At 44.5% G+C, this 72089-nt stretch overlaps 1 protein-coding gene and 1 long non-coding RNA gene across 5 annotated transcripts; one reads left to right on the forward strand and one right to left on the reverse strand.

The window, feature by feature from the left end:
- The first annotated feature begins 7123 nt into the window (after nt 1-7123).
- Nucleotides 7124-34764, forward strand: LOC139003738 (transmembrane 4 L6 family member 4). Its single transcript, XM_070405954.1, has 5 exons — nt 7124-7483; nt 9161-9250; nt 19018-19154; nt 29600-29789; nt 32770-34764. Exons 1-5 carry the CDS (start codon nt 7310-7312, stop codon nt 32785-32787), a joined length of 609 nt encoding a protein of 202 aa, XP_070262055.1. The 5' UTR covers nt 7124-7309; the 3' UTR covers nt 32788-34764.
- Nucleotides 8596-41390, reverse strand: LOC139003739 (uncharacterized). 4 transcript variants are annotated; one of them, XR_011470298.1, is made up of 6 exons: nt 41272-41390; nt 39789-39900; nt 37865-37965; nt 32060-32156; nt 31765-31967; nt 27992-30233 (listed from the first exon to the last, which is right to left on the reverse strand). It is a non-coding gene; the product is annotated as an uncharacterized lncRNA (long non-coding RNA). The 4 variants fall into 4 exon arrangements; XR_011470297.1 differs by lacking the exons at nt 27992-30233; nt 31765-31967; nt 32060-32156 and adding exons at nt 8596-9593; nt 9891-10023; XR_011470295.1 differs by lacking the exon at nt 27992-30233 and having other exon boundaries at nt 31184-31967.
- Between the last annotated feature and the right edge of the window lie 30699 nt (nt 41391-72089).

The raw sequence follows: 72089 nt of genomic DNA on the forward strand, positions 1-72089 counted from the left end.
GCTGCCTTGCACAACCACTTCAAAAATACAAAAAAGACAGAACGGACATCATCCAGAACCACAGGAAGGCTGGCTGAGTGGAAATTCTGCAATTAGAAGGAAAGAGAAAGCATACCAAGACTCAGAGGAGGCGCAGTGCTGAAGTAAAATACTAAGGTGTGGAGTGCATGGGGAGCGGGCTGGCAGCTGAGGGCCCAGTTGTCGTTTTCAATCGGGAGGGAGTCTCAGGCTCTGAACTCCAGTTCCGGGCAAGTCTCTAGGGATCCAGACTCATACGGGAGAAGCGGGACTGTCTGGCATCAGTCGGAACCCGAGGGAAGCTTTCTCTCCGAGGGGCTCGCAGCGATTACTGGGACACTGAGAAGCAGAGCCTCTGAGGGCAAGACTGAGAGCAGCCATAACTGCTAGCCCCACCCTGTTGATCCTATGGGACCTGCCCCGCCCAAGCCCTGCAGGGAGGCTTTGGCTGGATAGCCACAGGCAAAGGCTAGATTAGCACCTCCCTAGAGATCCAGGAGCCAGAAAGCCCAGAGGTCAGAGTGGGACCATCCAGTTTCCAGCTCCGTGGAACCATAAAAGACACACTCAGGGGGCAGACTCAGTGAGCACCAAAGCCCCATTGAAGCAAGTCTTGCCCCAGAGGGGTGTCTCCATCACAGAAATTCTCCCACTGCAGACACAGCTGATTCTCACAGCCAATTGTCCTGGAGGTCAATTCCTCCCAGTGATAACTACAACAATCAAGGCTTAATTACAACAAGACTGTGCACAAAGCCCACAAGGGGTTGCACCAAGAGTGTCTACCTCAGGTAATTGGGACACTTAGCACAGAAAGGCACTCTATCAACACAGCAAAGCATAAAAAATGCCGAGACAAAGAAACAGGACACAAACGACAGAAATGGAGGAAAGCAAACTGCTGGATATAGAGTTCAAAACCACACTTTTAAGGTCTTTAAAGAACAGTCTAGAAGCCGCTGATAAATTTAATAAGGCCCTCGAAAAGACTGCTGAGACAGCCGATAAATGTAGTGAGATCTTCAAGAAGACTGGTGAGACTGCCAATAAATGTAGTGAGATCTTCAAGAAATCTAGTGAAACCCTCGATGTTGTGATAAAGAGCCAAATAGAAATTAAGCATACAATAACTGAAATAAAGAATATTATACAGACTCCCAACAGCAGACCAGAGGATCACAAGAATCAAGTCAAAGATTTGAAATATGAAAAAGCAAAAAACACCCAACCAGAAAAGCAAAATGAAAAAAGAATCCAAAAATACAAAGATAGTGTAAGGAGCCTCTGGGACAGCTTCAAGCATACCAACATCTGAATTATAGGGGTGCCAGAAGAAGAGAGAGAGCAAGATATTGAAAACCTATTTGAAGAAATAATGACAGAAAACTTCCCCTACCTGGTGAAAGAAATAGACTTCCAAGTCCAGGAAATGCAGAGAACCCCAAACAGAAGGAATCCAAAGAGGACCACACCAAGACACATCATAATTAAAATGCCAAGAGCAAAAGACAAAGATAGAATCCTAAAAGCAACAAGAGAAAGAAAATCAGTTACCTACAAGGGAGTACCCATATGACTGTCAGCTGATTTCTCAACAGAAACTTTGCAGGCCAGAAGAGAGTGGCAAGAAATATTCAAAGTGATGAATACCAAGAATCTACAACCAAGACTATTTTATCCAGCAAAGCTATCATTCAGAAGTGAAGGCCAGATAAAGAGCTTCACAGATAAGAAAAAGCTAAAGGAGTTCATCACCATCAAACCAGTATTATATGAAATGCTGAAAGGTATCCTTTAAGAAGAGGAAGAAGAAGAAAAAGGTAAAGATACAAATTATGAACAACAAATACACATCTATCAACAAGTGAATCTAAAAATCAAGTGAATAAATAATCTGATGAACAGTATGAACTGGTGATTATAATAGAATCAGGGACATAGAAAGGGAATGGACTGACTATTCTTGGTGGGGGAAAGGGGTGTGGGGGGTGCGGGAAGAGATTGGACAATAATCGTGCACCTATGGATGAGGACAGTGGGTGGGGAGTGAGGGCAGAGGGTGGGGTGGGAACTGGGTGGAGGGGAGTTATGGTGGGAAAAAAGAGGAACCAATGTAATAATCTGAACAATAAAGATTTAGTAATAAAAAAAAGATCACATTTGCACTTTATAAAGATCACTAACTATCACTAAATGCTTTTGATCTTTATGTTTTGATTGGAGACCTATAGTAAACAAAACATGTTGCATTATTACCTAACTAGAGGCCTGGTGCATGAAATTTGTGCACTCGGGGTGGGGGGAGTCCCTCAGCCCAGCCTGCACCCTCTCACAGTCCAAGAGCCCAGTGATCAATCACCCCTCAAAGGGAGGCCCCGCCCACCCACCACAGCACCACCGGCCGGTGGCCTGGGCCTCCCTCTGTGGGGCAATTGTGGGGCAATGGTGGCCCCCCCCCCCCCCCGTGACCAATCATATCACACCTGCCTTGGCTGGCCTGACACCAGTGCGTGTCATAGAGTGGTTGTCCAGACAGTCATTCTACTTTTCGGCCATTTGGTCGATTTGCATATTATGCTTTTATTATTATAGATTATTATAGAGATCTATAAGCAAATTATAAAAGTTTTGTAAAATGGCTCTTTTTCTTGTTATATGCAATACCCATTGACATTTTCTGTTATTTCTTTCCTCCTTCTGGAAGTCACTTTTGTAAAACTACCCCAAAATCTAGGCCAGCAAAGATGGGGACCTGAACTTTATGACACCTGAATATGAATGTGTTGAGGCCCCTCAACCTCTCCCTGATGTGCTAAATGAATAAATGAGAGTGATTTACTTCAAGACAAGCAGGTGAACCTATTCCTAGTTCTGCTAAGAAGCATTTAAAACACTTAACCTCTGTCATGATTTCCCTTGTCTCTGTCACAAGTAAGAGGTTATAGTACTGTTGGGGGCAAAGTAAGACAGATATACACTGAGTGGCCAGATTATTATGACCACCCCATCAGTACTTCGTTGGGCCACCTTTTGCCTTCAATACTGCAGTGATTCTTCTTGGCATTGACCCCACAAGATGTTGAAATGTGATGCAAGGAATCTGACACCATGCCTGATGAATAGCACTGTTCAGTTCTGTGAGATTTGATGGTTGTGGAACCAGCTGCATGATGGCTCTTTTAACTTCGTCCCAAAAATGCTCAATTGGATTGAGATCTGGTGATTGTGGGGGCCACCTAAGCAAGGTAAAGTCTCTCTCATGTTCTTGAAACCACTCCTGCACAATATGAGCACCGTGGCATGGCACATTGTCTTGTTGGCAGAAGCCATCTCCATTGGGATACGCCATCAACATGATAGGATGAACTTGATCAGAAACGATACTTAGGTATGTTGTGCTATTCAGACATTGTTCCACATGAATTAAAGGGCCCAAATCATGCCAAGAAAACATGCCCCAAACCATAACACTGCCCCCACCAGCTTGAAGAGTTGTACTCATGCATGTGGGGTGCATGCTTTCATGCTGTTTCTGCCAAATTCTCACTCTGCCATCTGCATGATGCAACTGGAAACATGATTCATCGGACTACATGACTTTTTTCCAATGCTCAACTGTCCAATCCTTGTGTTCCTGTGCGAACGGAAGCTGTTTTTTCTTGGAAACTGCAGACAGCAAAGGTGTTCGAATAGGCCTTTAGCTTCCGTATCCCGTACGATGCAGTGTACGTCTAATTTGCCTACAAACGTCAGGTGGTCATAATAATCTGGCCACTCAGTGTATTTTGCACACTAGAATAGCACTTGACACATTGGTGGATACATTGTCAAATATAGTCAATGATTGAATTGCATTGCACTGATTGATGAGTTTTTATCCATTGCAGGGCTAAGAAGTCTAGCAGGCTGAGAAACGGTAGTAAGCTTCATCTAAGTATCGCATATGCAGCTGCTGGTGATCAGTCATCTGGAAAACATCTACTTCTGTGCTCTATTGGCTCCAGAATGAAGTGCCTACGTCACAGGGAGGTACCCCTGGACTTCCTGCTGCCTAATCCTCTGCAGTTGAACCTCCCAGAGTATGAGGTCTAGGAAAACAGCTACCGTGTTTGCATTCATCTCCTTTTCTTCCCACAAGATTCCCAACTGTCTTTTTGTCCCTTCCAGAGCTGCCATCTGCTCTCACTGCTGAGATATTCTTTCTACAGAACTTGACCCAAAGTGGGACTCAATCTCACCACCTCCTCCTTGCTGTCTCTAAAAAGGAGGTTGGAGGGCCTCACTGCTAAGCAGAGAGCAAGCAATGAGTCATCAAGTGTGGGCATCACAAGAAGAAGTCCAGAATCTTACATGTTGTCCAGTGCCTAGAGTAGTCTGGTGGTGACTCCATTCCCTCTTGAGGGTGAATGTCACCAAGCCTCCCTTCCCCCACCATCCCCTTTCTCTAGATTAGGTGTTCCACTTCTTACGTGAAGGTCCAAAGACACAAGAAATAGCTGAACCATAAATGAGTTAGTCACACATCAAGTGTTTGAAGTCTCAGAAGGGTGACTGTCTTTCAATGCTTCTTCACACAGGAAATAAATGACCTAGGGCCTCTCCTTCACAGTTACTCACATCCCACATCATCTTAAAAACCCTGGGAGAAAACTGACTGGTTCACCATATCCTTTACTTTTATCCATTCACTCAGATAGTATAGATTCTCAACTCCAGCTGCTTTTCTAAAAAGTCTAGGACATCAAGGCTATGTGTTGACCAGTGTTATTCAAATGCCATGGTATTAACTTCTAGATGGAGAAAAAAGGTGATCTGCCTTGTCCCAAGGTGGTATCTCCCATGGTTAACTCCACCATTACATCCCTAGAACCTTTGTCTTCCTCCAAGGGACTCCCCAGACTCCCCAGCAAAGCTGGTGGGTTATAAATAGAGCTCATTAGCATCTGCTTGGAGTGTTGGAAACAACTGTCAGAAAAATAATAACAGATCTTATCTGCTGGTGGTGGGAACACAGCTGTGTTTTCTTTCCTTCCATATGCTTTTCCGTATAGCTGACTTTTCTACAAAAAAAATCCCATTTATAACTAGAGGCCCAGTGCACAAAAATTTGTGCACTGGCAGGGGAGGGGAATGTGGGGGGGCTGTCCCTTAGCCCCACTTGTGCCCTCTCACAGTCTGGGACCCCTCGGGAGATAACCACCTGCTGGCTTAGGACCGCTCCCCGGGTGGCAGATGGCAGGCCCAATCCCTCGGTGCCTGCCCCGCCTCCCCTGGTCATGCACACGGCAGGGCCGATCAGGGGGTTGGGGCGCTGCCCCGGGTCGGGTCGCACACGGACGCCTGCCGCCCCGGCTCACAGATAGCAGGCCCAGATGGCAGCAGGGCAGGCTGGATGGCGCTGTCCCCCCCTGCCTCCAGTATGCAAATTAGCCGCCATCTTTGTTGGCAGTTAATTTGCATATCGTGCTGATTAGCCAATGGGAGGCATAGCGAAGGTATGGTCAATTACCATGTTTGTCTATTATTATATGTTATAATAAGAAAAATATCACAATTGTTAGTTCTTGAGAAAAAAGTATGTTTCACTGTGTCCAGATACTGTACACATAGTTTCATTCTATTGAAAAGATGATTTTTTTATTTCTAAAAGGGAAAGTCTATTAATCTCACCACCAGACTATAGCCTGGGTTTTAGTGACAGAGTCTTGATTTAAAATTTAAGCTCTCCCTTATGCTGGGATGACTTTGGATAATATACTTAGCCTGTCTGAGGTGGAGTGTCTTTACCTGCACAGAAGAAATGATACCTTCTTCACAGGAGGGTGAGGGGCAGTTAGAGTGCTCCTTTGTACTCAGTTTATTATGTATGCTCAATAAACATTTGCTGTTTTTCTTCTTACTCCAAGTCTGAGTTTTCCAAAAGTATCTCTTATAGAACAATCAGTACATATTTCATAGAATCTTTAGAAGGAAACTCAGCATCCATCAAAACTGACATCTCTAGAATCTGGCCCACAGCTTCCCTGGCCAAGGGTCCCTGAGCCTTGGCAGAATGCAGCTCACTGCTTCCCGGGGAGGGGTAGCCAACTCCATTGTAGGACAGGACTCGCCATGATCATGATAATGATGCTTTTTATTTAGCTAAAACTCAACTTTCTATAAAATTCTACCTATTGTTCTTTATTCTAAACTATAGACTTTCAAAGAAGAGATAGTAGGCTCCCTGTTCAACCCCATAGTTCTTCATAACACCAGTACCAAACAGGTCCTTGCATAACATAGGGCTTAGTCTGAGCATGACAGAGACCTTCTTCAGTGACACAAATATCACAAATTAGTAACTGAATCTTGCCCCTGGCCACTGGCAGTTTCCATAAAGGTCCATCTTACTGCCACCTTCCTTCATTCTCTACCTGCTCTTCCAACTTTGCCCGCTCTGCCTCCAGTCTACTCACCAGTGTCCTCTCCTCTATCCATCGCCAACCTTCTTTCCCCTTAAAGGTAGAGGGTTTTCTTCCTGCAAGGAAGATGTGGCTAAACAAGATGATTGGGAAAACTTTTTTCTAATTCTACCATCTCAGGTAGGGAAGGAGGTGGACCTTAACTCAGTAGCAAGTGTAGAAATACAGCAATCAGGCAATAAAACAAATAGTTACACTGATTTTTTTTAATCCTGTAGGCCTGAGCTCAGTGACACCTGACTGGACCATCGAATTCTCACTTTTATATTGAAGAAAACAAGTTCTGGATAACCTTACATTCAGCCTTCCACACACTGTCCATTACTGACTACTTCGGGGATATGAGGTTAGCTAGGAGGTGATTCAATTTTCCAGTGATTTATAAAAGAGCTGGGAGAATATTTCTTTATTTGGACAGAGGCACTGTCAGAGGAAAGGTGGGTAGTTCCAAAGGCTGTTTGTTTCAGCCTTGTGCTCGATTGCAACAATGTGAGTGTCTTGTCTGCACCGGTGGATTATTAACAGAGGTTATTGGTTTCCATGACTAAATGATTGCTCTAAACACAATCTCATTTGTGGAAGCACAAAAAAACACCCAGGACTCCGGGTCAGGGAGAAGGTATAAATAGCCATCAGCATCGAGGTTCTGATCTATTTGAGAAGCGGAAGCAACTCCAGGGCACAGTTCCCAGGCTGGCTGGCTTCTCAGCTCCAACATACGGATTGAACTGGGGCGCTGACTAGGACCCTCTGGCTCATAACTTTGAAGAGACACCGTGAAGGAGGCAGTGAGGGACGTTTTTCTCGGTCCTGTGCCATCCTTCCCCAGCATGTGCACCGGAGGGTGTGCCAAGTGCCTGGGGGGCACCCTCATTCCCCTCACTGTGTTTGGCATCCTGGCTAACATCCTTTTGTTTTTCCCTGGAGGAAAAGTGATAGACAACAATGAACACCTTTCTGAAGAGGTCTGGTTTTTCGGAGGAATATTAGGAAGCGGGTTCTTGGTGAGTATTAAAATCCCCCTGAAGGAGATTTTCACCCCATTCTTCCAAAACTGGGCACTTAGTAACCAGGAAGATACTTAGTTGCTAACAAAAACCTAAGCATTGTTCTATGAAAAGTCAGTGCCTTAATTGTTCCTTCTCCATTAGGGCCTGACAAGGACCTGTCTGCTGCATTACTAGGTCATTTAAACTTGGTCTGGCAGTTCTCATGGGCCAACTGAAGGTCACAGAATTTCTTAATTCAAACAAGAGAGAGTGTTATGGGGAGGGGGATTAGGGGGTGGAAGTACACTTTATAGCAAATTGATTGACTGAACCACCAAGAGAAATAGGTGTCAGAGGATTCTTCGTCCACTCATGCATGAAGGCTTTCTTATTCCTGTTTCCAGTAGAGACTGGGAGCTTCTGCTTTAGAGAGAGATCCTTATCATGACAATCCAGGACACCTGTTTTGTTTTGTTTTTTGTTTTGTTTTGTTTTTTCTTTTCCTAACCCACCATCTAAATCATGGTTCTCAACCTTCCTAATGCCATGACCCTTTAATACAGTTCCTCATGTTGTGGTGACCCCCAACCATAAAATTATTTTCGTTGCTACTTCTTAACTGTAATTTTGCTACTGTTATGAATCGTAATGTAAATATCTGATATGCAGGATGTATTTTCATTGTTACAAATTGAACATAATTAAAGCATAGTGATTAATCACAAAAACAATATGTAATTATATATGTGTTTTCCGATGGTCTTAGGCGACCCCTGTGAAAGGGTCGTTCGACCCCCAAAGGGGTCGCGACCCACAGGTTGAGAACCACTGATCTAAATGGAGACTGGGAGTGTCAGATCTTGAAATCTTGGTCCATTGAAACTGCAGTAAAGCCAAATGGCATCAAAATACTCAATAACACTGGTCCACCCACCAGCGATGCTCTGTCATTCCTGCCATAACCTTCAACCACCAAGTCTCACATCATGGCTGTGGCTCCTCACACAGCCAGGCAAGCGTGGGTCTTGCTTTTGATACTGAATTTTTGGACTGGAACCCGGATTCTTTGTCTGCCGAAATGGAAGAATGAATCCAAGGACAGAAAGTGGTATAGTAAAGGTGGAGATTTATTGAAGGACAAGTACAGACTCCCATGTGGGGAGAGGGAAGAGTCCCACAGAATGGACTCCCAAGTAGGGAGGGGGAAAGGGTCCCACTGAGTTCCTTTCCCTATGGCTTATAAAGGCTGCAGATCCTGGTGCTTGATATCCCCTCTGAATGGTCAATATTCCCCTTCCAGTTGATTACTATAGTAACTCCTGGGCTCAAAGGTTGAACCTCACAGGAGACATGTGAGGTTCTCCCCCTCCATCCTCATTGTTCCCCTATTCCCTCTGGGTGTTCTTCTTTTCTATCTGAATGAAGGGCTTCCTTCTCTTTATTTTATAAATATAGACATTTCTTGCTACTTCCAGTTCCCTTATCTTATGTAAATGCAACTGTTGCTGCTCCCTTGTTTTATGGAGATGTAACTGCACCTGGTTTCCTGGTGTTATAGAAATGTACCTTCTCCCTGTGTTTTTTCCATGGACCCCAATTCTAAAAAATCCCTAAGCCTGCCTATATTTCCCTAAAATTCCTGCTTCACTTTTACATCCCAGACCCATTCTAAGGTGCTTCTCTTGCTGACAGATGATCTTCCCTGTGCTGGTGTTCCTGGGCTTAAAGAACAATGACTGCTGTGGGTGCTGTGGCAACGAGAGGTGTGGGAAGAGATTTGCGGTGAGTTACTAGGGGGGCAGACACCATAATTATTCCCAGTTACACTGTCCCCTCCTGCTGGACATCTCAAGGGTGGAGAGGAGTAATCAGCCCCAAGCATGACTCTGGGGACAGCTGGTGCAGGGATAAAGATGTAATTCTTCCTGTGGATGGAAAGTAACTATAATGATAAATTTAAAATGCCACCTCCGATTTCACAAACAAGCAGAGATGTCAGAGCTGGAAGGCTGCAGTGAAGCCATATAACGAACGAGGCTGGGAAGGCAGAGATGGGGAGTGGCCCTCTCCCCCAGCCATGAGAGGCCCTGAGACCCTAGACAAGTCATTTCCTTCTCTGGTCCACCTGTAAAAAAGAGATTAGACAAGATAACAAACGGTAACCTCCTCTCCCCTTTAGCCCCCTAAATTCCCCATGCACACCATTGCCAGTTCACTACCTCAGTGCCCAGCTCTTCCCACTTCCCCCTGCATTTTGACGCAGGACTTCTTCCTTCATGTAGCCATCCATATTTTCACAGACAGGTAGAGAGATTAGGCATCCCTGTTCCTCTCAGGGTGGGAAGAATTCTGGGATGTAAGGTCAGTCCCATTTCTACAGCTGGCCAAGTTACTGTCCTGCTCTCTGCCTCCCTTTGCTTACCTGTTCTATGAGGAAGTTGGACTAGATCAGAATTTCCCAATTTAGGACAGGCTTTGCTGGTATTCAGATGTGCTATATTTTTCAATAGCATGGAAGGTTATTCCCTTTTCAATTCTCCTTCAGTCCTTTGAGTCTGTCATGAAAAAGAAAATCTCATTTTGATGGAAAGAAGTTCTTACTATTCCTAACCCCTCATGATCTCCCTTTCTAACAAAAGAACAAGCCCCCAGCTCCAGGATTGCCAGCAACATTAACAAAGAATGATATTGTGTTCTGTTTGCTAAAGATCCTAGTTTTTATTCAGATGATTATATGAATGAATGAAAGAGGGTTGACTTAAAGAAAAGTATTAGGAGATCAATACATTGATGTGGCAAAGATGAAGGTAGAACTGAAATGAAGGCGGGATGAGGAGTGAGGCCATCTCCTGCTCCCATCTCCTGAGGTTCAGTTGTCCACCTAAGAGACTTGAGAGCCCAATGATGAACTATACACACTTACCTTAACTTGTTCAAGGGAAAGCAATCAGTTATGAAATAAAATCATGTCATTCTTTCTCACCACATTTGCTCATTTATTGAATCAAACAATACTTATTGAGCACATATGAAGGACTGAGGCTGGTGCACAGCACATAGCACACAGATTTTCATTCAAAGAAAATGTTCTCACCTTCTTAACACCATCACAAGTCCCAAGTAAGAATCAATTATTAAAATTACCTTTAAATAACCAATTATAGGAGACTTGACTTGGGGGGGTGAGCATGCAGTAAAATACTCAGATGCAGTATTATAGAATTACTAGAGGCCAGATGCACGAAATTCATACAAGGGCCTTGGCCCTGGCCCCAGCCGCCTCCACTGGGGCCAAAGGCCTCTGCTGCCTCTGCGATAGTTCCCACCCGCTGCGGCTATGTCTGGAAGAAAGGACGTTCAAAAGGACTTCCAGTCTAATTAGCATTTTACACTTTTATTATTATAGATAAACCTGAAACCTATATAATTTGATTAACCAATGTCACCCCAATCTTATCTAATAAAAGAGAAACATGCAAATTGATCATACCTCCACTACACTCACAAGCCATGCCCACCAGCCAATCAGAGCGACTATATGCAAATTAACCCAACAAAGATGGCGGCTGGCAGCCATGGAGTTGGAGCAAGCAGGAGGCTTGGTTGTCCCGGTGATGGAGGAAGCCAAGCTTTCCACCTGCCCCGGCCAGCTGTCGGCTCCGCTCAAGGCAACAAAGTTTCAATTATAGAAGATAAATAAATCCCAGATACCTGCTTCCAGCCAGCCTCCACTGGGAGCTTGGGTGGCTGGGGAGCTTTGCCAGCCTGCAAACAGCCATCAGCTCCTAACCCAGGCTGGCCAGGCACCCCAGGGGAGACCCCCACCCTGAAGGGGCTGTGGCCAGCCTGCAAACAGCCCTCAGCCCCTCACTCAGGCTGGCCAGGCACTCCAGGGGAGACCCCCACCCTGAAGGGGCTGTGGCCATCCTGCAAACAGCCATCAGCCCCTCACCCAGGCTGGCCAGGCACCATAGTGGGACCCCCACCCTGAAGGGGCTGTGGCCAGCCTGCAAACAGCCATCAGCCCCTCACCCAGGCTGGCCACACCCTCATGGGTGAGGTTTCCCGCTGGGGGGCTTGGCCAGCCTGCAAACAGCCATCAGCCCCTCACCCAGGCTGGCCAGGCACCACAGTGGGACCCCCACCCTGAAGAGACTGTGGCCAGCCTGCAAACAGCCATCAGCCCTTCACCCAGGCTGGCCACACCCTCATGGGTGAGGTTCCCCGCTGGGGAGCTTGGCCAGCCTGCAAACAGCCATCAGCCCCTCACCCAGGCTGGCCATACCCTCATGGGTGAGGTTCCCCGCTGGGGGGCTTGGCCAGCCTGCAAACAGCCATCAGCCCCTCACCCAGGCTGGCCACACCCTCATGGGTGAGGTTCCCCGCTGGGGGGCTTGGCCAGCCTGCAAACAGCCATCAGCCCCTCACCCAGGCTGGCCAGGCACCACAGTGGGACCCCCACCCTGAAGATACTGTGGCCAGCCTGCAAACAGCCATCAGCCACTCACCTGGGCTGGCCAGGCACCCCAGTAGGACCCCCCTCCCTGAAGGGGGTGTGGCCAGTCTGAAAATGACCCTCAGCCCCTCACCCAGGCTCGCCAGGCAGCCCAGAGGGACCCCCACCCTGATCCAGGACACCCTTCAGGGCAAACCAGCTGGCCCCCACCCATGCATCAGGCCTCTATCCTATATAATAAAAGGGCAATATGCAAATTTACCCTAAGAGCAGAATGACTGGTCACTATGACACACACTGACCACCAGGGGGCAGATGCTTAATGCAAGAGCTGCCCCCTAGTGATCAGTGAGCTCCCACAGGGGGAGTTCTGCTCAGCCACAAGCCAGGCTGATGGCTGCCAGCACAGTGGTTGTGGCGGGAGCCTCTCCCGCTTCCTCAGCAAAGCTAAGGATGTCCGACTGCAGCTTAGGCCTACTCCCCGCTGGTAAGTGGACATCCCCCGAGGGCTCCTGGGCTGCCAGAAGAATGTCTGACTGCCAGCTTAGGCCCAATCCCCCAGGGAGCAGGCCTAAGCTCGCAGGTGGACATCCCCCGAAGGGTCCCAGACTGTGAGAGGGCACAGGCCGGGCTAAGGGACCACCCCCTGCCCAGTGCACAAATTTTTGTGCACCAGGCCTCTAGTAAGTTCAATAAAAAATTAAAAAAATAAAATCATCATTTACAAAAAAATGTAATATAACAACAAATTATTTGTTATAATTATCCTAGGGGCCCGTTGCACAAAATTCGTGCATGTGTAGGGTCCCTAGGCCTGGCGGGTGATCAGGGCCAATCTGGGGGCAACCGGTGGGGTGATTGGGCCCCCTGGCCTTGGCTGGCCTGGGGCCTGCAGGCTAGGGGCAGCTCCTGCATTGAGCATCTGCCCCCTGGTGGTCAGTGCATGTCATAGCAACTGGTTGTGCCGCCGTTCAGTTGATTTGCATATTAGGCTTTTATTATATAAGATTATATTTTACATATATTATGGCATTTTAAGTAATTAAGGTAAGATTAAATATATAACTCATTTTCTGCTTGAAATGTAATCCTGTTCTACTTGGGAGATGTTGAAGGAATACATGGAAGATGAGAATATGAAAGAAGAGAGAGAGAGAGAGAGAGAGAGAGAGAGAGAAGCTATTAAGGAAATTGGTGGGAAAAAAAAAACACAAAACAAACAAACAAAAAAACCTCACTGCTTAGAGTCCACCAGTTCATTCTCTGGTGTTGACTATAGGTGAAGATTAGCCCAGTAAAATACGGTTTATTTATTTATGTATTTATTTATTTTGGGTTTATATGCAACCACAGCAAAAAGTGAAATAACATTCAAGTATTGTACAAAACTTGTTTTTAATTAGATTTAAGTGCAGTCCAAGAGGAATGCTGAGAAATCAATACTTTTACAAGTCCAGTTGAGTCAATATGATCTGAAACATTTGCTCTGCCCAATTCCAGTTGTCCATCTGAGCTCCCTAAACTCCCTCGTCCCCATACCGGGTGGGATCTGCCCTTGGTGTGAGTTGAGGATGACACCTTCAAATGACTGTCCAGCTGTCCACAAGGCCAATGCCCACCAAAGGAATAGCCAAGCAAGTCTGTAAACCAAGGCAACCAGCCACAGGTGCCCTGGACCAGAGACCACTACCCTCCAGGTGGCCAGAAGAAGCATTTCTTGTTTTTGTTTTGTTTGTTCGTAATTGGCTGCCAACTTTTTAAAAATAGAGTTCACTAAAGTATGTAGACACCTTACTTCTTTTTCAAAATGTATGGTACTATAGGCCCTGCATGTTGGCACAGTGGCCTACACTGGGTAAGGCTGAGTCCTTCTTTAGCAGCCCCACCCCATCCCTAGGAGCCATTGCATCATGCCTTGCTCTGGAGCCAGGTTCCCTTTGGTTCTGAGAATCTGGACAAAGCAGCAACCATTCTATAAAGACAGGTATCCACACACACACGTGTAAGGCAAAGAAAAAGAAGCTGTAGCATAATTTGATTACTGCTCTAATGCTGAAAGATTTTATTTTGGCCAAGGCTCACAGCATCCCCTCCAGGTGTTTAAGGAATGCTGGGCTTCTGTGGAACATTGTTTTATGAATCCTACTGGGTAAAACAGCCCGTGGGGCATAAATAGACTGACCCAGGGCTAAGGCCTAAATCCTGTCACTGTCTCCACAGCCTTGCTCTCTATCCTTTCCTGGCCCCTCCTTCTCCTACTTTGCTATGTCTTTCTGTAGTATTCCCCAGAATTCATCTGCATCATTCTTTCCTTTCCTTGGGGAGTAAAACCAGGACTAAGAGTTGGCAGTAGATGCAGGATGTGGAGACTGCGGAACTGGAAAAAATTATGAGATCACCTAAGTGATAGTTTCCAGGTGAAACTAGAAAATGGAGGTAAGCTCTCCTCTGAGGCTCAGCCAATGGAAGCCCAGCTCCAGGGGTCACCCTCTCAAATAAACTGGACTAATGAGAGCTGAGGACAGAGAGAAGGGTGACTTTCAAGGTGGGCATTAAAAACTGACCTGAGTGTTTTCAGGTCGCAACCTCTTCCTTCCATACTGGAGGCTCTCCTGCCCTCTAATCCTTTAAATAAATTGATCTCTCAGGATCCAGTGAGATAGCTAATTAATTCAATCAACTAATTCATGTCAAGTATGTGCTTTAATAAGAGTCTCTTGAAGCTCTAGGCCTTGAAAAGAGCATATTTAATAATGGGAATGAAGACAATTGATGAAGGAGATATATATTAGGGGCAAGCACACATTCAGCATCCTTCTTAGGTAGATAAAGGCCCACCCCCCAGCCATGGGCAGGGTCCAATGGCTGAGAGGCCTGTGTTTGGAGAGGAAGATTTGGTTTTAGGTCCTTGCTATTCATCACTTTGAATATTTCTTGCTAACCCCTTCTGACTTGTAAAGTTTCTGTTGCGAAATCATCTGACAGTCATATGGGTGCTCTCTTGTGGGTAACTAACTGCTTTTCTCTTGCTGCTTTTAAGATTCCATCTTTGTCTTTAACCTATGGCATTTTAATTATGATGTGTCTTGGTGTGGGCCTCTTTGGGTCCCTCTTGTTTGATACTCTCTGTGCTTCCTGGACTTGTAAGTCTGTATCTTTCATCCAGTAGGGGAAATTACTATCATTATTTCTTCAAATGGGTTTTCAATATTTTGCACTCTCTCTTCTCCTTCTGGCATGCACATGATGTGAATGTTGGTTCACTTAAAGTTGTCCCAGAGGTTCCTTACACTAGCTCCATATTTTTGTATCATTTTTCTCTTTTGCTCTTCTGATTGGGTGCTTTTTGCTTCCTCATATTTCAAATTGCTGATTGGATTCTCGGCATCCTCTACTCTACTGTTTCTTCCCTGTAAAATATCCTTCATTTCAGTTAGTATATCCTTCATTTCTAATTCGTCTTTTTTTATGACTGATGTTATCACTAATTTCCTTGAAATTCTCACTAAGTCCTTGAAATTCTCACTAAGTACCTTGAGCATCCTTATAACCATAGTTTTGAACTCTGTATTTAGTAGTTTGCTTGTTTCCATTTAATTTAGTTCTTTTTCTAGAGATTGCCTCTGTTCTTTCATTCTGTTCTTTTCCTTTGTCTCTGCATTTTGACTTATCCTGTTTGTTTCTATGTATTAAGTAGAGCTGCTATGTCTCCTGGAATTGGTAGCATGACCTTATATGTAGGGCCCAGTGGCTCAGCCTCCCTAGTCACCTGAGCTGGGCATTCTTGGTGTGTCCTTGTGCACTGTCTTATTGTAGTTGAGCCTTGATTGCTGTTGGCATCACTGGGAAAGATATACCCCCATGCCAGTTGGCTGTGAGGACCAGCTGTGATTACAGTGGAAGAGCTATTGTGCAGGAGACACCCCTATGGAGCAGGACTGGCTTCACTGTGGCTTTGGTGTTCACTGAGTCTGTCCCTTGACTGTGTTGCTCGTGGATGTGTTGAATTGTAATCTGGCATGGTCTGAAGCTGTCCATCAGACACACTGGCTCTGGGGCCCCCCTGGAAGGGAAAAGTCAGCCACTGCCTGGGCCCTGTCTGGGGTCACCCTTCAGGAGCTTCAGAGCAATCTGCAGATGGCTGCTACTTGTGTTAGACTTGGAAATTCCCAGGAGAGACCAAGCTGTGAAGCAAGGCAGGCTGCTGCTAATGTCGGGCCTGGGGCCTCTTATTAAGAGTTATGGGGCACACTGACACAAGCTGCTACTTGTTTGAAAGATTTTATAAAGGTCTGAAGCCTGAGCCAGGACAGGCCATTCATATGGAAAAGTAGCTGCAAACAGCTTAGATAGGGCTGCAAATTGGGCAGGGCAGGGTCTCAGTGAATCACCAGGGTGGAGCAAACAGTATGAGCCAAGTTGATGTGGACTCAAATATGGTGCCTGCCAGTCAGCTCTACTATGGGGAGGTCTCAGAACAGGAACAATGACCCCTGGGAGTACCCCTGCCTGAGAGAAAGCCGCCCCCAAGTTCTTGCTTTGATGTCAGACAATTCAGTTCCTCCCCATATGTTTCTGTATCCCCTCCAAGCCACTGCCCCAGCACTGGAGCTCAGAGGGAGTGGGGCTATGTAAGTTCATGCACTGGCCCTTTAAGAGGAACTGCCTGGGTTTCTAGCAGCCTCCTTGTCACTCAGCCATAACCCCTGCTGGTTTTTGCAGCCTGAAGTTACGGCGACTTCTCTTCCCAGCTTTGGAACCCTGGGTTGAGGGTTTGGTGAGGGGCTGGGACTCATTGCTTCTCATGGGAGGCCTCCACCCCTAGACATCCCTCCTAATTAAAAAAATACCACACATGGGTATTCAACCAGCCCGTTTCACCCATCTGCCCCTCCTACCATTCTCAATGTGCTTTCTTCTTTACTTCTGTAGTTGTAGGATTTCTATTCAGCCAGATTTCAGGTAATTTGGATGGTTGTTCTGTGTTTTAGCTATAATTTTGATGTGCTTGTACCAGAAGGCTGCAAGTACCAGCATTTACCTATGACACCATCTTGGTTCTCTCCTTCAACTTGATCTTCATAATTTTTCTTTTAACATAAAAAAATTTTGTATATTGAAACCCATGAAAAATTAGTTATTCCATACTGGTTTTAAGACTGGCTCTATCTCTGAGTAGTGAATTTGGCAATTTTTAAAGACTTCTAAACTTAGAATTACTTACAACAAAATAACATAAAGTGTACCTTGCTTCATGTGTTTCCTCTGGAATCATTATGAAAAATCAGTTTGGGGTGGTTGTTTTATTCATTTTAAGGTAAGAAATTTAAACTGGGATATAAAACCAGAACATGCCACCTGTAGTTTAAAGAAGTTATAATTCAATGCTGTATTTTCTTCAGATACTTTTATAAAGAAATAAATCACTACTGATTCAATTGAGAGTCACTGTTCCTCTCCTCTATTACACTACATTCCCTCCTGAGAGTAATCATAATCATTGTTGATATAAGAACATCCATACCTGCCGAAACCGGTTTGGCTCAGTGGATAGAGTGTCGGCCTGCGGACTGAGGGGTCCCGGGTTCGATTCCGGTCAAGGGCATGTGCCTGGGTTGCGGGCACATCCCCAGTGGGAGATGTGCAGGAGGCAGCTGGTCGATGTTTCTCTCTCATCGATGTTTCTAGCTCTCTATCTCTCTCCCTTCCTCTCTGTGAAAAATCAATAAAATATATTTAAAAAAAAAAAAAAAAAAAAAAAGAACATCCATACCTGATGTCATCACAAGATGGCCACTACAAGATGGCTGCTACAAGATGGCCGGCAGGGGAGGGCAGTTAGGGGGCAATCAGGCTGGCAGGAAGAAGTGGTTAGGGACAATCAGGCAAGCAAGCGGTTAGGAGCCAGCAGTCCTGGATTGTGAGAGGGACAGTCAGACATCCCCCAAGGGGTCCCAGATTGGAGAGGGTTCAGGCCAGGCTGAGGGACACCCCTCCAGGGCATGAATTTTGTGCACCATGCCTCTAGTCCTATATAATAATCCTATATAATAAAAGGCTAATATGAAAATAGACCAAACGACAGAACAACCGAACAATCAGTTGCTATGACATGTGCTGACCACCAGGGAGTGCACACAGAACATGGCGGGCATGAGAAGCAGGCAGCAGAGCGGGGAACATGGCAGGCATTGGCCATGGCGGGATGGTGGAGCAGGTGAGCGGAGGCACCAGACCAAAGCAGGACACTGGTCGCTGTCATTGGGGCAAGCCTCTGGTGGTTACTGAAAATTCTTTGCTCCTGTGCACCGCGGTCCTGCCCGATGCTCACACCTGCTGCTGGCCCTGTTCTCACCTGCTGCCAGTGCTCAGCGCCCACCCTGATCACCCCTCAGGGCTTCTCCACCTCCCCCTGCTCCTTAGGGGCAAGCGGGGCTGGCAGCTGCCTCTCGTACCCACTCCCAGTCACACCTTCTGTCGGCACCAGCCCCGCTCGCACCTGCAGCCTGCGCCGGAGCTGCCGCTCACACCCACTACTGGTGCCCAGCACCAGTCCTGATCGCTCAGCACCGTCAGTGGGTGTGAGCAGTGGCTGCTGGCCCAGATCACCCCTGAGGGCTTCTCCACCTCCCCCTGCTCCTGAGGGATGATTGGGGCAGCAGTGGAATGACTGGTCACTATGACATGCACTGACCACCAGGGGGCAGATGCTCTATGCAGGAGCTGCCCCCAGTCTGCAGGCCCCAGGCCAGCCAAGGCAGGTGACAGTGGGGGCCTCCCCGATCTCCCTGCCAGTCTCTGCACATATTGGCCCTGGTCGTTGGCCAGGCCTAGGGACCCTATCCATGCATGAATTTCATAATTATCACTTCAATCATCGGTGAATAGCTGAAAAATATATGGGCATGAGGCAAAGAAGGGTACATGAGACACCTAAGTCATTCTAGTAGACCTGAGAGGCCCCATCTCCTGGAAAGACTGGCTTTTACCTGTAATGTTCCTGTAGCTACTATGCTCAACAACAGGCTGGTTAGGTGTGTTGAGAGCAACCTCTGGACCAACTTAAGAACCTGACTGTCTCCTTATCTTTCAGATGTTCACCTCCACAATATTTGCTGTGATCGGATTCTTGGGGGCTGGATACTCATTTGTCATCTCAGCTATCTCCATCAACAAGGGTTCTAAATGTCTCATGGACAATAGCACATGGGGCTACCCCTTCCATGACGGGTAAAGTACACTCTTCAAGGGGCACAGTCAGATAAATGGCCAAAGGGGAGATGCTGCACATGCATGTCCTGTCATCTTAATTTGCAAGTCTCAGGCATGCTGCTCTGTGAGGCATAGCTGGAGTGTGTACTGGAGTGAAGCTGCCAAGATCTCAGCTCTAACTGCTGCTTTGACAGAGATCAGAAGAAATAATGAAAGGGGACACCTCAGCTGGCTTGAGGGAAGGAGATTTGTGGTGTCTCTGCTGACATTCAAAGTTTATTAGCAGACAGATGAGACAACTAATAATATTAATAAACAGGGAGAACTGGCTTCCATTAAAAATATAACAATGGAAAACAAGAACAATTATTCACTAGCAGGCTCAAAGGCTTTCACTAATATCCCAAATGGTCTATAGCTAAACAGGTTTTTAAGGTGCAAATTTACAGCTAATGACATTGGAAACATTGTAGATTCTTCATGAGAGTTAATGTCAACAGAAATCTTTAAAATAGCATTTCATATTTTCATTGTTCTTTGTAAAAAGCTTCCTTTTTGTGATAGCCAGTTTTGCTCAGCAGTTAGAGTGTTGATCTGCAGACTGAATGGTCTCAGGTTTGATTCTAGTCAAGGGCATGTACATATATCAGTGCAAGCTCAATCCTGGGGCACATGTGGGAGGCAACCAATTGATGTGTCTCTCTCACATTGATGTTTCTCTCTCTCTGTCTCTACCCCTCCCTTCCACTCTCTCTAAAAATCAATGGAAAAAAATATCTTCTGGTGAGGATTGACAACAAGAAAAAAAAATACTTTTCTTCTTGCCCTGGCAAGAAGTTAGAGCATTGAAGTGTCTTGGGTTCAATTCCAAGTCAGGTCACATACCTGGGTTGCAGGTTCCATCCCCCACCCCGATTGAGATTTATGGGGGAGATAGCCAATTGATGTGTCTCTCTCACACCAATGTTTCTCTCTCTCTACCCCTCCTTCCTTCCTTCCACTCTCTCTAAAAAAAATCAATGGGGAAAAAATATCCTCAAGTGAGAATTAACAAAAAACCCACAACTTTTTTTTTCTTGTTTGTTTTTAACAAATTTATAATTTAATATCCATAACAACCCCAAAGGGTAATTTACTTCCTGCCAAGACAGGCTTACGAAATTTGACTAGCTCTAACTAAGTCAGACTGCCATCTGGGGGCAAAGGCACAGCTCAAATTCACATTTTCTGACTTCCAAGCTTAGTCTCCTTATATTATACACTAGAGGCCTGGTGCATGGATTCGTGCACTGGTGGGGTCCCTCAGCCTGGCCTGTGCCCTCTTGTAATCTGGGACCCCTTTGGGGAAGTGAAGCAGCAGTTCCCAGCTTACCCCTACTTCCTAACTGTGCAAAATTCCATTGTTAGAAATGTTACTATGTGCTCTTTATAGGTTATACTAGTATTTATTTTTAATGGTAAGAATAAAGTTATCCTGTTTTCACTTAAACCTCTTGAAATATTATAAAACAATGCATGTTCACTAATACAAAAGTTGAGAATTCAGGCCAGAACTCTTAGCTACTTGAATTTTATTTTCCTTCTCCAACGATTTGCTAGATGCCTGCACTGTTCTCTGCTCTTTATGGCATTCCCAGGCCCAGTAGTGAAGTGGCAGGTGGCCAGGAAGGAGCCCAAGTCTGGGCCGGGTGCCACCCCACACCCACTCATCCCAGTCCCGCTGCACCTGCCACCACCGCTGCTTGGTAGCGCTGCGGAGGAGGAGGAAGAAGCTTGCACCGCTGCAGCTGCACGTGCCAGCTGTGAGCCCAGCGTCTGATGCCCATCTGTCAGCTGAGTGGTGCTCCTGCTGTGGGAGCACACTGACCACCAGGGGGCAGCTCCTGTGTTGAGCGACTGCCCCCTGGTGGTCAGTGCGCATCATAGTGACCGGTCAACCAGTCATTTGGTCGTTCAGTTGCTTAGGCTTTAATATATATAGATTCTCTGCCTCTACACTGCAATGTCCAATACGGTAGCCAGTAGCCACATGTAGCTATTTAAATTTAAATTCATGTAAATGAAATAGAGTTAAAAACTCCTCAGTCACATTAGTGATCTTTCAAGCACTCAGTGGCCACACATGGCTAGTAGTGACTGTACTGAATATCACAGACACAAGGCAGCTCCACCATCACAGCCAGCCTACCAGACAGTGCTCATGGACTCAAACCTCCACGAGGGCTGGGACCATTTCTGCTCTGTTCACTGCTGCAGCCCCTCCGCCCAGCACAGGGATTTTTAGAGAGAGTGGAAGGGAGGGGTAGATGCACCCGGAGGGTCAGGAAAGATGGTTGTTAGGTCCTCCTGCACATGGAGGATGGGTTCATTACTAGAAAACCTATAGGGCACCAGTTTATTAACTCAAACCTCTTTATTAATTTACAGTGAAAAGTTAAGAACCCGCCCTAACCGGTTTGGCTCAGTGGATAGAGCCACGGCCTGCGGACTGACGGGTCCCAGGTTCGATTCCAGTCAAGGGCATGTACCTTGGTTGCGGGCACATCCCCAGTAGGGGGCGTGCAGGAGGCAGCTGATCGATGTTTCTCTCTGATCGATGTTTCTAACTCTCTATTCCTCTCCCTTCCTCTCTGTAAAATATCAATAAAATATATTTTTTTAAAAAAGAAAAGTTAAGAACCCAGAGCAGGCTTCAGGGAGGGGAGGTGGCGGTACTGGTTCTGTTATGACCTGAGGTCCAGTGTGTTCACAAGTTTCACATAAAATGTCCCCACCCTTCTCTATAGCTGAACAGGAATACACGGCCTCTAATATCCTCATACCACAGGCAGGGATTCCCAAATTTACTGTGAAACGCCCTCTCGTCTCACAGAGGACTGCTGGGGCTCCCCTGCCATGGGAGGGCTTGTATTTTTGTTTAACTATAGAGTAAGTACAGGTGACAGCATCAGCACAGCACAGAATATGGTTTTCTATTTATCTGTTACGTGAAAGATACTATCCTGGATGAACTTAAGACCAGTTAGAGTAAATCTATGTACAAAACAAAGGGGAAGAAAGGAAACACAACAGATGCCAAGTCACACTCCCAGGCAGTGGTCTCACATGTCTGACATTAAGGGCTAAACACCTCCCACCCTGCTTGTGGTGCCATGGGATGGGTGGCCCCGCTAAGGAGTGACAGCTTGCTGTGGGCCAGCAAAGGAAATGCCAACATGGGGAAAGGACAGGAAACCAGTTTTCAAAGTACTCAGTGTTTGTCCTTCTGGCGAAGCCAGTTTTCATTCACATCACACTATGATATATTGTACGTTATTCTGTGATAGACAATGTCATATATGTTATTTTATCTACTCCTCACAACAACTAATAGGTCCATCAATAGGTCTCAGATGAGAGCGATCCTATATAATAAAAGAGTAATGTGCAAATTGACCCTAATGGAGGAACGACCGGTCACTATGACATGCACTGACCACCAGGGGGCAGACGCTCAATGCAGGAGCTACCCCTGGTGGTCAGTGCACTCCCACAGGGGAAGCTCCACTCAGCCACAAGCAGGGCTGATGGCTACAAATGTAGCAGCGGTGGTGGGAGCCTCTCCCACCTCCTCGTCAGTGCTAAGGATGTCTGACTGAGGACTACCGGGCTGCCAGAGGGATGTCTGACTGCCAGCTTAGGCCCAATGCCCCCAGGGAGCGGGCCTAAGCTGGCAGGTGGACATCCCAAGGGGTCCCGGACTGCAAGAGGGCACAGGCTGGGCAGAGGGACCTCCCTGAGTGCATGAATTTTTATGCACCAGGCCTCTAGTTTAATAATAAAAACAAAGTGGGATCAATTTTGCAGCAAGCAAGAACATTTCAGAATTCTCTACCACCTCTGCCCACTGTATGGCTTTGATTAGGCTCTAAAGGGAGAAAGGTTTACATACCTAATCATATACACAGTGGCTGCAAACTAGCAAATAACCAAAAGTTGCTCTATAGGGTTGTGTTACAGAACCATACCTACTATACTTTCCAGGTGACTTATAGGTAAGAGTGGTTGTGACTGTTCATGGTTTTCCCTCATGGCTGACTTTAGAATTTAATCCCACATACAATGAAAGTCCACTCTCTGCAAGGAGTGAAATATGGCCCAACTGGAAGGCTTTTAATAGGGTGGACCCAGGCAGAGTGCGTCACTGCGTCCCCTACCGTCTGCATCCTTCCCTCAGTGGTGCACTCTCCCTCATCCTGTGGCCCAACTTCTGAGACAGAAACTCACATTTTTTGTTGGCCTATCTCCCACTATCAGCTCCAAACCTTCCCTGGGACTGCAGAGGCCCGTCTTGAGTTTCCTGCAACAATAAGTGAACCTTTGGTGCTTAGTGTTTTTCAGTTAACAAAGTACTTTCACCTACAGTGTCTCATTCGATCCTCCCCAAAAGCTTGTGGGATTATGAACTTTCCTTCAGAGGATATAGCTGAGGCGCAGAGAGTTGACAAGTGACTTACCTGAAAGAATCCTATTTCTTCATGACCGAAGTTTGAATCTAAGTTTCTGACTCTAAGTCACAGTGTTTTATCTTGAGCACTATTCTCACTGATTGGCACTATTGTTTTTTGTATAAAATCCACCTAGCAGAGTTCAGGGGCCTCCTGTCTCCAGTCTTTTTTACTGGGCCATGGACTCTTCTTATCCATCAGATCCCAATGTGTAAGCATCACAGCAGCTGTCATCATAGCTGCAATCCTAACACATACACATCTGCTTAGGGAGTGAGAAAGAGTAATCACTGTATGAGCCCAAACAAAAGCATTCAAGACAGTTGCCAGCCACTCTTTCCTTATCACCAAATGGCAGTGGCAGCAGCTGCTTGTCCCTCCTCTTCCTTTCCTTCCTCCTCCTGTTAAGGACTAAGGGCCAAGTATTTTACACACATTATCTCAATTAAACTTCCTAATAAATATGAGAAGAATTCTTATCCCTGAAGTATAAAAATGAAGTTCAAAAGGTTAATTTGCTGAGGGCTCCCAGCTAGTATTTAGTAGAAAGAGAATTAATAAACAAACAAACAAAATAAAAACACTTGGCAATACCCTACTTTGTGTTGATGCTTGTCCCAGCATGCAGCAAAGGGGGACAGACACGGTCCCTGCTCTGATGAGCACATGGTTACTTAGGATGACAACACAGACCACACCTTTACAATACAAAAAGGAGTGATATTGAGGAGTGCAAGAAAGCTTCCTCAAGGAAGTAACTTAGGCTGCTTTCAGAAGATGAGAAGTTTGCCTTGCAGGAGGGAGGGAAAACAAGTTTCAGGCAGAGAGAAGAACAGCCCTGAGGCAACTGGGAAAGGCCTGATATGCTCAGAGAATGGCCAGAAGCTCGGGGCAAATATGGGGGAGAGGGAGAGAAGGGCACCATTCAAGTGGTTGACTGAGAGGCAGCCTGGACCTGCAGGACATTAGGAGGCAGCAGAGACAGGACATGCCCACTTGGGAGCTTCAGGACGATCATGATGGCAGCGGCATGGAGGATGACAGGAGGGCTCAGTAACTGAAGGTTGGAGTAACCACCCACATAAGACCATAAGCATCTGCCAGACAGTGGGATTGGGGCTCAAAGAAGGAGGAAAGTTTCAGAGACTCTGAGATGGAATCATCAGGATTAGGTGTGAGGGGGAAGGGACCAAGCTGTACTTAGATTTCCAGCTTGGGGCACAAAATCTTCAATGATGTAGAATTTCCCACTGTTTTCCTCAGAAACGTTTGTTGGTGATCATGTTAAAGGAGCAAAGACAGTTAACTTTTTCTGTCATGAGAACCATACTAAAGAAGCATCCCAAAGAAGGAAAAGAAAACTGGGACACTTTGATAATATGCCCTCTTGGCCTCCTTTGAAGTAAGATCTCCTCCCATCCAAAGTCTTCCTTTCTGAGATAATTGGCCACCTCTACCTTGACCCTGAGCTGCTTGCACAGGGCATGGGGACAGCTGTGGGAGGGAAAATCAGAGGAAAGGCTAAGGACATTCAGCAGTGGGGGAAGGAAAAGGAGCATAGGCAAGCACAGCACTCCTTGCCCAGACTGCAACCATCCCACCAAGACACAGAACTGAATTTAATTAAATGATCTGCCTGGACTTTCAGTTAAGACTGTCTGCATTTGCCCTTCAAAGATTACTTATTAGCAAGGAAGCCCATAAACTGCTTGTGAACACATTCCCTAGAGCTGAGAGCTACATCACATCAGTAGGGTGAAATGGGATAGCATGGCCTGTTCCCAGTTCTCAGGAAGCAAGAAACACACTGATGTTAAGAAATGGCTTTGCTCTTGGCTTGAGCAGACATAGGGTCCAGTCATACCTCAGCAAATACCAATGATGTGATCTTGGGTGATAAATTCATGTCTCAGCTCTTTCTCTGTGAAAATGGATAATAGGAAGCTCTACTTCACAGATTCAGGCAAGAATAAAATAACAGAATGTACATAAAGCACTTGGCACAACTACTGCCACATAGTGCTTGCTATACTTTCAGCCTTATTATTCACTAGAGGCCCGGTGCACAAAATTCGTGCATGGGGGGGTGTCCCTAAACTCAGCCTGCACCCTCTCCAATCTGGGACCCCTCAGAGGATGTCCCAAGGATTGGGCCTAAACCAGCAGTCGGACATCCCTCTCACAATATGGGACTGCTGGCTCCTAACCACTCTCCTGCCTGCCTGCCTGATTGCCCCTAACCACTCTGCATTCCAGCCTGATAGACCCCTAACCGCTCCCCTGATGGCCTGATTGATGCCTAACTGCTCCCCTGCCAGCATGATCGTCCCCAACTGCCCTCCCCTGCTAGCCCGATCGCCCCCAACTGCCTTCTCCTGTGGGGCTGAGGGGACAGGGGGACTCCAGCTAGATGAGGCGGGACTGAAGGGACTGGGGGACTGAGGTTGGATGAAGCTGGATGCTGCGGGGACTGGATGAGATGGGGCTGAGGGGACTGGAGGACTGAGGCTGGATGAGGCAGGGCTGAGGGGACTGGGGGACTGCAACTGGATGAGGCAGGGCTGAGGGGACTGGAGGACTCTGGCTGGATGAGGAGTGTGGTGACTGCCGCCCCCCGGAGGGGCTGAGGGGACTGAGCGCCACCATCTTGTGGCTGTGGGCACCGCCATCTTGTGAGGGCATGACGGTCAATTAGCATATTCCCTCTTTATTAGATAGGATTTTTATGAATATAACTCACTGCTACAAGGGGAATTTATTATTATGCATTAGAACTTTCTAAAATGTATGCTTTTATAATTTGTGACTTAATTTGAATCTTTTAAAGCAGTCAAACGAAGATTCAAAGATGATAATCTCTTTATCATGGTATAAATAAACCCTGATTGGCACACTATTATGGAGGTATTTACGTATTTTATCAATCATATTTCAAATAGCCCAAGGAGATATACTTTCTTAAACAGAGGGATTTGTGTAATGGTTAAGAGCATTGGCTTTGAAGTCAGACAGACCTCAGATCAAATCCAGGCACTTACATTTCTAGCCTCAACTTTTTAATCTGTGGGTGGGTATATGTCCATTCATTCAGTGACTATTTCCTAAAGGTGACTCTATGGCAGGTCTTGTTCAAGGAGAGCAGCATGTCCTGTTAGGGCTGGGAAGGCGATGTAAAGCAGCTGGCCCAGGGCCCGGAACACAGGCAGGGCACAGTAGGTGCAAGCTGCTGTCACGTATGGAAACTCCCCATGCTGGAACTGGGACAGACACAGGGGACATGGTCTCTGTCCTTGTGAGTGTAAAATCCGAATAGAAGACAGACAAATCGCCAGACTACGACACAGAATGCTGGGAAGCACAGAAGGGGACCAAAGCCAGGCAGAGTGGCCAGCAAAGCAGTGTGGCTCCCCTGCCCTTCCTTCAGCTGCAAGAAGTGAGTTGCATGAACTCCGTGACGCTCCATTCCGATGTTGATGGATTACTGCTGCTCCATGTGAATGCCCTTCCCAAGAGCAGGATGCTGTAAAACTCCAGCTCAGTAAACTGGGTGTACACTGCCTCAGCTCCCCTTGCTTCACAGAGTGTGGAAACATGATTAGCGCCCAGGTACAAGGAATAGGAGGTTGGAGAGTTGGGTACAGCAATCATTGCCGGCATCTCTGAGAGTCTCAGAACCTGGGAGTTTGGGGGATGGGAGAAGGGCCTGGACCGGCATCAGTGATGGTTTGTGAGTGGGACTGAGAGGACTGCTCCAGGCACCAAACTCAATCCTTGTTTCCAAGTTCCCATGGTGAGCTGATCTCACCACCGAGGGGTGCTAAAGGGACAGTTACCTATAGCAAAACTTTTAAAAAAGAACTTTTCCACTCTATAAAGTGAGTTCATGAGAGCTGGGTATGGGACCATCACTTCACAAGCAGGGCGTGAGTGTGCCCACTGCACACACCTTCAGAAGAGGGAAGAACTCAGGACTGCCAATCACTTTATCTCAGGGTCTTCTCTTTACCAAATGTGCCTGGAAAATATTGTCTCCCTGTAACTTCCTATCATCATCAAGTTTAAAAACTGTAAAGAGGGCTAGGACTACATGGAAAAATGCAGAACAGAAAGACAAGTGTTTAAAAAATAATAAGTACTGAAAAGAGGTCTTACACAACAATACATATGGTGTATTATCTCAGTGACTTCTCACAACTGAGAGGTTGGTTTTAGCCTCTTTTATAGAGGAAGAAACTGGTACTGCTGCTGGGAAAGGGATAAGTAACTTGTGTGAGTAATGCACGCTAGTAAGAGGAATGCTTGTATTCAAACCCAAGTCCACTGAAATCCAAAATACCAGACTCTTTCCTTTAGACCAGACAGCTCAGATTAAGTGAAATAATAACACTAGCATTTATTGAGACGTAACATATGCCAGACACTGTCCTAAGCACTCTACTAGTATTGAGTCTAGTATTAAGTCATTTAATCACAATAATTCTGTGATTTCACAGATAATGTTGTTCCCATTTTACAGATAAGTCACATAGCTAGTGAGCAGCTAGAACATGTGTTCTTATGAAAAGGTCCATCGATGCTATGAACAATGTTTTATTTTTAAAGCAAGAGCAAATGCCCTTTCCTTTGTTCTTTCGACTGTTAAATGCCAAAGTATCTTCCGTCCGTCCATCATTGCAAACATTTTTCAAGTTTTTACACAGAATGTATTAAATAAGTGTGTACTGATTACTAAAAAATTCATCATGTCAAAAAGGTCTAAAAACAATAAGGTGGGTGTTGACTTAGTAGCCACATGCAGATGGAGTTCCCCATTGAGGCCTTGGGAGGATAGAGGAGGCATAAAGGAAGAGGGGGAGACCAATCTGTGGCTCTGAGAATGTGAGAGGAAGGATAATGACCCAAAGGACTGACTGTTTTCCTGTGGTTGGCGTTGAAGACAGCGTGCTTCACTTTCCTCCTTCATGGCTCTACGCGCATTGTCACGCAGTGAACTCCTAATACACAGAGTTTGTAAATGTATTGCAGTTCTCCTATTTCAGAGTTTTTATAAGATACATATTAAGGCAGCGGATTACTTTAGTGCTTCTAGTTAATTAAATCTTTTTGCAAGTGGAATTCCCACATGTTGACAAAAATATACTTGAGTCAAATTTACAATTTGCTTAGAATTAGGCCTTTAAAAAAGGCAAGCTTTCCCCTTTAACTATGTGACACGATTATACTTTACTTGACTTCAGATGGCCACTAGACGTGGCAGAATTGTGTCAAATGTCCAAGTGGTCCCAAATCACAGTAGGTGGAACCAAGCCCAGATGGTGAGATTCTTTTCCTGGAGTGTCTTCATTTTCCTGGCTCCCCGGTAGATACTGAGTTTACCCATCCTCTCAGTCAGCTCACAAAGTCACTCTGTCACTGAGCTCTATGACCTATGGGAACTCACTTAACCTCTCTGTGCCTCAATGTCTTTATTTGTGAAATAAAATAAAAGTAGCATAAGGCTTCTATAAGAAATAAAATAGTTATGGGTAGCTCAGTTGTTGATCATTGACCTATAAATCAGGAGATCACGGTTCGTTTCCCAGTCAGGGTACACGCCTGTGTTGTGGGCTCAATCCCCAGTGTGGGCTGTGCAGGAGGCAACCAATCAATGATTCTCTCTCATCATTGATGTTTCCTTCTCTCTTTCCTTTTCCCTTCATCTCTGAAATCAATAAAAAACATATTTTTAAATTTTTTTTAAAAGAAATAAAATAGTTAATAGTTTAAAATGTTTGGAACAGGATCTTACACATAGTATATAGTCTATAGACATTTTAGGGATTGTTGTAAAAATATTGATATTATTGCCTATTTTTCTTATGGCACTTATGTTTTTGGATGAAAGTATTTCAAAAGAAAAATTATTATTGTGACTTTCTAGTCTAGGTATTGCCTACATTTTACAGCTGTTTCCTTTCTTTAACATGCCCCTAACAGGGATTACCTCAATGACAAAGCCTTATGGAGCAAGTGCAGGGAGCCCGAAAACGTGGTGTCCTGGAATCTGACCCTCTTCTCCATCCTGCTCATCATAGCAGTGTTCCAGATGCTTCTCTGCACCATCCAGGTGATTAACGGCCTCCTGGGGACCCTGTGTGGAGACTGCCGATGTTGTGGCTGCTGCAGGGTAAGTTGAGGGCTTTGTCCTTACTCCTCAGGATGGGAAGCCAAGGCTGGCCTCCAGCGCTAGTGGAATGACAGGGTGGAGAGGGTCGCAGCTACAGAAAGCACAGCCAGGCTGGACAGTCTGGCAGCCCCCTCTGTCAACCCAGGGAACAGTGACATTGTGTTGCTGGAACCCAGAAACTCTGTCCTCTGTGCATGTTAACATTTCCAGGCTCAAGTTGACCCAAATTTTTAGCTTCACACTCAGTCCTGGAGGCAAAGGACTGGGTATGCATTGAGAAATGTGCAGTGATGTCATGTGAAAGTCCCCGGGAAGTGGGCATGTGTGGCTGTAGCGCATCACAGCCTGGCCTGAAAGGTTCTCCCCATTTCCTAACTAGAGCTACAGAGTGGGCTAAAGTTGCCAAGTAGTATGCAGAACACGCTTCAAGATATTTTATTTTCTCTGTAAAAGAACAGAACATACCAATTAAAAATAAACAACTATATTTTGATGAGATATCTGATATAAAAGAGAGAAATATTCCTTAAGTGGGGGGAAAGAAAAGTACAAAAAGTTTAGCCTCAAAATTGATTATAAGTTATCAGCAAGGATATAAAAATAAAAATAAACCTATGGGAAGTAAGATAGTGCATTTATTTCAACTAATGACCAAACCAGATCAGACAAAGCTATTTAAATACTCAGATTTGTGTAGGGGGTGGGGGGGAGGTGGGGAAGGAATAAACAACATGGTCCTCTAATTGGAAATTGTGTAAATAAAGTAAATACACATCTATCTACTTAACATAATATTGTAAAAATAATACCCTAATTTTAAATTATTCAAATAATTTTCTTTAAATATTTAGCAAGCATTATATGTCTGTAAGTCAAAAGTTGTGTGTGTGTGTGTGTGTGTGTGTGACACATACAGCTATATAGAGAGGTATTCCATTGGGAAGGCTGCATCCTGCCCTTGTCTTCTGTTTCCCCAGTTCCCCCAGTTCTCCACCAGGGAATGTTACCTAATTTCTCGTATATCCTCCTAGAGTTTCTTTTTTATTGTTTTTATTTCTCTTACTTTGAAAGGATTTTATCAAAACTTATCACTAATGTTTATGAAATAGTGTTATTTAAAAAGAGCAAAATACAAAATAGATGTATACCGGATATAAAAGTGTGTAAATAAGAAAAAACCAATACTTTAAATAAAAAAGACCTAAAGGAAATCCAACTAAACTGTTAAATAATAGTTGTTTGTGGGTAAGAAGGCTTTCATTTTTGTTCTTCTTCCTACTTTATATTATTTAATATATAACCATTATATATTTTAAAATATAAAAAAGTAAACAAAAAGTTCCAGAAATCTACTGTAAAATGCATATATTATAAGTAAATTTTACTGGCTATTGAATTTTTTCTATAAATTTTCAGTTCTATTGTGTTGTATTTAATTTTTTTGTCAATAAACACAATTGGAGAGAAAACTACCAGTTATTCATCAAAATTATTTTTATGATAGCAGTGAGAATATTGAGCACTTGAATCTTGTGATTCCTCTTAAATGAATTCTTGCTTTCTGAATCAGCTATTTTATTTCAAACACCAATATTATTTATTTTCCTGCTTTCACACTTTATAGTTAGGTAGAAAATTTTTATTGCCAGACTTATTGAAAATACAACTGCTCTTTGAATACAAGATAATAGTTTACTAAATCTGAGGATTATCTATAAATATAACCACATACCCATAAATGTCAGTACATTGACTCTTTTCAGTGAGTGTCATTTACTCAAATATCATATTTTTGAAATTTTAATGAATAAATCATTGATAGGCAAAAGACAGTAGATGGTGAATGAACCCTGTTGAAATTCCCTCCCACCCTTACTCCTTTCCTTCTTCCCTTATTTCCTTCCTTCCTTCTTCATCTTTTTATTTGGAAAACTTCAAATCTATATAAATTTCAGAAGAATACTGCAATATACACCTGATCTTTTTCACCTGGATATACAAGTTGTTCAATTTTGGCTCACTCTCTCTTTTTTAACCATTGGAAAGTATTTTGTAGACATTGTGGAACTTCACTACTAAATATTTCAGTGCACGTTAAACTCAGTCTGGTGAGGATTCCTCTCTTGTTGCCAGTTTGCCTCTCAGAGAGCAGGTCAGCATTCCTCCCCCAGTAGGTCACTGAGGAAAGACAGAAAGATGTGGGCTCTTAGCAGTTATTTAATAGCTGAATTACCCGCACAAGCTGCCTAACTTCTCAGAGCCATAGTTACCTCAACCACCTTTACTGAACTTCTACAGAAAGTGAGCAGAGCAGATTCATTCATCCAGGCAGAAAATATTTGAGAGCTTCCTGAGTCTGGCACAATCCTTGAAAGAGGCAAGAGATAAAAATGTGCTTTAAAATCCAAGCCATGGCCTGGGATGAGTGACAGCTTGGCAGTCTTGGCCAAGTCAGTTGCCCTCACCTGTTTCTTTGTAAAACGTGATTGTTAAACTAACTTCCCAAAGTTGTTGACTGAGCGTCTAATATGGGGTGATTAATATACATTCATTTGAACAGTTAGAAGGCTCGGTACATTGCACTGATTGTTATTTACTAACAGCATGGAAATCAGTGAGGCAGCATAGCTTCCAGAAAAGGAACACAATCTCCGAGTTCAGCCTCCCTGGGTTCAAATCCTGGCTCCTCTACTTAGCTGTGGCTTTAGAGACATCACTTGAACTCTCTGTGCTTCTTATAGAAATTGTTTTTAATAATAACTGATGCAAAATAAAATGAAGCTTCAACTCTTATAACCTAAACACAGTCAAGAGATTAAATAAAGCTCTGAAACAAAGTCAGAATAGAATATAAAATATCCAATAAGTAACCAATGAGGGGCAGGAGTAATCAGAGAAGAGGTGACAGAGAATGGAGGGAAAGGGGAGAAGTAAGCCAAAAAAATGATGTCATACTTAATTAACTTTTTCTACCTTCTAGGGAGATGGACCAGTTTAAACCTCTGTGATGACTTTCTGTAACTCGATGGCATGTGAGAAGACATTCAACATAATCTCTCTTTGGGGTTGTCTGTTTCCATCTTAGCTCAACTTGGCGCTTTATGTTAACTTTGAATAAAAAAAACAGATTGCCCACATAAGTTAGATTTATAAATCTTTCAAATTAGCTTCCCGTTAGAATGGAAGAGCAGCTAAAAAGCTAATTTTTCACAACTTTTTCTTCAAGAATGAAAAATGGATGTCACCTGTACTACCACATTGCTTCTTTGTATATATGGGTGTTTATGTTTTTTGGAAGTTTAACATAATTGAAAGGATAAAATCACTTTAAAATGAGCAACTAAGACCAATTTTGTTGTCAAGATTTATGGAAAAAAAGAATGACTGACTGGCCTGTCAAAAATAATTTTAATTGCTGTCTTTTGGCTAATGTGTTTGAACTAATTGTAACTACTCTTTTGAATAAGGGTTTCCTTATAAATATTACATTAAAATACTAATTCAGTGGTAATATAATAAAGGTGGTGAGTGTTTCAGAAAGGAGGGGCAAAAGGTTGCTTCCTTTAATCAAACAAAAAAATATGTTTTAAAAGTTGATTTTTTAAAATAACTTGTCAGCCAATGGCCCAGGGTTAAGATAATAGATATTATTAATTCTATGTGTTACATTATGACACTAAGACTTCAGTTTTATGGGTCAGGCACTAATATACAGTTAAATCCATTGTGTTGATTTAAGTTCAAACCTCAACTCCATCATATACCAGCTTGGAATCCTGTGAAAGTTACTTTCTAAGTCTCAGTTTCCCCATCTGTAAAAGGACGGTTAAGAAATGTCGAAGTCCCAAGGATGAAACCGGGAGGCCTGTGCGATTGTCCACATGGCTCGTGCACAATGAGGACCTCAGAGGGAGTTACAAGCCAGCAAGTCTCACCTCTGCACCTGCCAAGCTCATAGGCACACTGACAACGAGGCTTCTTATAGCCGTTAACAAAGCAGTTACCAATCACCCCTGAGTGTTGGCCACTGGGGGATCACCACTGAAGACTCAAGGAGTTACACGTCTTTTGATTTTGCCCTCACTGTAATGAGATCTCTGAGATCAGAGGTCAAATCTGGCACTCAACAGGAAGGAGGAAAGGCAGGAGTTACGCATTACGGTCTCCTTGAGGGACCTATAAACACACACACACACACACACACACACACACACAGTTTCAAATGAGTTTAGACCTCTTGTTCTCAAATGTGGCCGATCATCACAATCACCCAGGAAATATTCTAAAATTATGATTCCTGAGGCCCAACATAGACCTACTGCATCTGAAATCTCAGGCATGATGCATGGATGCCTATCTTTTGTGTTACTTACTTTTTAAAGCTGCTGAGTTTTAAAAACTAAAAACTAGCCACTGTGAGCAACCATTGACTAGACCACAGACAGACTGGCAGGCACCAAGGATGAAAAGGAGTCAGACCCCACTGGGAGCTCACACTCTACAGATCACTGTTAATACAATGTAGTATATGGCAAATCCTAAAGGGTCACACTGGTATCTGTGCCAGAAGTTCAGAGACAGCAGAGCATTGGGACTGACTCATCAACCTAAGTTCTTTGTTGAGGAAATAAGAATGTGGATGAGGCATCACTTCCTTATTTAGGGCTTTTCATTGAAACACATTTTAGAAATGAAGGTTTGTATTCATCATCAAATCCAGTCTCGTTATTTTATAATTAAAGAAGTAAGACACAACTTTGATAAATGTTTACACAAAAGCCATTTTCCAAATGCAATTACTATAGAATTGGGAAAAATAGCTTGCCATGGATAAGAGGACTTGGAAGGAAGAGACAGGAAACAAAGGGTAAGGTTGAATGGGCCCTTCCTTTGCAGATCCTCCCACACACACACACACATACACACACACACACACACCAAGGTTGGTAATAAAATTGTTCAGAAATTTTCCTTATGTGAGTTCCTAACTTGGTATTGCTTTCTTGAGTACGTGATTTGTGTCTCTACATTTTGGAGTACAAAAGCACAAAGGAAAGAACAGTATCTCATCCGAGGCTACACGCCAGTGCCTAACAAGGAACCTAGCACATAGTAGGCAATCCATAGGTGAGCTGTGTCAGTGGAGGTGCCCAGAGCCCACGCCATTTCTCCTGCACCCTCAGGCTGAGTAAGGTAGTGCTCTTGGCCCTGAAATAAACTGTAAGAAGATTTCCATACTGAGCCAGGGAAAAAAAGTAGGAAGTGGGCATCTGAGCTACAAATTGAACAAGGGGCTGACATGAGCTCATGGATCCATGACAGGCCCATGAGTATAGAAGTTTAAACTGTGTTTCCTACAACTGCATGTGGTTCCTGACTCTGAGCACATGGCACTGGGAGTTAACCTGGGCCGTTTGTGGAACTTTCCCTCTGCCTCAGTCCTACTGAGTCCATGAGAACAAGGCCAAAGGCCCACCTGGTAGGTGTCTGCCCAGGAATGAGGACAGATCTGCTCTTAACAGCTCAAGGAAGACACTAGGACTCTGGAGATCTCCAGTGGGGGACCAAAACCCCCAAACAAACCTGAACACCAATGGTTAGGTGGACCATCCCAACCAAATGGGATCATCCCAATTATGACACCATACTTCTTTAATGGACTAAGACCCAGGTGGTAGCAGGATATGACTGAGGACTTTGTGTTGGCCTCAGGCAAAACACACGTGAAGTACACACAAACCCTGGGTAACTGTCTTGGCACACACCTGCACATATTGTAATCCATGGAGTGTATTCATCCAAAAGGTGAGATGGGACAAAAGTAAGAAGAGGGAAGAAGTGACAGAGGTAGAAGAGGACAAAGAGGAGAAACAAGAACAAAATAAGTCCAGGGTTTAGAACAATTTATGGGAAAGGACCACTGATTGTACTCCAAGGAGAAAAAATAATCTGCCGTACTATAAAATTCTCTTGTTCTGCCCTAGCCGGTTTGGCTCGGTGGATAGAGCATCAGCCTGTGGACTGAAGGGTCCCAGGTTCAATTCCGGTCAAGGGCATGTACCTTGGTTGCGGGCACATCCCTAGTCGGGGGTGTGCAGGAGGCAGCTGGTTGATGTTTCTCTCTTATCGATCTTTCTAACTCTCTATCTCTTTCCCTTCCTCTCTATAAAAAACCAATAAAACATATTTTTTAAAAAATTCTCTTGTTCTGTGTTAGAAATGATAATAAGCTGACCCTGATCTAAACACAACATATCACTAAGGTTTAAATCAGAGATCAAATCTATATATATAAAAGGCTAAGCGACCATCCTACTGGCCATTAGGTATGATGTGCACTGACCACCAGGGTGCAGACACTCAACGCAGGTGCTGCCTAGTGACAACAACTCTCACCCTCTGGGACCCTTCCAGGGATGTTGGAGAGCCAGTTTCGGCCCAATCCCTGCAGACCAAGCCAAGGATCCCACCTGCCAGAGGGTCGCTGCTCACTCCCCATATGCCCTTCAAGCCCCGGTGCTGCCCCAGTTGCGGCAGCCAGGGAGGGACCATGGAAGGTTGACTCTAGGGTGTGTCTGGCCAGTCTCACCCAGACCTGTCTTGCCGGCCACCTTCTTATTAATTTCCTTTCAATGTGCACGAATCCGTGCACCAGGACACTAGACTATATATATAAAAGCCCAAGCGATTGTCACAGCCGAATGACCAGAACAACCAAAATGACCAGAATGACCAGTCAACCAGTCACTATGATGCACACTGACCACCAGGGGACAGAAGCTCAACACAGGAGCTAACCCCTGGTGGTCAGTGTGCTCCCACAGCCAACTTCCCACGGCCCTTCCTCCCGGCCAGTCAACCTCCTGTGGTCCCTTCCCTGTCAGCCAACCTCCCGCAACCCCTCCCCCCCACCCAGCCAACCTCCTATGGACCAGACCAACCTCCCACAGACTCTTGTCCTGCCCCCAGCTGGCCAGCCTCCTGCAGTCCCTCCCTCCTGCTGGCCAGCAGCCCCCCAATAGACCCTGATCCGGGGGGGCCAGCCAGCCAACCTTCTAGGGTCCTCCCCTGGCTGGCCAGCCCCTTATAGGCCTTGATCACTGGCCAGGTGAGGGACCCCACCCATGCACTAATTCGTGCACTGGGCCTCTAGTATACACATAAATATCAAGACTTGCCCTTAGTAATTGCAAGAATGAGTTGAACATTCTCTAAAAGATGTATCTTCTTGTCTGATGCTGGAGCTGTATGTCTACAGGGTGGGCATCAGCCAGGGAAGTGCATGTTAAGTGTGAGAGCAAGAGCAAGCTGTGACAAGCATGAGCTGAAGCCCATGAGAATGAACTGACACCCACGTCAGTTCTTATTGCCTGTGGTTTCAGAGGTGCAGGGCTCCTGAAGAAGCTGAAACCCTTTGCCACAGAGCTGCACAACCTCTCCCTGGCCTAGCAGTTAGAGAAGCTGGTAGAGCTGGGGCAGGTGAGGGCTGTAAGCCCACCTGCTGCCCGACATCTTGAGGGAGGTGGCATGTGGGCAGCACTTGTCTGAGCCAGAGGTGCTGCTGCTTCCCTCGGCCTCCACAGCTCATAGAGCCACTCTCAGGCTGCACCCCAAAGGGGACTTGGGGGACTGGAGTTTGGCTTAGCCAAGTTGACAAGTTACAAAGCCACCACATGCAGTTTGCCGAAGGCAATGGGGTTTTAGTTTTGTGAGTGCATGTACTGTTTCTTAGTGTAGGTCAGGGGTTCTCATCCTCACACTTGGGACCAGATCATTCTCTGTCAAGGGTGGGAAGGCTGTCTCATGCCCGTCAGGATGTTTCGCAGCATCCTTGGCCTCTACTTCCCAGTGCTAGTCCCAGCCTCTCCTCCTCAGTTGCGATATCAATATATCTCCAGACATTGCACGTGTCCCCAGGGGCAAACCTCCATAACTGTGAATTGCTGGGCTGGGTCATGTGCTGCTTGAGGAGAACCATTCATTTTTCCTCCTGGAAACCAGCAGTGCTTTGCATGTAGAACGAACTTAGTAGTTGCTGAGCAAATGCACACAGAAGTGCATGAGCAGATACTTACCCATCAGCGCAGGGACAGACTGCACTTGAAGGAAGGTATCTGCTCCTGAAATGATCTTCCTGCTATGGTTTTCATGACTGTGTTCACGTCTCCCATCTACACTAATAAAAGAGAAACATGCAAATTGGTGTCACTCTGCTACCCTTCCCATTGGCTAATCAGCATATCTTTATGCAAATTAACTGTCAGCCAAGATGGCGGCAGGCAGCCATGCACTGAAGCGAACAGGGAGGCTTGCTTGCTCCAGTGATGGCGGACTCCAACGTTCCCTGCCTGACTTGCCGGCCTCTCAGCTGCAACTCTAAGCAACTATGTTGCAAATATAGAAGCTAAACAAAACCCCAGAAACCGGCTTTCATTCAGCCGGGCTTCAGCCAGCCAGACCGCAACATTGTATCAAATACAGAAGGTAAAGGCCAGAATCCTGCTTTCAGCAGCGAGGCCTCAGAACTAAAGCTGGCCCAGAATAGAAAAAAAAAAAGAAAAAAAGGAGCAGTTGGGAGCTTCAGTCACCCGCCAGCCTGAAAACGGCCCTCAGCCCCTCACCCGGACTGGCCAGGCACCCCAGTGGGGACCCTCACCCTGATCCAGGACACCCTTCAGGGCAAACCAGCCAGCCCCCACCCATGCACCAGATCTCTATCCTATATAGTAAAAGGGTAATATGCCTCCCAGCACCGGGATCAGCGGAGCAGCGAGGCTCCCGGCACCGGGATCAGCGTCGCAGGGGGCAGCGCCCAAACCCCCTGATCAGCCCTGCAGCTCTGTGAGTGACAGGGGGAGGGGCCACAACCTCTCTATCCGCCCTGCTCTGTTCGTGACAGGGGAAGGCGCCCCAACCCCCTGATCAGCCCTGCTCTGTGCCTGATAGGGGGGAGCTCCCCAATCCCCTGATCTCCCTGGGGCTCTGTGTTTGACAGGGTGTGGCACTCCAACCCCCCCCCCCCCACCCACGGGTCCTGCTCTGTGTGTGACAGGGTAGAGCCATAACCTATCCATCGGCCCTGCCCTGAGTGTGATGGTGGCGGCGCGCCAACCCCCTGATCGGCCCTGCTCTGTGGGTGATAGAGGGTGGCGCCCCAACTCCCCTCCACGGGCCTTGCTCTGTGTGTGACAGGGTAGAGCCATAACCTCCCCATTGGCCCTGCCCTGAGTGTGACAGGGTGCAGCGCCCCAACCCCCTGATCTGCCCTGCTCTGTGTGTGACAGGGGGCGGTGCCCCAACTCCCCTATTGGCCCTACTCTGTGAGTGACAGGGGGGAGCTCCTCAACCCCCTGATGGGCCCTGCTCTGTGAGTGACAGGGGGTGGCGCCGCAACCTCCCCATCGACCCTGCCTTGAGTGTGACAGGGGGAGGTGCCCCAACCCCCCAATCGGCCCTACCCTGAGTATGACTGAGGGTGGCATCGCAACCTCCCGATCCACCCTGCTCTGTGCATGACAGGGGGCGGTGCCCCAACTCCCCAATCGGCCCTGCTCTGAGCCCAACCAGGGGCTGCACCTTGGGATTGGGCGTGCCCTCTGCCACCCGGGAGCAGGCCTAAGCCAGCAGGTCGTTATCTCCTGAGGGGTCCCAGACTGCGAGAGGGCACAGGCCGGGCTGGGGGACCCCCCTGCCCCCGAGTGCACAAATTTTTGTGCACCGGGCCTCTAGTCCTATATAATAAAAGGCCAGTGATCGAAATGGTGAAATGACTAGAACGATCAGAGACCAGAACACCACAGCCTCTCACCCAGGCTGGCCCCACCCCTCAGGGAGTGGTTAGGGGTGCCCCTAGGCAATGCGATAGGGTGTGAGTTTGATGGGGGAAAGTCGAAGAAATAGGGGAGAAGGTTTTAAGTGTCTGCGGGGTTAAGGTGGTTGGCCTGGAGTAGGTTTGGAGTGTGCTGGGGAAGGAAGAGTAAAATCTGATTGGAAAATTACCTTTCTCATTGCAAACCAGGATGGCACCAGCCGTGGACTGAATGGGCGGTTGTTTCATGAGTGCACTTGGGACCGACATGTTCATGGCAACAGCAGTACACCCGAAACTTCACTGATTCCAAATAGTAAACAGGTATCAACGTCAAAGAACAGAAAAATCCTCTCCAACTACAGGGCCTGAATGTTCCAATGTGACTGAAGGAAACACCACTTAAGGAGGAGCTAGAAAAACCAGAAGTATGCGACCAGAGGGTTGTGGAATTGTGGAGAACGCCTGGGCGCCTATAACTAGAATGTGAGCCTGTTATTATGCATGTGCATAGTAAGCCCTATAGTCCTCAGTCTTTCAGTATTTGGATGTGACTTCTGGCTGGAAATTATTTCAATTGAGGTTTGCACGAGGAAGATCAGAATTAAAGGTTTTGTTTGTTACCTTGGTTTGAAGCAGAAGAAAATGGGGTAGTGACGAATAAGAAACTTTGGAGATAGTGAAGGGCAGTTTGTCCACACTGTTGAGACCTCAGAATTAGAGTTTAATTGGGATAGAAATCCTGCTAATAGCACCTGATGCCTGAAATCTGAGCACTCTACGTTTAGGTTTTCCAGTTCAAGTTTTTGGAGACTGCCTAATAAAACATTTCTGGTTGTAAAGTGCAGAACACCATGGCCGCTTGCCCAGGCTGGCCTTCCCCCCTCCCCCCAGGGAGCAGTTAAGGGCGATCATGCAGGCAGGCGAGTGGTTGGGGCAATGAGGCAGGCAGGCAGAGGCAGTTAGGGGTGATCAGGCAGGCAGGCGAGCAGTTAGGAGCCAGTGGTCCCGGATTGCAAGAGGGATGTCCAACTACCAGTTTAGGCCTGATCCGCAGCAGGATTGGGCCTAAACTGGCAGTCAGACATCCCCCAAAAGGTACTGGATTGCGAGAGGATGCAGGCAGGGCTGAGGGACCCCCTGACCCCCCATGCATAAATTTCATGCACTAGGCCTCTAGTATCTTTATATCCAGCCCAGACCACTGCCCTGCCCACTAAATGTCTGCTTTGGAATGTCTCCTTGGCCCCTCAAAGCAACATTTCTAAGTAAGATTCCCAATCCCTCCACACATGCTTCTCCTGAACTCCTGGTTTCAGGAATGTCATCACCTGCATTAAGAAGACATAGAATCTCAGGAGTGACTCTAGATGACTTCTCTAAATACACAACTTCCCAAGCCCTGCCCTTTCCATGGCTCCATCGCCCAGCCCCTGGGGGCCTCTGGGCCATGCCCGGACATGGCAGATGCTCACTGCATGGTATGTTACCATTGTTGTGGCCATGCCACTGAACTATTCTGCTCCAAAGAAAGAAACAGCTAGTCTCCGGTTCTTTACAATCAAGCTCAAGCTCTTATAATAAAAAAAAACAGCAACAACAAACCAACCCAGCATTCTTAGTTAATAAGCAGAAAACTTGGTGAGTTATAATAACAAGGATCATTTCACTTACTTCTCAGAACTGACCATGCGTTCACAATTGCCCATTTCTTGCCCTCTGCTTTCTTGATCTTGGTGAGGCTTCTACCCTTCCCACAGGCCCCCTGCTTGGCCCCAGCCTGAGATAGCACTGAAGTGTCCCTTCTTCAGCTTGTCCAGGAAGTGGGCTGACCACAGTGAGGCATTTCCTGCCAGATCCCGGCCATTGTGCACCTTCCTGCCCAGCTGCCCAATGCCACTGAGATCTGCCCACCCCTCCCTGTAAAAGGAAACCCTTTTCTGTTTGTGTCTGAGGCACCTGCAGGTGCCTGAGATTGCATATTCTCCTGTGGAAACTGTCCTTTTGAATCAAGTTTCTTCTTGTCTAAGTCTGGGTTTGCCTGTTTTGACACAACCCTCGGATATAGAAACTATGATTAGTCCATTTTGCTTCAGAGTAAAGTAAGGCTTAAAAAAAATCCTCATATTCCAGGGCCCCTTAAACAACAAATGGGACATCTGGATCCAAATCCAGATAGCTGGCTCTTGGAGGGTGAGCCTGTGCACTCTCAGCTAGGCTCACTCAGTGAGTGGCCTCACTGAGTCTCCTAACAGCATCTGAAGGGAAGCTTTCTTAGGCCACTTATGGTTCCTGTATAGAATGAAATCACTAAAATGTTGTTATTTTTAAAATGTCATCATTTATACTGTTCATTAATTCATAGTAACCTGAATTTGTGAAAACTATCAATTAAAATATTATAATGAAAGCTTATAAGCTATATAATCTTTCAAAGCACCTATATCAATACAACCACCCTCTGTCCCCCTGGTTGATCAATCCTATGTCTTTTATTTCACAGTTACTTCTTTTTTTGAATTAAATTTGTTGGGGTGACATTGGTCAATAAAATTATGTAGGTTTCAAGTGTACAATTCTATGGTACATCATCTGCATATTGCATTGTGAGCCCACCATCCCAAATATTTCTATTTAGTGATTTCATCCTGTCTGTGTGGAAGAAGCCAGGATGCAGGGGCAGATTTCTAGCATCATCAGGGTTTAAAAAAAAAAAAAAGAAAGGAGATCCAAGATGGCAGCTGATGGGATGGCAGGCTGCAAGATAGTGTGTGAGTGAGAGAACAAAAGGAGAGTGCATGGATATGTGGGGAGTGTCTGTATTTGTGAGTGAGGGACAGCTATATTCCAAGGGACTGCTGGGAACTGCCGGACCTGGCTCCCCTGGTATGGGCAGCCTCTACTGCTGTTGAAATCTCTCCTGGAGTGGCTGGCTCTGCCACAGAGACCATGCCATCTTGAAAGGGAGAGTGGCTGTGATTGGAAGCCCAGCCTTACCTTCAATTGAGAAGACCTTGGATATCTCCCAGGACCCTACAACCACAACACCCAGGGACCAGCTGCCTCAATTGCAAACCCACAACCACCAGGACTCCAGCCTCCAAGACCGCAGGCTCCTGGATAGTCTGTCAAGGGGGGAGACAGAGTGGCACCAAATACACTGACGAGCCCTGCACCTTCTCACAGAGCAGATAGAAGGAACAGCTGAATCGAATAACACCCACCTGGAACTGACAAATTAAACACAGCTGGTGAGGCAATCGGCAGACAGAAAGGTCAGATATCACCTAGAGCAGTGGTCTGCAAACTGCAGCCCCTTGAGTGTGGCTCTTCCACAAAATACCACGTGCGGGCATGCACATACAGTGCGATTGAAACTTCGTGGCCACACTCAAGGGGGCAAAGAGCCGCATGTGGCTTGCGAGCCGCAGTTTGCTGACCACTGGCCTAGAGAAAGGTGAGGTCTGGGGTCCAGGCTGCAGGGAGAAATGTGTGCAGTGGGATCTAGAGTCTCAGAGGAAGACTGCGCCCCACAAAATCCGAAGCCGGAGGGGTCAGTAACCCAAAAATGTGGAAGGGAGTCCACAGGGCTTCTGGCAGAAGAGGACTCTAGAAATCAACCCACAGCTGGGCTGGGCCCAGAAAGGCAGCCTGAACTTCTACCAGTATACTGGCTGCGCAGTGATGCTCGCAGTGCCAGGGGAAAAAGACGTGAGTCTTCGCACTTACTCTGGCTTTTTTTTTTCTTTTTAAATCCTTGCTTTTGATTACTAAGCCCAGTACGTAGGATCTTCAAATTAAAAACACTCACAGAGACTGCAGGGGAAAGTTGTTTTTGTGGAACCTGGGGATCAGAGTGGGGAGAGACTAACAGAAAACCAGCTCTGGGGCAGTCTGTCTCCCCAACCCAGTATTAAGTGCTGCAGGGAAAGCAATCTAAACACTGGGTAGAGAGGCCTTTTAGCACCAGATATTAATACAGAAACACTGCCACCCAAGGGTTGAATCACAAATTGACTCTTGTGTAAATACAACTAAAAGCAGGCTGAGAAACAGAGATCCCACCTGCTTGAAAACAAGGTTGTGGCTTATGACACCGAGGAGCAGTGGATCGCAGGGAACTTCAATACTGTCCTGACTACCTGACAGGAAACAGATGTACCAAACAGAACAGTAGAGGAAGTTATTGACCTTCACTACTTCACATTTTTATTTTTTAACTTTTACTTAAGAAACTAAATTTTTTTTCTCACTTGATTTTACCTTTTTTATTATTATATTTTCATGTTTAATTATTATTATTACTACTATTATTTTACCTTTTTTAAAGTTTTATTTTTCTTTATTTTATTTTGGGATTAGTGTTCTACATTCTATTTTTATTTTTTCTTTAGCATTATTTTACTCTATCTCAATTTTTCCTTTATGCCAACACTCTCTTCCTCACTTTTCCCCTTTTTTGTCCTGTTTCTCTTACCCTGTTTCTGCTTTAGTTTTTCCCTATCCTTTCTTTTTACTCCCTGTTAAAAACTTGATCCTACTTATATATCTAATTTCTGCTCTCCTGCTCCAAGTCCATACACACTTTTCTCTTCTCTTTCTTCACTATCCAAATCTTTTTATTTTTCTTTTCTCTTCCTTTTTTTGTTTTTTGTTTTGTTTTGCCTTTTTCTTTCTGTCTTGTTGTTGTTTGTTTGATTGTTGATTAGTTTGGGGTTTTTTTGTTTGTTTGTTTCTTTTTCTTTTTCTTTTTGCTTCTGTGTTTCCTCTCCTCACTTGTTATCTTCTTCTACTAATAGCTTAACTAATTCCAATCACCAACTCAGGCTTATCTACTCTCTATTCTCCTTTTCCAATAGTTAACGAATACATAGATAGAAAAATTAAAGAAGAGAAAAAATTTTATATATATAAATTTTCTTTTATATATATACTAGAGGCCCTGTGCACAAAATTCGAGTATGGTCCCTAGGCCTGACCTGAGATCACCTATCAAGGACCAAGTTGCTTCCCTGGCTGCTGGCAGCTGGCCCCACCCACCATGGCCACCCACCCCCAGTTCCCGGTTCCCCAGTCACCATCAGGTAATCAGAGCTTGCTGGCCAGGGGTGGTGGATGGAGGGGAGGGACCGAGAGGTTGGGGACAGCTCCTGCATTGAGCGTCGGCCCCCTAGTGGTCAGTGTGCATCATAGTGACCAGTCATTCCGCTGTTCGGTCTATTTGCATATTACCCTTTTATTATATAGGATATCATAGCCCATGGACATGGGCAATAGAGTAGTGAAGACCTAGGGGGAGGGAAGTAAGAGGGGGAAATTGTAGATATCTGTAATGCTATCAACAATAAAAATATTTTTTAAAATAAAGATACTCATCACATTTCTAATCACGTTTAATGTCTCTTTCCCATTATTCAAATTTCAAGAAGGTAGAAACGCAATCTTGTTTCTTTATGTGTTCTTAGCACCAAGGACAGTGACTCACACATAATAATTATTTGTTGAAAGAGAATGAATGAATAAGGACAACTTTCTTTTTCTGGGTAACTCTTATTCACCTATCAAGGACCAAGGCCAGATGTTATATCCTCCAGGTTGGGTTACAGTCAAATCTGATACATCTTTGGATCCATAGGGCCTAGATTGGAACTTGGTATATGATTCATATATCATATATATTTGTCAAATAATAATAAACTCTTGGCCAGGTGTTGATAATTGTTGAAACTGAGTGATGGGTATATGAGTAGGGTTCATTACACTGTTCTTTCTCCTTTCACCTATATTTTTAAATTTTCCATAATAAAAAGTGAAAACATTTATATTCACCTAAAGTCAAGCAAAAGTGTAGTCAAAGATGATCTTAAGGTTTCTGGCTGAAGCAAACCAGTAGATGGTGGTGCAGTTCACTGGGTGGATGAAGTGGAGCTGCATCCAGACTCGAATGCGCATGTGTAGGGGCTATCATGTAGAGGGTTCTTTTTCACCCGAGTGAAAGTTCTTCAAAGGTCATTAACAGGGATGAAATAATAAATTTTTATTTTAACACCCTTAGTTTTAATTACTTGGGGGCATCTCCAGTCAGCTGTGCAATAGTTAGCAGCTACAATAAATTAAAATCTCTGCCTTAAACAATGTTCTATGATAGGGTTTCTGGGTGGTAACTGTCCCCCTCATGATCCTCGATGGCCTCTGGGGCACTGATCTGGCTGTCCCACTATCTAGGGAGTCTGCAGTAAATACTGTGCCCCACCGGTGCTTCCTTCACACTTCTCATCCACACTCTCCCCTTCTTCTTTACCACTATTTTATTTCTACTGGGAAGCAATTTATTGACATCAGCGAGACCTCAGTGGGTGTCACAGCTCTATGTTCAGCAGCAAGTGGGTATCAAGAAATTCTGGTTCCCTTTTGACTTCACCACCTTCTGACTGCAAGTCACTTGACCTTTCTGAATCTCAAATGCTGCCTCTGAAAAATAAGAATAACAATCATGGAGACTTCACAGGACTGATGCGAGGATGAACGCACACAAAGGGTTCAACACAGAAACTGGCACAGTGTGAGTGGTTGATAAACAGGAGCTATTATTATCGCCAGCGCTGAGTCCTCCTCAGCTCTCCACCTGGATGTCGGGAGAGCTGCCACGGGAGCAGAACAGGCTGCCCTCTGCCCGGTGGGTGCATGGTCCCGTGTGTGTGCATGAACAACTCCAGGCTGGGGTGTATGGTGGCGCTGGGTCGGCGGGGTCAGCAAAGGTGGGGGCTGCACTGTGGGACCCAAGAACCATGCATAGGGTTAGTGGCTGGTGCAGGGGTGGGGCTGTGGGCTCACCAAGGCTGGAGGGTCCCACTCGCAGCCCTGGGTGCCTCAGCCACCCAATGCCACCATAGCAGCTGGCCCTACCTCAGCCGCCGCCACCCTGTCTTTGTTGGGAAGGATGTTCAGATGTGCAGAAGGTCGTTCAGCTGTCTGGTCTAATTACCATATTACCTTTTTGTTATTATAGATTTTAGTATATATATATTTTTTCCTTTTTTTGTATTTTGTTTTTTACTTTTCTTCTTATACACTCATTCTCTTTCTACCTCCTCTATACTGAATTTTGGCTATTTTTCCATTCATTCAGTTCTTTGACCTTACCTTCTGTAAATAAGCTCTGCTCCTCAGATTCATTGGGGTATAGGTTGTTTGGGTGTTTGTTGTTTGCATTTTTTAGATTAGTTGTTGTTTGTAGTTTGCATTCATCTTTAGGTGTTTGTTGTTTGCATTCTTTGGATTAGTTGTTGATTTTTTTGGAGTTTTCTCCCCACATACATATATTTTCCCTTTTCTTTTTTCTTCTTTTTCTTTTCTCTCTTACATTTTTTCCTTCTGTCAATATCATTTTTGAACTCTTTTTTATCCCCTAATTCTCTATTTTCTGGTGGTCACCTTTATTTGGGGTTATTAGTATCGTGAATACATTTGTGTTTGGTGCCTTGTGCATTGTGTCTTGTTGTATTGTATTTTGTACCTTTAAGTCAATGCAGGAGAGAGAGAGCTACATAACCAGACACCCAGAGAGGAGGGATCATGGGGAGACAAAGAAACAGCCCGCATACAAAAGAAAAAGAGGCATCACCAGAAAAGGAAATAAACAAAATGGAGGCAAGCAATATATCAGAGAAAGAGTTCAGAAAAATGGTCATAAAGTCGCTGAAAAGGATGGAAGACAAATTCAACATGTGTAAGAATCAAGTGGAAATGAAGAATGACATCGCTGCAATAAAAAATTCAACAGGAAGCATCAACAATAAACTAGAAGAAGTGAGCTAGAAGACAAGGTAGGAAAAAATACCCAAGCAGAGTAGCATCTAGAAAGAAAAAAAAAACTTAAAAAACAGGAGGAAAGCCTAAGGGAACTTTGAGACAACACGAAAAGAAGCAACATCCGCATAATAGGGGTGCCAGAAGGAGACAAAACTGAGCAAGGAATAGAAAACCTGTTTGAAGAAATAATGACAGAAAACTTCCCTGATATTGGGAAGAAGAAAAAACTCACACAGTCCAAGAAGCTCACAGAGTCCCAAACAAGATGATCCCAAAAAGACCAACACCAAGACACATTATAATTACATTGGCAAACACTAACAACAAAGTAAGAATCTTAAAGGTTGCCAGAGAGAGATAGAAAGTTACCTACAAAGGATCACCCACCAGACTATAGACTGATTTCTCAACAGAAACACATCAGGCCAGAAGGGAATGGAATGAAATATACAAAGTCATGCAAAGCAAGGGTCTAAAACCAATAAGACTGTACCCAACAAGGCAAGCAATAAAAATTGAGGGTGAAATCAGGAGCTTCACAGACAAAAAAGAACTAAGGGAGTTTATTACCACCAAACCAGCAATGCAAGAAATGCTAAAGGGTTTGCTGTAAAAAGAAGAAATAAGAAGGGAAGAAGGAACACGGGAATAAAGAATAAAAATGTTGACAAACAAATACCTATCAAAAATAACTTTGAATGTAAATAGATTAAATGCCCCAATCAAAAGACAAAGGGTAGTTGAGTAGATACGAAAACATGATCCATATATCTGCTGCCTACAGGAGACCCACCTCAAAACAAAGGACTCACACAGACTGATGGTGAAGGGATGAAAAAGAGGTTTTCAGGCGAATGGAAATGAAAAAAAAAGCTGGGGTAGCAACACTTATATCTGACAAATTAGACCTCAAAATGAAGGTCATAACAAGAGATAAGAAAGGCCACTTCATAATACTAAAGAGAGCAATTCAACAAGAAGATATAACTCTGGTAAATATATATGCACCCAATACAGGAGCACCGAAATACATTAAAAAAAAAACTTCTGGTGGATATCAAGGGAGAGATTGACAGCAATATAGTCATAGTAGGGGACTTTAATACTCTATTAACACCACTGGACAAATCCTCTAAACAAAAAATCAGCAAAGAAATATCAATCCTAAATGACTCAGTAGAACAGAAGTAATTAATTGATATCTTCAGAACATTTCACCCCAAAGCTACAGAATATATTTTCTTCTCAAGTGCACACAGGTCATTTTCAAAGAAAGACCACATATTGGGGAACAGGCAAAGTCTCTTCAAATTCAAGAAGATAGAAATCATATCAAGCATCTTCTCACTTCACAATGGCATAAAATTAGAAATCAACTACAATAAAAATAATGAAAAAAATCAAACACTCGGTGGCTAAATAGCATGCTATTAAACAGTGATTGGGTTACCAAAGAGATCAAAGAAGAAATAAAAAGCAATATGGCAACAAATGACAATGAAAACACAATAATCCAAAATCTATGGAACACAGTGAAAACAGTCTTGAGAGGGAAGTTCATAGCTCTATGGGCCTATCTCAAAAAACAAGAAACAATGGTAATAAATGATCTAACCTACAACTCAAAGAGTTATAAAGAGAGCAACAAGAAAAGCCCAGTGTAAGCAGAAGGAAGGATATGATAAATATCAAGAATGGAGATAAATTACATAGAGACCAAAAATAAAAAATAAAAAACCAATACAAAAGATCAACAAAACCAAGAGCTGGTTTTTGAAAGGATAAAGAAGATTGATGAACCTCTAGACAGGCTCACCAAGAAGCAAAGAGAGAGGACCCAAATAAACAAAATCAGAAATGAAAGAGGTGAAATAACAACCGATCCCACAGAAATTCAAATTATTATGAAAAAATACTATGAACAACTCTATTCCAACAAAATGGACAACCTAGATGAAATGGACATATTCTTAGAAAAACACAAGCTCCCAAAACTCAATCAAGGAGAATCAAAAAACCTGAATAGGCCAATAACTACTGAAGAAATTGAAGCAGTGAGTAAATATCTTCCAGTAAACAAAAGCCCTGGTCCGGACGGCTTTACAAGGGAGTTCTACCAAGCATTCAAAGAACTAAAACCTATCCTCCTCAGACTATTCCAAAAAATTCAAGAGTAAGGCACACTTCCAAGCTCTTTCTATGAAGCCAGCATTACCCTAATCCCCAAACCAGATAAAGACACCGCAAAAAAAGAAAACTACAGGCCAATATCCTTGATGAACATAGATACAAAAATCCTCAACAAAATTCTAGCAAATTGGATTCAGCATTACATTAGAAAGATCATACACCATGACCAAGTAGGATTTATTCCAGGGATGAAAGGATGGTACAATATCCACAAATCAATAAATGTGATACATCACATAAACAAAATGAGAGACAAAAATCACATAATCATATCAATCGATGCAGAAAATGCATTTGACAAAATCCAACACCCTTTCTTGATAAAACCTCTCAACAAAGTGGGAATAGAGGGATCATACCTTGACATAATAAAAGCCCTATATGACAGTCCTACAGCCAACATCATACTCAATGGGCAAAAACTAAACTCATTTCCCCTAAGAACAGGAACAAGACAGGGATGCCCCCTTTCACCATTCCTGTTTGACATAGTACCGGAAGTGCTGCCCATAGCGATCAGACAAGTAGAAAAAATAAAAGGCATCCAAATTAGAAAAGAAGAAGTAAAACTGTCCTTATTTGCAGATGACATGATACTATACATAGAAAACCCCAAAGATTCCATCAAAAAACTACTAGACCATCCCACTCTTGACACCAAAAAGAAAAAAATCTACTAGACCTAATAAATAAATTTGGCAATTTAGCAGGATACAAAATTAACACCCAAATATCTATGGCCTTTTTATATACCAATAATGAGCTCACAGAAAGAGAAACAAAAACAATGCCATTTACCATTGCACCAAAAAAATTAAGATACCTAGGAATAAACTTAACTAAGGATGTAAAAGACCTGTACTCAGAAAACCACAGGACATTGAAAAAAGAGATAAGGAAGACATAAACAAATGGAAGAACATACCATATTCATGGATTGGTAGAATTAACGTCATTAAAATACCCCTACTACCCAAAGCAATCTACAGATTCAATGCAATCTCTATTAAAATACCAACGGTATATTTCAAAGATATACAACAAACTCTCCAAAAATTCATCTGGAATAATAAAAGACCCCAAATAGCCACAGCAATCCCGAGAAAGAAGAACAAAGTTGGAGGGATCACAATATCCGATATCAAGCTATATTACCAAGCCATGGTTCTCAAAACTGCCTGGTATTAGCACAAGAACAGACATGTAGACCAATGGAACAGAACAGAGAACCCAGAAATTGACCCAAGCCATTATGCTCAATTAATATTTGAAAAAGGAGGCAAGAGCATACAATGGGGTCAAAACAGTCTCTTTCATAAATGGTTCTGGGAAATTTGGTCAGATACATGCAAAAAAATGAAACTAGATCACAAACTTACACCATACACAAAAACAAACTCAAAATGGCTAAAGGACTTAAATGTAAGACGGGAAACCATAAAAATCCTACAAGACTCCATAGGCAGTAAAATAGCAGACATATGTTGTAACAATATTTGTACAGACACAGCTCCTAGGGCAATGGAGATTGAGGAGAAAATAAACAAATGGGACTACATTTAAAAAAAAAAAAGCTTCTGCACAGCAAAAGGAACCATCAACAAAACAAGAAAGCCCACTACATGGGAGTACATATTTACCAATGCTATTTCAGATAAGGGTTTATTCTCCAAAATTTACAGAGAACTCATACAACTTAACAAAAGGAAGATAAACGATCCAATCAAAAAATGGACAAAGGATCTAAATAGACACTTATCGAAAGAGGACATACAGAAAGCCCAGAGACATATGAAAACATGCTCAAAGTCACTAATCATCTGAGAGATGCAAATCAAAACAACAATAAGATACCATCGCACACCTGTCAGAATGGCTATCATCAACAAATCCACAAACGACAAGTGCTGGCGAGGATGTAGAGAAAAGGGAACCCTCCTGCACTGCTGGTGGGAATGTAGACTGGTGCAGCCACTGTGGAAGACATTATGGAGTTTCCTCAAAAATTAAAAATGGAATCCCATTTGACCCAGTAATCCCACTTCCAGGAATATATCCCAAGAAACCAGAAACACCAATCAGAAAGGATATATGCACCCCTATGTTCATAGCAGCACAATTTACAATAGCTAAGATTTGGAAACAGCCTACGTGCCCATCAGCAGATGAGTGGATTGAAAAACTGTGGTACATCTACACAATGGAATACTACACCACTATAAAAAAAAGAAGGAACTTTTACCATTTGCAACATCATGGATGGAACTGGAGAGCATTATGCTAAGCGAAATAAGCCAGTTGGAGAAAGATAAATATCACATGATCTCACTCCTATGTGGGATATAATGATCAACATAATTTGATAAAGAAGAACAGATCCAGAGACAAATGGTAGGGGAGGGGGTGTTAGAGAGCAACCAAAGGACTTGTATGCATGTATATTAGTATAACCAATAGACACAGACACTGGGGCGGTGGGGGCTTGCCCAGGGTGGGAATGGCTTGGGGTGGGGGTCAATTGGGGAAAAAGGAGATGTATGTAAAACTTTAGACAATAAATAGATAAAAAAATAAAGACATTTTTAGGTTACCTCTAAAAAAAACAGAAAGAAAGAAAAGGCAGCATCCTAAGCTCTCTGCCCCATGCAGCAGTAAGGAGGCTCACCGAGTTTCTGTACCTGCCACCCACTTAGGGCTGACACTTGCAGATCATGCACTCAGACAGGCACACCATTCTTCACATGTGTCAGCCCCATTTTGCACCACAACCCTCCAGGAGTCATGCTGTTATTATAACTGCATAGGAGAAATGAGGAGACTGAGGCACAAAGAAGTTCGGCAAGAAGCTCAACATCACAGAGCTTCCCTAATCCCACCAGGGCACCCTGCCCTGTCCCCTGAAGACTGTCCCCCTGCCGCACGCCAGTTTGGCTGCTTTCCCCTGGCCACGGGGATGGAGTCCTTCCCAGTGCCAATCAGACCAGCAGCACGTTCAGTCACACGGTCAGTCACATGGTCAGTCACAGAATTCTCTGTATGACAGATGCTTGCAGACCCCACATGAACCCATTCTTCCAATGGCTGCTTGTGCTCATTCTCCAGAAAGCTCCCTGCAACAAGTGTTGAGAAGAGCAGCGGGCCCTGCAGGGTCAGGAGCTGATGTCTGTGGCCTGCAGCTGAAAGTGCCACGGTTTCAGCCACTTTCACACACATGTGTCAGGAGTGCTCTGGGCTCACTGTTTCATTCAGTATGTGTGCTGGACCAGGGGAGGGAGGACTGGATGCTGGCTGAGACAATCAGTAACTGCGCAGCTTTGGAAAAGCTTCAGTCCCATGGCCTCATTTCTTGCCAGTCAATGACACGACGGGTCAGGCTGCTGCTCGCTCCTCTCTGAGGCCACCATGCTCTAGTGGGGAGGGCACAGTCGCTGGGCTAGCAATCTGTCCACTGAGTTTAGCTCCTTTGGAGAAACTTCCTAATCCCAATGTCCAGGCCCTGCCTACAGAGACAGTGGATTCATCAAGCCCAACATCAGTACTTCTTTTTTTCTGCAACTCAGCATGGAGTTCCAATAAAGAATGAGGAGGCAGGTTTGAGAACCAAGGCTCTGGAATGTTCTCAAACTTGAATGTTCATCAAAAACACCTGAAGGCAATTCCCACCCCAAACTTTCTGATTCAGTGGGTGAGGGCCAAGGCATTTCTAGTCAGTTCCCAAGAAATGCCAATACAGAAACTTTAATGTAGATGGTTTTCCATCCTTTCAAATTTTTCATTTTTGTGACTGTTTTGTAATGTACACAATGCATTAAAACAGTCATCCATGTATATAATCTATAAATTAAGAAATAAAAAGCAAACATACATGCATCAGGGCTCACTGATGAGATAGCCAGGTGCCTACTCACCAGGTGTCCTCACCTGAGAGGCCCCAGAACCCCTTGGCAGCTGCTAAATAAGTGCAGAGTCCCAGCCCTCAGCCTCATTCAGATTCGGGACTCAGAGAAATTCACACTTTACACTCACATCTTAGGATATTCTGAGCAGGGAGCCATTGACTCCACTATGAACCTCCCTCAGAAAAGGCCTTATTTTTCTTTCTCTCTACTTAAAAATAGCTGTATTCTCTCACTCAAAAGCCACAGATCACCCTGGCAATGGATATATAGGTGAGTGCAAGGAAGGGAGCAAACATATCAGCATTCTGCTTGTCTTTCTACCTCCCCTTCCCCTGAGAGCCCCCCTTTCCCTCAGGCTCCCATGTCCTCCCCTGATTGGGCCTCTGCTCGCCACACCATGGTGAAGCCCACTGCTGCCCTCTAATGGCCACTCTGCAGATAATTTCTCCCCTAATGCCTCTCCTTCAAGGAACATTTTCCGAAAGGCCTGTTAATCAGGACATGGCAGGATGAGCAAACAGGTCAATCAGAAGTGGTGTCATCCAGAGGAAGAGTTGTATGTGAAAGACAATATTCTCACGAACACATTCATTCATTCAACGGAAATGTTGAAAAGATTTGGAACAGTGTACTAGGCATTGTTCAAGTTCCCAATAAAAAATAACACAAAAATCCCTGGTCCCACAATGCTGACAGCCAATGGGGAGGAGACAACAAAGAAGTGAATTGTCCTCACTCTCGTATGGAGTGAACTGCTGTGGAGGAAGACGTGGCTAAGAAGAAGCGAGGCAAGAGCTCACAAACAGGGAGAACATGAACATTTATCGGCCAGCTATGAATTGAATTACTGGGTGTTCTATATAGGTCACTTCTCTTCATCTTCACTCTCTCATTGTACCCTTCCTCTTATTATAATAGCCAGTCTTATGTGTAAAGAAATTGAAGCCCGAAACATTAGGAAACTTGGCCCGGGTGTTAGTTAATATTTGCACGCATTGAACTTCTTAACTGGTTATAGGAACAAAGCCCAGGGCGGACTTGAAAAGGAGACTGCTCACACCTGCCCCTACTTACTGCTCACACACCTTCCCTGGGGCTTGCAATGCTGCCTGCAGTGTGCCAGCTCACCTTCCCATTAGTACTCCCCATATCCTCATTCTCTAAAACATGTTCCTCTCTGCTCATTCCATGATACAGTTACTTTCTACAGTGCAAGGGCTTAGTGACAGTTAACCTCTGCTAATCACACAAATAATTTACTCAATTTATAGCCCTACAGTCAAATCATCATTACCCAAGTAACATCTGTGGGTGGGGCCTTTTTCCGGCAACAGTCCCTAATCCTAATGGGGGAAAGGCCAGGCCCTCTAGTTGGGCAATGAAGAACATGCTGAAATGATGTCATTTACAGGGTTAGAGTCACAGTTAAAATATCAGCCTCTCATCTTCTGGTCTCATAACTATCAGACTCTCAAAATGTTTTAAGAGAAAGAGTGTGTGTTTTGAGTACATGACACAAATCCATCTGCCTCCTTAATGTAGAAAATCTGTTCAAACACTAGGGAAAAGAATAAAATGGAACAAGGTGGGTGTTTCATAGACAAGGACAGTAAGTATTGAGACCCAGAAAGGTTAGGTGGATTCCAGAGACTGTGATTATTACGTCATTTCTGATAGAGCTGCCTGACGTTCAACACTGAGGTTTTGAGGGCTTTTATTTGTTTGGTTTTTTGGGTTTTGTCTACCTATTTTCAAGTCACAGACTTTGAGAATGTTAACAAAATAATTTGTATTGACTAGAAAGACATTATAAAGATGTTAATTTTTCCTAAATAATTCTAAAAATGTAATGCTATTTCAGCACACACATACACAAACTTTCTCACACACAAACTCTCTTCTCTCTCTCTTTCTCTCTCTCTCTCTCTCTCACACACACACACACACACACACACACAAACTAATGATGCCTAGTTCCCAGGACACAGCAGGTTGCCATTATACATTTTGACCTTCCATTCTCACTTCCATGACTTTGTTTGCTGGTTCCCTGTTTCCAGGATGCTCTGCCTGCTCCCCTCATTTTCACCACCCAGCCCAAATGCTCTCCCTCTCTCCAGAACTATTTTAGCATCCACCTGGTATTAAACACATAATAGTAAATTGCCATTTTGGAGGCAGAGGCCAGAATTTCAATTTTGTCCTGCCCTCAAAGCACAATATAGGCCTTTGTACTTGGAGAGGGCCACCAACTGCTGTCCAGTTTGGTCCATCTCCACTTTTCTACCTGTTTTCCTTAAGTCATGCTACAATCGGAAATCTTCCCTAGCTTCCACTAGGTAGGATAAACTCCAACTCTGGAACAAAGCGCATGAGCCCCTTCAAGGATTAGTCTCCATCTTCTTTATTGGGCTCTGGAATGTTCTCAAACTTGAATGTTCATCAAAAACACCTGAAGGCAATTCCCACCCCATCCTTTCAAATTTTTCATTTTTGTGACTGTTTTGTAATGTACACAATGCATTAAAACAGCCATCCATGTATATAATCTATAAATTAAGAAGTAAAAAGCAAACATACATGCATCAGGGCTCACTGATGAGATAGCCAGGTGCCTACTCACCAGGTGTCCTCACCTGAGAGGCCCCAGAACCCCTTGGCAGCTGCTAAATAAGTGCAGAGTCCCAGCCCTCAGCCTCATTCAGATTCGGGACTCAGAGAAATTCACACTTTACACTCACATCTTAGGATATTCTGAGCAGGGAGCCATTGACTCCACTATGAACCTCCCTCAGAAAAGGCCTTATTTTTCTTTCTCTCTACTTAAAAATAGCTGTATTCTCTCACTCAAAAGCCACAGATCACCCTGGCAATGGATATATACCTGAAATGTTCAGGTAACTAACTCCTTGAAGCTGGAATTCTCTACTGTCCAACTAGAGGGCCTACTTCACACACCAGGGCCTACATGAGGCTGTTCACTCTCCCTTCCCTATTCTGAGCTCCCATTACTCTATGTCCCATAATATATGGCCCTGGTTAAACCATAAGCTCAAAAAGGATTGAGTTTTCTTCATCCTTGTATTTTCAGTGCCTGTTCAATGCCTTCAACATGGCAGGGGTTCAGCAAGTACAGAGTGGTGAATGAATGAATGATGGATGGATGAATGAATGAATGAATGAAGTGCTCAATATATATTTGCTTGTCATTGATATTAAACCCTGAGAATATTGGAAGATATGAAAAAAAAAGATCCTAAAAGAGTTTTACATTCTTTAGTGTCCTGGGGAAAAACCAAATCTGGCTTAGGACCAGAAGCCTCAGACCCACCCCACTCTCTCCTACCATTGGAAACCCAGCTGGCTCCCTAGAATATTTTGGTAAAAGGTTATTTCAGGAAAAAATATTAATAATTCCCTGGCTTAATTTAATAATTATTTCATTTTTATAAAGCTCTTTATATTATTATCTTTTTTCTTAATTTTACAGAGAGATACACTAGCACTTACAGTTCTTTGATTTGCAGGATTGCAATGAGCAAGCTGGCTTCCTGGCCATGTGTGTCCTGTGCAGTCACACAGGGCTCCACTCAGCAGAGCCCTACACTTGGCTAAATGCCCTAATGCCTCCATCTTGAAATTCTTAATTTGAGCAAAAGGCTCATAATTTCATTTTACACTGGCTTTGCCCTTATTCATATATTAAGCCTATACTTCTTATAAAAGTGTCATACTGGAATTTCTTCATCCCCAAAGTGGGAAATAATTCTAGAATTTGACAGTAGCATTAGAATAGTCAATCAAGCAAATTAAATGACCCTTTGACATTTTTTATTTCCAGTGTCACTATACCTAAACTTGGGAGCACTGGTCACTTGTCCCTAGTGGATCAGCTACCACCCTCTTTTGGGGCAAAATCTCCAACTGATATTGGCAGAATTCACAGCTCACCTCCTTTCAAGATTCAAATAGATCCCCTCAAATCCCCTCAGAATCAATCAATACCCCATAATTAAAGAAACCCTTCATGGTATAAAACCCATAATGAAAGATTACAAGATTCAGAGCCTCATTCTGCCTTGCGCTAATCCCTGTAATACTCCCTGTGAGGAAACACAAGGGCTACGGGGGAAGGTTTGTTTAGGATCTCTGAGCAATAAGCAACATTATTATCCCACAACACCCTGTTGTTCCTAACCTCATGTGCTACTAACATCCATCTCAACTGAAAGCGAATTCTTTACTGTAACTGGTTTATGCAGTGCATCCTTCCACATTCCCACTAATGAAGCTAGTCAGTACCTTCTCACCTTCACTTAGGAAGGAACATAACCAGACACTGATGCCTCAGGGATTTGCTGAGAGCCCTTCTTATTTCTCCCAATTCCTGAAGGCTGAGCTGGATGATAGGGAGTTCTCTAGAGCTTCTCTTATATTGCAATATGTGCACAACTTGCTTCTTTGCCTTCCTCCCAAGTCTCCTCACAGGCGATATCATCACTTTGCTAAAGCTTTTAGCCTTTGAGAGACATAAGGTCATCAAAGGAAAATTGCAGTTTCCCCAAGCCCAAATTCAATATTTAGTGCATCTGATATCAGAACAAGGTTGCATCTTGACCAGATAGGCTTCATGGTGTCCTGAGTTTTCTCAAGCTCTTTGGATACTGATGATATTATACTACAAATCTCTCCCTATGGCCAAACCTCTGTGTGTTTTACTAAAGAACGACTCCTACTCAATTTTATGGAAAGAGCAGAACTGACATCACTTTAAAGCCTCAGAGGAGAGTTTAATGAACCCATCGCCTTTGGGCATCCAATTATCACATCTCCTTTTTCCTTTATGTATATGAAAAGTAAGGGGATGTTCTTAGGGTACTCACCCAAAATGAGGACCTCCATTGATCCACAGGGTATGACAGCACCAACAGGGCCTTGTGGCCTGGGGACATTCCCTTGCCATAGAGCTATTATGGTCACTGTCCTTTTGGTTAAGGCCACTGAAGAAGTCATTGTGGTGTCTCTTTTAACCTTCTTTGTACCTCATGCAATAGAAGCCCTTCTGAATTATCTCATCAAACTCAAGATTTTTTAGTAAGTCACCTCACCTATTATGAAATCCTTTTGTTAACTGCTCCTCACATAAATCTTTCATGTTGTAATAACCTGCTAATCTCTTCCCCTCTGTTACCAACAAAGCCCCTCATGGTTTCTGGTCAAGATATTGGTGTTGGTAAATGTGGTGCTTGCATCCTCCCACAACCACATCAAAATTACAACTAAACTACAGAACAACTCTCATTCAGCACTGACAAAGCCCCTCACAACTGCTTAACACTGACAGATGGATCACTTCCTGACCCTTCGTGATGATCTGCAGGAAACTCCTGGCTTCTAGTGGCTCACTCATAGTTCATATTTAAAAGGTGGCAATGGCAAGTATTGTGCAAGATATGCAACATCAACAGCCTTTGTAACTGAAGCAGCACCTTTGCCTTTGCTATTCAGCCTGAAAAGTCTAATTATATGGGTTCATTCTTGTTCACACTGGCCTGCACCCTAGACAAGGTCAAAACCGACAACATTCATATTGATAGTGGATGTGCTTCAGAGTAACTCATGATACTGGAATGTTGTGGAAGCAACATGGCTTTCTTCAAATGGAAATAAAGTTAAAATTGGCCAGTATGTTTGGGGATTATTGGTTGCCATACATTTACTTTCTACTTTAGTTATCATTAAGTTCCCAGGGCATTCGAAACTCAAACTCCCTGGCAGCTAAAGGAAATCAGCCTGCTGACACTTCCGCAGGGAAGACTGCTCTTTGGAATAAGCAGCAGTTATAAAGATATTTCCCCAAATGATAACTTAGACAAACTGCCTAGAAAAGCCCAACAATTGGCCTCAGAAAAGGAAAGACAAGATTGGAAATCCAGCAATCATTTGCTTGAAAAAAAGAGAAAGCTCCAGTACAGACCAAATAACACCCCAGTTCTAACAGAGACCCTAATATCTGCACTTCTAACTATGGTCCATGCATTACCATGGTCCACTGACAGAATGACAGCATTCATGAATCAGTATTAGTGGGGGAATATTAACAAGGCCACAAAAAGCACCTGTCTCACTTTTTCAAAGTACAACCCAGGGAAACTTGTTCCCACTGCTCCAAGACACTTTAAATTACATAATGGACCATTCAAGAGTTGGCAAATGGATTTCATACAGCTCCCCAACTCATGGACATACATGTGCTTTAGTCTCAGGCTCTACATGTTTTCTCACTAGAATACTGCCTCTAGTGAGTAATAGCCAAAATCCTTTTGGAAAAGATTATCTCTACCTGGGGAACCACTCTCAAACTCCACAGTGATAGAACCCATTTGCTGGAAACCAAGATCAACAATAATTAATATAAATGTGAGGAGTCTGGCAGAAGGCTGACCAGGACTCCTTTTGATATTCACAGGGTGAATAGCTACATTTTATTACCTGCTGCTGACTCAATGGCCTAAAGCAAACTCCCCCAAAACCTGACACTCTTACTGTTTAGTAAACATTACCATTGATATGTCTGTTTGCATTCCTAAAGACAATTGTGTATTCTAGTAAATAAAAGCAGCTGGGAATGGAGACTCAGGGAGAACTTGACTGCTATGGTTGAGTTTTCCTCTGGTTTTCCCCGGTATCAAAATTAATATTTCGTCTTGTGTGTCATTTGTGCATCAGCTCTTCCTCCAAGCCTTTGAAGCATGAAAGCCACGCTGGCCATGGACTTTCACAATTGGCGTCTGAAACAGGATCTTGGAGAAAAAGGATTCGCCAGAGCAGAAAAATATCACCGGACCCGGTGGTGGAAGGTTAACTGCATGCAAAACTCGTGTCAGCTGCAGAAGCCCACGGATCCGTAAGTGCTCGAGTGATTTCTTTGGTTTCAACCAGATCAAAATGGGGCAGAATTTGTCGAGAGAGGAGAGACTTTCCTATAGACTTCTGACTTGCTTATTAAAGGATAAGGGAGTTGCAGTTTCAGAAGACCTTCTTTTACAGTTTCTACAGATTATTATAGAATATAATCCATGGTTTTCTGAAGAGGGAACATTGGATATTGAATGTTGGGAACGGATAGGTCAGAACTTGAAAGAAACTCAGCAGCAGGGGAAAAATTTGCCTCCAAATTGTTTCTCTTTGTGGAAAACGATATTGCATTTGCTAGAGCCTTTCAAAGAAGAAAGACCTCCTCCCTTTGTGCCCTCTACTCCTAAAAAGAAGCAGAAAGATAAATTGGAGGAGTGGCCTTCATGTCCTGATTCTGAAACATTTAAATAGCCACTAACAGAATCACCTATGCAAAAAGCCATCAGAAAAGGATTCAAGGACATGACAGTAGAAGATAGACTTGCTTTTCCTATTATACAGGTAGCTAATCCACAATTCCCAAATCAAATAATAAGACAGCATGAAAGATTTAACTTTAAAATGATAAAGGCCTTGCATGATAGTGTAATACAGAATGGTGCAAATGCTCCATTTACTGGAGAAATTATAACTAACATTTCTGAAGCGTTCCTAGCTCCTTATGACTGGTATTCTCTAGGACATGCAACTATGGATGGAGGAGGTCATTTGCTCTGGAAAGGAGAATTTTTAGAGAAATGTCAAGAGCAAACTTCTTCAAATCTCAGACAGAATGTTCCCATAACGTTTGAGATGCTTGCAGGACAGGGACAATTTAGTGATGTTCATAATCAGCTCCAATGCGTTCAGCAGGTGTATGAGCAAATTAGACTTTGTGGATGAAAAGCCTGGTGGACTTTACCAGCAAAAGGGAAACCTGAAGGAGCCTTTAGTAAGTGCATGCAGGGGCCCACTGAGTCATTCTCTAATTTTGTAGCTCGCCTCACTCGAGCAGTGAGAAGGCAGATTCAACATGAGACAGCAGGAGACATTTTGACTCAGCAATTAGCTTATGAAAATGCAAATGCTGAATGTAAGAAATGTTTAATGCCTCTAAGAAAAAATAATACCATTACAGAAATAATTCGAACATGTCAGAATGTAAGGTCAGGCATTTTTCAAGCAAGCTTACTAGCTGCCAAAATTACAACAAGAAACAAATTATGTTTCAATTGTGGACAACAAGGACATTTTAAAAAGGAATGTAAGCAACCAAAAGGTGATGCTCAGGGAGAAGGCATAAACATTCCACCTCCCAACTCAGGTAATGCAGGTCTATGTCCCAGATGTAAGAAGGGGAGTCATTGGGCCAATCAATGTAGATCTAAATTTCATAGAAATGTCCAGGCATTAAATCAAGACATAGGAAATGGCCAGCCTCAGGGAAACAGCCTGAGGGGCTCCCCCCAACCCCGTTATCAAATAAGGGGAAGTTCCACCTGTTATGCCCAGATTTCAAGATCCCCAAGAAACCAACATCAGGGAGCCAGCCAGTCCGATGCAAAAGCATAAGAATCTGTATTTCAAGCTAGCTTGAGCTCCCCGTCCACCAGACTCGCCGACACAATGGCAAGCCAAGTGGCCGAGAGAGTGAACCCCCGCGTAGAGACGGGCTTTATGGGGGGGGTTGGAGTAAGGGGAGGAGAAAGGACATAGCCCTTACCCTGAGGCAAGATGGAGGGCGTAGCCCTCGCCCTTCCACACCTTGCCAGGACCACAGTAGATTCCCTCCTTCAAGTCACTCCAGAAAGAAATGATGGCTTTGATCTTAATAGCACAATAACAATCACCCTGATCCCCTCCCCGATATGGCTAGACAAGTTGTTCCTACAGGAATTTGGGGACCTGTGCCACCAGGAATGTCAGGTTTAGTCCTAGGAAAGAGTGAAAATACACTAAAAGGACTAACTGTTTTTCCTGGAGTCATAGATTCAGAATATAAGGGAGAAATCAAAGTAATTTTAGAATGCAAACATATTATGCAAATTATTCCAGGACAAAAAATTGCTCAGCTCCTGTTTTTACCTTATATTCAGCAAGGTGAAGTTACAAATAGGAAGAGAGGGACACAAGGATTTGGAAGCTCAGATATATATTGGATACAGGAAATTAGCAAGACCTGTCCTATGATTAATCTAAAAATAGAGGGAAAAATGTTTAAAAGTCTAGTAGACACAGGAGCAGATATTAGTGACATCAGTCAAGAATTCTGGCCTCCAAGTTGGTCCATGGTAGAAGCTATGGGCTCTATCACAGGTGTTGGAATTCCTGATAACACACAACGCAGCGCTGCAGTGTTAAAGTGGAAAGATGAGGAAGGACAAACAGGATGGTTTCAGCCTTATATTGTCTCTGGAATTGCAGTCAACTTATGTGGACAAGACATTTTAGAAGGTTTACAAGCTTTTATTATTACTGGAAAAAGACAACAGTTAATAACTCAGATAGGATATCAAGCTGGTCAAGGTTTAAAAAAAGATAATCAGGAGATTATCTTAAAGAACCCATTCAGGCCAAAGAAAACACAGGAAAACAAGAATTAGAATATCAGCCTTTTTAGGAGTGGTCACTGCTGAATCTCCTCACCCCCATGCTGAGCCTATACAATGGAAAGATGATAGGCCTATATGGGTGGATCAGTGGCCATTAACCAAGGAGAAATTAAATCATATTCATGAATTAAAACAGGAACAAGTAGAGGCTGGTCATATAGAACCTTCCAATACTCCTATATTTACTATACCTAAGAAGGCAGCAGGAAAATGGCGATTGTTACATGTTCTTAGAGCCATTAATGCCACTATGCATACCATGGGAGCTTTACAGCCTGGACTCCCAGGGCCTTCACAAATACCTTTAGATTGGTCTCTTATAGTAGTAGATCTTAAGGATTCTTTCTTTACCATTCCCTTGGCACTGCAAGATAAACAAAGATTTGCCTTTTCAGTGCCATCTATTAATAATATAGAGCCTATGAAAAGATATCAATGGAAAGTTTTGCCTCAAGGAATGGCCAATAGCCCTACTTTATGTCAAAAATATGTATCTCAAGCTATTTAGCCTTTAAGGGACAAATATTCCCAGTGTTATATTGTCCATTACATGGATGACTTGCTCCTAGCGAGTCTGTGGGAAGAATAGGCTTTAGCAATGTTTTCTCAATTAGAAAAGGAACTTCGTAAATGGGGCTTAAAAATTGTTCCAGAAAAAGTACAGAAAGAAATGCCTTTTAAATATCTAGGTACCATAATTGAAAACCAATATATTAAACCTCAGAAATAAGGAAAGACTGCCTTAAAACCTTAAATGACTTTCAAAAATTATTAGGGGACATTAATTGGTTAAGACCTTATCTAAAAATCTCTACAGGAGAAATGACAAATTTATTTAATATACTTAGAGGTGACTCTAATCTTTCCTCACCCCGAGTATTGACAGATGAAGCTAGAAAGGAGTTACAAAGAACTGAGCAGGCAATCTCATTAGCCCAAGTGATACAAGTACTGCCTGAATTGCCTTTATTGGGACAGATTAATCCTACTGCAAATAGTCCCACTGGGGTCATCTTCCAAAATAAAAACTCTCTTGCTATTATTGAATGGGTCCACCTAGGTCATCAATCCTCTAAAACTGCTGTTACAAATATAGAGCTTATGGGTCAATTAATATTTCAGCTTAGAAAGCGCTGCAGACAGCTTAGAGGACAAAAACTCCAATGTATTTACTTTCCCCTTACTGGGAAGCAATTAGAAATGTTATTTCAGACTGATTTAAATTGGCAAATTGGACTGAGTGGATATTCAGGGGATCTTAGTTGTCACCTACTAAAAGACAAATTATTACAATTTTTATATTATATTCCTATTATTTTACCAAAAAATACTAAACAGGAACCTATTCCTGAAGCATTAACTGTTTTTACTGATGGATCATTAAATGGCAAACGTGCTTATCATACAATGAATTTAGACTGAGTCATTCAAACTAGTTATACTTCTGTACAAAGAATTGAGCTAGGAGTTATTAAGGCTGCATTACAAGAATTGCAAGAACCTCTTAGTAATTATTATCTTGGATTCATTTTATGCTGCAGTCTTATTAAATAGAATTGAAACTGCTAGTTTAAAATGGCTTAGTGACCAAAGTTTGTTTTTACTATTTAAACAAGTCCAGCAGATTGTGCAACAAAGACAATATCCTTTCTATATTACTCACATAAGGGCTCACAGTTTATTACCTGGCCCTTTGGCAAAAGGAAATGCACATGCTGATCAATTGGTTGCTTTATTAAAACAGGCCTCAGAATCTCATCAGCTTTTAACTCAGCCTGCCAAAATGTTGTCCAAACAATTCTCAATCTCTCGCCAGCAGGCAAAACAGATTCTCAGAGAATGTCCCACTTGCATGTTACATCTATCTCAAGGGCCTAACACAGGAGTCAACCCTAGAGGTTTGCTAAGGGACCATATCTGGCAAATGGATGTGACACATTATACTTCCTTTGGACGCCTTGGGGCATTGCATGTCTCTGTAGACACCTTTTCAAAAGTCCTTTGGGCTACTGCATCTACAGGAGAAACGGCAAAACAGGTTATTAATCATTGCCTAGCTGCTTTTGGGCCTGCTTACACAAGCTGTCATTTCCAGCAATTTTGTAAAAAGTGGAAAATTCAGCACATTACAGGAATACCATATAATTCCCAAGGACAGGCCATTATTGAACGACAGCATCAGCGGCTAAAATCCCAACTTGAAAAACAAAAAGGGGGGATAATGATGGAGAAATCACCTGTGGGAAGGCTGCACCAAGCCTTAATTACTTTAAATTTTTTCACTTGTGATGCTGATGGCAAGACACCCATGGAGTTACACTGTTGTCAAAATAAAACAAAGGAAAATGGTCTAGTAACTAGACTCTAGTTAAATGGAAAGATCCTGAATCTGGTTTATGGTAGGGACCCGATCCATTATTAACATACGGCTGAGGATATTCTCGTATATTTCCAGAAAATTTCTCCAAACCTGTGTGGATTCCTGCTAGAAATATTAAACTGCAACATGGATCTGAAAGAGGAACTAGCCAGATTAATGAGGACCTTGCGCCTGGAGCCACACCATGCAGCTTTGGACAATCAGCTACTCCAGCCACAAACAGCAGCCCCAGGCAACACACTGAAGATAAGGAGTGGAAGAAGAACATGGCTGACGATGAACAGCCAAGAGATGACTTGGGGAGTGACAAAGAAGACAGTCCAGAAAGCTGAACAAATTTGTGAAGAGACCAGAACCCCAAGAAGGCCTGAAAATGTCTTTCTTGCCATGCTGGCGGTAATCAGCTGTGCGGTCATCTCACCAAGGGCTAATGGGGATGTCCTCCCTGGGTAAAATCCCTTACATGGACTGATCCCCCACCTAGTATAATAAATATATGGGCAAAGTATAATTACCTGGGTGTCCCCACCCGGCTTCCTTTTTTTATATGACACAAGAATCAAACTACTGTTCCTTTGTGTGTAAAGTTAAAGCTGGCTAGCATCACACTAAAGGAAGGGAAAGCGAAAACCTAATTAATTACTATCACTGCTTCTGGGAAAGGCCAAGAAAATTTAACATTACTAAGACCTCCCCCCACTAAGCCGTTATGTAAAAATCTTATGAATGGCACCCACTAGCAGCAAACTTGAGTGAAAGGGCGAGGGCTATGCCCTCCATCTTGCCTGTATCCTCCATGTTGGGGCCACGTGCGGCCTTCTTCCCGGAAGCCCAGGCCTCTGCAGGCCACGCCCGGGATTTTAAACTAACCAATGACAATCAAGGGAAGTGCGCGCCATAGATATGACCACATCCTGTGTAACAGGACCCGGCTTGCGCCTGGCCAATCGGCAGAGCACAGTCCTTTCTCCTCCCCTTATTCCGACCCCCCCTATATAATCGGTCTCTGGGCGGGGTTCGGGCGCTCAGCCATTTGGTTTGCCTTGATGTCGGTGAGTCTGGTGGATGGAGAGCTCAAGCTAGCTTGAAATACAGATTCTTATGCTTTTGCATCGGATTGGATGGCTCCCTGATGTGGTTTCTTGGGAATCTTGAAATATGGGCATAACATTTGGGGGCTCGCCCGGGGTTCCCAAGACCATGCAGGGATCCTCAATTCGTAGAGTCTGCTTGGCCGCGGTAAGTGTCTGTATGTTGTGTATTCTGTCCTGTATGAGCTCACTTCTGGAATCTTTGCCTGAGGGGTCTAGGGCGGATGTACCTGTGAACGACCACAGGCGGGGGAGAGTTAGAAGATGTTCTGCTCCCCACGAGGAATGTGTATTCTCCTCACGGATATGAGAGATGTGTATTCCTCTCATGAGAGATGTGTATTCCTCTCGCGGATTTGAGACGAGGCGGGTAGCTCCCGCCGGGTTTGGCGTAATGCCATCGTCTAGTTGCTACCATGGAGTTGGAAGACTGTATTTTCGGGCCCGTTTGTTGTTTATGTTTGTGTTTTTTCGGTTTTGTTTTCTGTGGACTTACTGGACGGATGTTATGGGACGGACTCAGACTGCTCCTTTGGGTATTGTAATTGATCATTTCAAGGAGGTTGGGGGAGGCTTTAGAGCTCCCTCGGGAGTTGGGAAGTTGTTAAACTCTGAATGAATGTCTGGTGAAAGTATGTAAGTGTAAAGGCAGGGGAGGGGTCCCCGCCCGCCTGCGCGCCTCCCAGGCAGGGAAGGTGAGCTGGGAATCACTGTGCCTCGGGCCGCAGGAGAGGAAAGATGCGCCTGGATGCGGAGGCTGAGGCCGGCGCACCAAGGCTGCTTGCTGCGCAGTAGGGGCGGGCGCCCGGGGGCAGGTGTGCAGGAGTGCGGTGCGAGGTGACCGCAGCCCTCGCCCCGGAGCCCGGCCATGCCGCGGGCCCGGGCGGCTCGGCTGCGGCCGCGGCCCTGGAGGCTCGGCCTCCGGCCTGGTCGGCGGCGGGTGCTGGGACGGAGCCGGAGCTCGAACGGCGCGGCCTGGAAGAGGCCGGAGGCTGGGAGAGGCAGCGGCAGCCCGGGCAGCCCGAGCCCTGCAGCTTGGGCCTGCGCTCGGCGCCGTGAGCGGCGGCGCACCTTCGGGGGGCAGCCCTGGGGGCTCGGGCCAGGCGCGGACAAGCTCATTCGCGGAGCCTGGCGGCGGCGGCGGCAGCAGCTGGCATTGGCCCCGGGCTTGTGGCAAGTGAGTGGAGCCAGGTGGAGCGTGGGGGGCGGGGCCGGCGCATCGCTCACGGGAGGCGGGAGCAGCGAGGCGAGGCCCCCGTCGGCGTCGGGTTCGGGGGAAGGTCCCCCGTGGAGCCTGAGGGCCGGACACCTGGGAGGCCGGGGGCGGTGGTGGCTCTGGATGCGAGCTGGCCTCTTCCCATGGAGATTGCCCCAGCTAGAAATGTAAAAGTTTTAAAACGCATCCGGGATTTCTGTGCACGTGTAGAGGGAAAAGGCCAGTTTAAAAACGAGTGCGCATAGTTTTGAGCTGAACCTGACCTTTTGCTGTGTACAGAATAAAAACCCGAGACTGTTTTGGCTTTAAAAAGTGGCAGAGAAGAACTTGACAAAGAAATGCAGGCTGGTTTCCCAAGGTGATTTAAAATGGCTCTTTTAAAGTTTCCCGCCTTAAGGCAAGTACCACCAGGAAGTTGATAGTCAAATTTACATGTGAATAGCTATGGGGTTTACTTCTTGACTTCCCCAGCTATGCCAGGCTTATTGGCTGGAAACTTAAAACTTTTCAAATCACCTATGAAGCAGGAAGTGTGCTTGAATCCAATTTCTAAAGTAAAGTTGTAATAAATACCGTTTCTATCTAAATAAGACATAGGTCAAGAATCCTGTCCTGGGATGTGGGAAAGGCCCCCACATCTGTTCCTGTCAGGCCCCCATCAGGGGACTTGGATGATGTTCCTGTTATCTGCTCAAGAGCCCAAGGCTGTAAAAATACTTGTTCACTGAAAAGGTGTAAGTGTAAATGTTTATTTGATGTTTATAAGCATCTCTGTTGTTTACTGGGAACTTTAATTTTCTATGTGATATTCTATGCTGGGTTGGGATTTTGGAATTCTAGTCTGATTGGGACATTTAAGGATGGGGCTCACAGTTCCCCAAGGCAAAGACTTAATGGGCCCTTCCCCCTGCCTGTGAAGGAAGACAATGGGCCTTGAAATCTGTAAAGATAGGTGAAAATGAAGCTGGTCAGGCCCCACCCCCTATCATTCCTGACTTTCTTGCTGCAAGAATTGTCTCTTTTCTTGAGAGGGCTCCAGAGGGCGCACGAGGACATTTGGCTGCGCCTTGGCGCCACCCAGGCAAAAGGCACCTCCTGGAGCCTCGATGGAAAGGTCCCTACACCCAACTCCGTGGTGCTGACGACCCCCACTGCTCTCAAGATAGACGGCGTCACGACCTGGGTCCATCACACCCACGTCCGGTCAGCGGACCCATCCATGATCCGGAAAGACTTCGTCAAGATCAACGCAACCCGCTCAAGCTCAAGCTACGGCGTGATCGACCTGCCTGATGCTGGTAACATTGAATAGACTTAGATAATGCCTATATCTTCATGGACATGGCTCCAAAGAGACAAGGACAATTTATAGGATCACATGTTTAGTAGCAGAAGATGTGGCTGCCTAAAGCGGCCATGATGCCTATATTATGTTTCATTGTATTGATGTGTTATATTGACCTTTAATTCTCTTGCAGGTTTGAATGTATGTTGGCTGTCCTGGAAGGAAAATATATGGGTTGACCCCCAAAAGTAAAGGGTGCCTAGCTGCCAAGAGGACAGGTGCCCAAATGGGCAGGAATGGTGCCCATCAGGTTTTGGTCTCTGTTGAGAGACAGCTAACAGTTGGCAGCCTGTAATACTGTCTTGCAGGCCTTTGTGACCATGCCCATGTCAGGGGTAGTCTGAAAAAAGCCTGTTTAGAATAGAAGGTCTGAGGCATGGTTATACATAGAAAGAAAGTTTAATGCCAACAATTAAAAGGAATTGGCAAGGAAAGTCAGAAAATCTTAGAGTAGATCAGTATGTCTTTCTTCTTATGTAATTCCTCCAAAATTTGGCAATGCTAACATGGCAATACATTTCTTTGCATCTATTCAATAAGACCGGTTCCTAATAGTGGTTTTATTAACGGAAAACTTTGACTGGGGTATCATGTTTTAAAGAGCCCTGTCTGAGCTCTAAAGACTTGAAGCCAGTAAAAATGCCACGAAGAAAGCCTGGTATTCTGCTTGGAAGCCCTGAAGATGGCTGGCGCTGGAGCGTCAGGCCGATGCCCTAGCATCACTGGCGGTTGGTAAGAGTAAAAGGGGAGCAGTAGGGATGCCTCTGCGTTCCTGCGGAACCCCCACACACTCTGGACCGCAATGGGTGGAGGGCTACTGAGATGGGCCTTAAAGCCTGGAGCGTGGACTCAGGTGGAATTGCTACAGGTGAAGAATTCACCTAACTCAGCAGATACTGCAGGCGGGCCTGATGGCAGCTGGGTGGCGTGGCTTCCTGGCCCTACGGGGCACATTAAGATTCAACCATGAGATTCCAGCAAAGGTAGTCAGTTACCATTCTTGTTGTGTTTATGCAAACATCAGGACAGTAGATAAATTAATCTTGATTTGGCTTTTTGATAGCCATGGAGGAATTTTAAGAAGAAAAATCCTATTTCAATAGAAGTTGTTAAAGCTAAAATAGTTTCTTTCCCCTCCACCAGACCATTTGTTAAGATATGTCCACAGTCCGTCTCATGATTGAGCCGGAAGTTCCAAGACAAAGGGGGGAATGAAAGGGCGAGGGCTATGCCCTCCATCTTGCCTGTATCCTCCATGTTGGGGCCACGTGCGGCCTTCTTCCCGGAAGCCCAGGCCTCTGCAGGCCACGCCCGGGATTTTAAACTAACCAATGACAATCAAGGGAAGTGCGCGCCATAGATATGACCACATCCTGTGTAACAGGACCCGGCTTGCGCCTGGCCAATCGGCAGAGCACAGTCCTTTCTCCTCCCCTTACTCCGACCCCCCCTATATAATCGGTCTCTGGGCGGGGTTCGGGCGCTCAGCCATTTGGTTTGCCTTGATGTCGGTGAGTCTGGTGGATGGAGAGCTCAAGCTAGCTTGAAATACAGATTCTTATGCTTTTGCATCGGATTGGATGGCTCCCTGATGTGGTTTCTTGGGAATCTTGAAATCTGGGCATAACATTGAGAACAGTTTTTCTTTTGTGGATTGAAGCCCCTATGGGTCTGCATATAGTAATAATCAATGAAAATCAGCTGCTGCAATTGCACCAGTAAAATGATATAGTTTAAAATAATAACTTCAATGAAAAATCACCTTCTTGGTGCTTAAAGTAAAAATAACACCACCCTTAATATTTTAGAATTACAGCAGCATATTGTATAATTATCCCAGGCAAACTGAAAAATCTAATTCCTTAGATGCCTGACAGCAACTTAAAGAAAGAATTTGCTCCTTTACTTTTGCCTTTTAGCATAGCCACTATTACCTGTCTCATTCTTGTTCTTATTTCTTTAATTTTAGTCTGCAGATGCGGAATAAAATCTTAAAAGAATTGAAACTCTGCAAGCGACATATCAACCTTTATTAAGAATTTAAAGACGGGGGAAATGCTGGAAACCAAGATCAACAGTAATTAATATAAATGTGAGGAGTCTGGCAGAAGGCTGACCAGGACTCCTTTTGATATTCACAGGGTGAATAGCTACATTTTATTACCTGCTGCTGACTCAATGGCCTAAAGCAAACTCCCCCAAAACCTGACACTCTTACTGTTTAGTAAACATTACCATTGATATGTCTGTTTGCATTCCTAAAGGCAATTGTGTATTCTAGTAAATAAAAGCAGCTGGGAATGGAGACTCAGGGAGAACTTGACTGCTATGGTTGAGTTTTCCTCTGGTTTTCCCCGGTATCAAAATTAATATTTCGTCTTGTGTGTCATTTGTGCATCAGCTCCTCCTCCAAGCCTTTGAAGCATGAAAGCCACGCTGGCTGTGGGCTTTCACACCTATTGTGTGAGTGTGGGAACCATGCCAGAGTATGCTGGATGCTCAAGGCCAGTTAGAGTGAGAAGGCCTTGTTCAAAGTATGCTGGATGTTCAAGGCCACTCTGAACATGGGAATCTTAATCAGGGTGTCCAAAGACTATAAGCAGGTGCAAAGATGCAGACACTGTGCAGACATGCCCTTCTACAACCCAAAAGATTTATGTCACTATTTGGCTAGAAACCTCTTTTATCTAAGTAGTATTAAAGTATGTTACTAAAGCTAGAGAGATCAAGGGGAGCTCAGATATAGCTACTATGCTGTAGTGAGCTCAGATGCAGCTACTATAAGAGGCTGTGGGTCTAGAGGCAGCACATGGCTGCTCAGATAATGACAATGGGGACAGGGACTGCTGCTGCTGTGGGGGAAAGATGTATTGTTACCTAGCAGGTATGTGGCTGCTTGTTTTATGGACTACTTAAAGAACTGTTTTTGTCTAGTGGCTTCTTGTTAGCAATGGCTACATCATGACTGGCTCCTCAATAAAGACTCTTTTATATACCCACAACTTCTCATGGCTTCTCCGTCTACCACCCAGTATTCAGCAGGTCCAGCC

This window comes from Myotis yumanensis, unplaced genomic scaffold, assembly GCF_028538775.1.
Source record: "Myotis yumanensis isolate MYYU_CA2020_CCGP unplaced genomic scaffold, mMyoYum1.0.hap1 SCAF_2, whole genome shotgun sequence".
Lineage (NCBI taxonomy): Eukaryota > Metazoa > Chordata > Mammalia > Chiroptera > Vespertilionidae > Myotis > Myotis yumanensis.

Excerpts from the sequence above, each read along its gene's own strand:
- LOC139003738 (XM_070405954.1), top strand. The coding sequence starts at position 7,310 with ATGTGCACCGGAGGGTGTGCCAAGTGCCTGGGGGGCACCCTCATTCCC. Across the intron at positions 7,484-9,160 it reads TATTAGGAAGCGGGTTCTTG|ATGATCTTCCCTGTGCTGGT; the intron begins GTGAGTATTAAA and ends TCTTGCTGACAG. Across the intron at positions 19,155-29,599 it reads GGCTACCCCTTCCATGACGG|GGATTACCTCAATGACAAAG; the intron begins GTAAAGTACACT and ends TGCCCCTAACAG.